A 72,089-nucleotide genomic window follows, 5' to 3' on the forward strand; every position below is an offset into this window, starting at 1 on the left:
CTTAGTCAAACCAACTTTTCTCATAACTTATTACATGTTTTTGATTATATTTTGTTTATGAGGTGAGTTAGAGTTAGATATTATGCTTTGTGGTCTAATATGCATTGAATGCGGGATTAAAGGAGAAAATCAAGGAATTTTGGCAAAGACCAAGGTCAAAACTTGAATGGCACAAGGGAGAGGGATTATAGGAGGCAACTCCTCCTCATTTAATACTCCTCCATTCAAATATTCCTCCATTCATCACATCATCTCGGAGTGCAAACAACCAAATCATGAGGACTAGAAGGCAGTCAAGCAAGTGAGAGACAAAGTACCAGTTTATCTCGAGTTTGGGAGTCCAACCTCCCTAATTTTGAGGAAGTCATTGGGGACTTTAGATGTATAAGTAGAGAGGCCTATGACCTCAGTAGGATTCAGATTTTTTATTGTGAAACACTACTCTATTTTCGAGCTGCAAAAATTGTGACAGTTCTTTTGATGTAATTTGATGTTTTGGTAATAAGAATGAGTTTTGTTTTGAGCCAGCAATAAGTTAACTTAGAGGGTTGAAGCTCTTGGGTCAGGGCCCAACCCTAGCAGCCAAGGCTCCTCTTGATTGTACATGTATGTTTAGTGTAGATTCATAGCTTAATTGTTAATTTGCTTATTAGATGCATTTCCATTTCAAGTAGTGTAGATTAGATTGGTTGTGTGATAGTTTGCTTCCATTTGTGCCTTATTTCAAGTAGCAAGTTAGCAAGGAGAAAAAGGATCACCACAAGGTTATTAGCAGGTGTCTCAGCATCACTTCCTCCCTTTGGGACCATGACTTGAGGAAGGGACCCTTAAGCAGCCCCAAAAACACAGATTTTTAGTTCTTTTATGAGCTTTGGAGTTTGTTGTCTTTAATTTAGTATTTGGTTAATGTTACAAGGTAGAATCCATTGTCATATTTTTCATCTACATTTCTGCAGTAGATGTCATTCATGCTTTCATTCCTTTCAACAACTTTCTTCATGCATAGTATAGGCAGTTGACTCATTAATTCTATTTTTCTAGTTTATGAAAATGTATCTTGTTGCATATCTTTTGGGAGACACACATGTTTTATATAGAGCAGGTGCTTCAAGAGGAGACAAAGACTTCATAGCCAGTAGTCACCTTCCACTTCATCCACCTTAGCCATCCCTTGTTTTCACCATCACCCTCACTAGTTTTTCATCATTTTTCATTAAAATTCTCCCAAACACATTGAGCGAATCTAGCCATCTACCATCTTGGATATTGACTGCTGAATGATCCTAGACCTTCTAACACTCCATTCCACCCATCACATACCTTTCCTAGGTCTCCCATCACCTCCAACACCTCACATTTAGCTCTCGCTTGTATTCTGTAGGTTTCCTGTAATTCCTACAGGATCATCCTGTAGGTTTTCCTGAAACGGCCTGTTTTGAGGCTGAATTGATGAAAAACCTCTAGGAAACCACAAAACGCCTCCTAGGGATCCTCCACACCATCCAACCACTTCATAAACCTTCTAGCCATCCTCAAACACCTTTAATCCACTTGCCACATCCACAAGAACAATTAGTTTGCATAAAAAGACCAAAAAAAGTGAAAACAGATTTAGTTTAGTTTCTTTACTTGCACATTAGTATTGTTTGATGCTTCTTACTTCTGCAACTTAGATAGTAGCATTTGTTTTGTGTTGATTTAGCATTTCTTCTTAGCATAGCTTCTTAAATGGTTAATTAGGGTATGGTGTGGTTTAGCATTACATGTTGACCTTCTCCATTACTATAGTAGAGTAACTCTCTTAGAGTAGATTTACCTTTTTTCCATCAAAGAATCAAACTTCTTCCGACTCCATAAAAGTCTGGCTTGGAACCCCAGTGGTCTTTCGCCAGCAGAACAGTGACAATAGACAGAACCATCACTTTTACTTGTGCATACAGCACTATCACCTCCAAGTTTGTACAAACCCTGGGTTGATAAGTAAATTTGGTAGCCCAGGAGTTGCAGCATCCTTGCTGCAATATTGGCGCTCATCACTTATTAATAAAGGATTTTTGAGAATTCACTGCAAAGTTTGAATATTGTGGTTGCCGACTACTATTGATTAGTCTTTTTCTTCTTCAACTTTTGTAGTTACATGAGGTTTTTACTTCCTTCTATTCAAGGTTATTGATTTATGACAATTACAAAATTTTAGGAGCATAGCCATTTGGTTTGGGCCTACTTCCACATTAGAGAGAACTATAATGTAATGGGTATTTTCTCTTTTTTGTTTAAAAGAAGAAATTAACTAGTTTTGTCGTGAGAATTATCTTATTTATATTATAGAGATTCATTGCTTTGATAATTCAAAAATCTACATTCATCTTTTTCAATAATTTTTTTTCTGGCCTCGTGGAGTTCACATACAAATGGTTCTCAAGCTACTTCTTTATTATTAAAACGTTGAAGTGAACTCTCACAAATGTACTTGAGTTCCATGTTTATTATTAAAGAATCGAAGTGATTACCAAACCAATTATGCCTTCCTTGTTGGTAACTTTCGTGTTGATGTATCGAGAACTCTTTCTTTTTACCAATTTCTTTTCTTTTCTTTAGAGAACAACTTTTATCATGTTGTAGACACCATATTTGGGAAACAATATGATCTTTCTTAAAATTTAGTTAACTCTTCATGTAGCTCCATTATTGTTTTAATCCTATGAGAATAACATTTTCATTTGTAATATGCTTATGCTTGAATATTAATTTGAAATTTTTGGTGACCATTTATTTATATAATGAAGAACTGATCATTTATAGTGTAATAGCTACTTAATTATATATATAATGAAAAATCTATTCTTGCATCTTCCTGTTTTTCCTCCTTTCACCTTAATAGTTCCAAGGACAAAAATATTGTTGATATTGGTGCATCTAACAGAGGTGAGAGAGAAAAACAAACAAATATCTAGTCTAATGAAATTGAGGAAAGAAATATGACCATGAAATTGAAAACACAACTAGTTTTCAAGAAGTTCATATACAATATGTCATTGGAAAACTAGTTAAAATTCACGTTTGAAAGGGACATTTCCATCCCGTGTAATTATAGTGTTTAAATGAAAAAATGTAAATATGTACTAACTTGATCAATAAAAGTCCATTTTCTAAAGGAAGAAAGTAGCTCACTTCAAAAGTAGCTCACTTCAAGTAAGTAGTTTAGATATGTAGATAAGCTGGGATTATTTATTTGCTTGGATTTATTGATAAATGATAATAACATAATTATGCTTTTGCACTTTATCCATGTATGAGTTAGCCACTTGGATAAAATGTATCCAAGAGACCTTTTTTTTCACTTTTGATGTGGAAGCTATATGTAGTTCAAGGAATTTTTTAGGGGTTAATATTGACAGCTAGCTTAATTTTTCATATTTAAAAAAAAAAAAAAACATTTGTGAATTTCCATTTTTTCTGAAAATAATTGGCCCAAATTGTAGAGTTTAAAAGTATTTTACTTTAAAAATAGCCAAAAATTTATAAAGACTATATAAAATCATTAGAAATTTGAATATTTTTACAAAAATATGGCCAAACATAGTATAGTTAGCATATCAAGAGCTACTGAGATTAATTAAGGTTTCTAAACCTTAAGATAAATTTTCATCCTTAAAATTTCCTCTGATGAAGTTTCACCAAGAATGCATAAGCTCCATCTTTAATGGAAACATGATTTCTTTGTTCTGCAATAACTCCATTCTTCATCACATTCTTCATCACAGCTATGATGTCTGCATCTTTAATTGTTAAAAGACAATGAGCAATAACAATAGTGGTCTTATTTACCATTACACGATTTAATGCATCTTGAACTACCCGCTCAGATTCAGCATGCAACGCACTTGTAGTTTCGTCTAACAACAATATCATAGGGTCTTTAATTATTGCTCTTGCAATTGCTATTCGTTGCTTCTGACCTCCAGATAACCGCACCCTGCGCTCCCCCACACGTGTGTTATATCCTTCGGGAAGTTCCTGAGCATTTGAAGCTTTAGCCACTGTTACAATTTGCTCATCAGAAACAAGGCCATCCTGTTCATAAGAAATATTTGCAGAAATTGAATCATTAAACAAAATAGGCTCTTGACTAACCAAGCCCATTTGTTGCCTCAACCATTTAATTTGCAGTTTTTTTATTTCAACTACATCAAGTAATATGTAGCCCGAGTCAAGATCATAGAATCGTTCCAAAAACGAAATAACAGTTGATTTACCACTTCCACTTTCTCCCACAAGAGCAACACTCTACCATGATCAACACCCAAAAAGAAAAGCCAATATTAAGACTTGGGACAATTAAGTATAAACCAATTATTCTAACTCAAATACACCTATCATTATGTATATTACAACAAAACATTTTATTACCAAATCCACAAATCACCTTTCGAGAACGGATGATGATGCTTCAATCTCTGAATATTTGTATGTGAGGGCCAGTAGGATATTTAAAATTAACATGTTGAAACTCAATGTCACCTTTTATATTTTCTAATGTAGTTCCCGAGAAATCACTTGCATCAATCAAGGATTTTGAACACTGAATTGACAGACAATTTGACTTTTGCAATATTAGGGCTCATGCCTGTTATCTGGAAAACCCTCATGGCATCGACTGTGAGAGGAAAAAAATCCTACAAAAACACTCTATGGGCTTAGAAATGCAATGATACTAAGATACACCAAGTACATAAAATCCAATGGAAGATACATTTCTTAGAAAATGATGATAAACTCATTATTATAATTAATTACCAGCCGTTTCATATAATGGCAGCGGCTAACCAGCCTGCCATAGGGCATTAAATGCCCGGGGAGATGCAGGCTGGATAGCCTGCTAACACGAAATTGGACACTAAATAAGAATGGGAATTTGCGTGTTAGCGGGCTATCCAGTCTGCATCTCCCCAGGCATTTAATGCACTATGGCAGGCTGGCTGATTAGCTGCTGACTCATATAATTACACAATATTTTATAGGCCTAATAACTCTAATAATTCCAATATCACATAATAAATAATTGCATTCTCATTTGAAATTTTTTCAAATAGGCAAACTATTATGAGTAATATTTACGTTAAAAACATTGGCAAAAGTTGTTTCCCCGCGTTCAACCATTTGAGACCCTGCCCAAAAGCTAAATGCATATACTGAATACAACATGAAATTTGCAATCCCAAAACTAAATCCGCTTAAAATTCCCTCTCGAACTCCTCCTTTCAAAGAAGCATAACACTTTTCATTATAAAGGCCCATCACCTTGTCCTCTGCAGAAAAAGAGGCAACAGTCCGAATGCTTCCAACAGCATCATTTGCAACTTGACTGGCTTCCTCATACATCACCTGAAATATAAGTCCTTCCAATTAGTAATAACATTGCAAAATGGTTAAAGCATTAAACAAGAGTCAAAGCTCTTTAGGAAAGAGATAATTCATCTACTTGAACATCATCATCCCGGAGACCAACTACAGCAGGCAAGGAAGCAGAATTATGAGTACCACCCAAGGAATCATGCAAATGTATTTCCATCCGCTGAGAATCATTTGCAAATTGTTCTTCTGATGGATGCGTTTCCTGCAGAGTGTTCATGATGAGATGGGAGAATGCCCCAGATGGGTTCATGATAAGCTGCAAATGCGAACCTGAAAATAACATTTCTCAGATTCATTTTTGTCCGTTGAACTATGGGGATGTTAGATTATAGATTTGTCAGAAATGTTTTAGTGGATGTTGATAACCTAAAACCTGAAAATAATGTTTTAGTGGATGTTAATAACCTGAAAATAACATTTCTCGGATCCATTAATAGATCTGCACGAGTAATGAGTAATGATCTGAAAAGATGCCTTTTGCAAAATATCAACTACATTCTGTCGGTTGAACAGTGCGGAATGGAGAAGAAATGTTTTAGTTATAAGCAAGTGGATGTTAGATTGTAGATTTGTTAGAAATGTTTTAGTGGATGTTAATAAAGATTGTAAACATTGAAGCATTGTAGAAATTTACCCTTTTCAACAATACAGCCACGCTCGACCACAGCGATCATATCGGCGTTTCTGACAGTAGTCAAACGATGTGCAACAATAACTGTTGTTCTATTTATCATGATTCTATCCAGAGCTTCTTGAACCACTCTTTCAGACTGTACATCCAAGGCACTGGTAGCTTCATCGAGGAGGAGAATTCGGGGATCTTTCAAAATAGCCCTGGCAATTGCAATCCTTTGCTTTTGGCCTCCAGATAATTGGCTCCCATGCTGTCCCACCATTGTATCAAACCCTAGAAAGAGTAACCATGACTGTCAGCATACACAAATTGGCAGTCATGCAAAAGAAATGTATTTCCACAAGGAGGACCAAAACCGATTACCCATAATCAAGATCTATTTCTACAAACCTGCAGCATGTTACTAATAAATTTTGCTGAATTAGCAAGCTCTGCAGCAGCCTGTATTTCCTCTGGTGTTGCCCCATCTTTACCATAGGCAATATTCTCCTTAATAGTGGTTGCAAAGAGAGTAGCTTTCTGGCTTACAAGTCCAATTTTTTGCCTTATCCATTTAAGTTGAAATTGTTTGATATTGACACTATCTATAAGAACTTCACCAGATTGTGGGTCATAGAATCTCTCTATGAGACTTATAACTGTGGACTTCCCACTTCCACTCTCTCCAACTAAAGCTGCAGTGGTACCTCTGGGTATTTCCAATGAGAATCCAGAAAATATTTGAACATCAGGCCTCGCTGGATAACTGAAGTGTACATCTTTAAGCTCAAGGTCACCCTGAATATCCTCAAGTACCAATCCATTTGTATCATATACATCAATCTCTGGCTTTCTATCAATTGTCTAAAACATTTTGTAAGCTGCAGTTTGTCCAACTTCACAGGTATTCAAACATTCTACCGTCTGGCCCAGAGACCTGAAATCCAGCATAATATTTCTCATTAATTAACATGAATTTATGTAGTTTAAATCGGTGAAAAAAAAGAGTCAAATTTCCTGACCAAGTGACAATAATGCATTTTACAATGTACATTCAACTTACGTGCCTCCAATCACAAGTGCAACGAGGATATTGATCACACTGCCGCCCGAATATCCTTCATTAATAACTAAAAGTGATCCATACCAAACAGCCAATGCATAGCTGCAGAAGATAATAAATAGGATAGACCCAAAACCAAAACCAGTTGCCAACCCTAGGTGAGCAGTAGCCTTGTAAGCAATGATTAGGGACCTTTCATAGTCAGTCACAGCATTCTTCTGGCCAGAAAATGACGCAACCTAAATTTAACTAATCCGTGTTATTAATATGAGGACATAGTAACCTCAAAAGTTCAAAAATAAAGAAACCTCTCTTTGTGCCATGACATTCGTGTTATTAATATGAGGACATAGTAACCTCAAAAGCTCAAAAATAAAGAAACCTCTCTTTGTGCCATGACATGCTTACCGTTCTAATTGCACCAATTTTCTGCTCCACAACATTTCAAGCTTCCGCATATGCTTGCTGGCCTTTGCTTGCCATCTTTGATATTGTCATCTGCATAACAACGCTTGCCAGTGCAATAAGGGGAATCATGCATAGCAATGCTAGGGTAAGTTTCCAGGGGAATCATGCATAGCAATGCTAGGGTAAGTTTTCATTGTAGGAATTTACAGGGTAAGTTCCTAGAAAGAACACCAAAAGGACACCGCTCACAACCAGATCTCAAATCAATACACCAGTATTTTTGACGTGGTTAAAACACTCAAAGAGGGAAACAATCCACGGCCTGAGCCAACGTGGCCACTTCAAGCAATTTATTAATCAAAGAATGAAAATTTACATAAGCTTTCTCTCATAGACGGATTACCCGAACAATGACCCTCCATGCGCTTTAAATAGAACTCATGGACCAATCGGGTGTCAAGCCACGGATCAAGTGTCGGCAATACCGAGGAGAGAGTGAACCGTCGGATCACTACATATCGTGACCGTCGGATTGTAAGTTACAAAATGTACAACGGTAAAGAAACACACTTTACCTAACTCTATACTAGACCAAGTTGAACTTAACTATTTCCTATGTGTCGGAATATCCTAACATCCCCCCTTAAGAACAACTTGGGATAGGATTGAAGGATTTACAAATATGACACAATAGGAGAAGGAAGGAGGCACTAGAGCCTATCCCCCCTTAGTGACAACTTCATGAACTCCAAGCATATATCGAAGTTTAGTGAACTTCGCCTCTGTGAGAGTCTTTGTGAAGATGTCTGCAACCTGATCATCTGTTGAACAATATTGCACTTCAAGAACATGGTCATGAATGAGCTTTCTGATGAAGTGCATGTGTAGTTCAATGTGTTTGCTGCGCTGATGCTGGACTGGATCTTTGCATAGCTGAATGGCACTTTGATTATCACACCAAAGTGTGGTTGGATGCTGCTACTCAAAGCCAAACTCTGATAGGATCTGACGAAGCCACAAGGCTTCCTTACTAGCTTCCACGACACCACAATACTCTGCTTCTACTGACGAAAGAGAAATGGCAGCCTGTTTCTTACAAGCCCATGTAATAGGTCCTGAACCAAGAGTGAAGACATAACCGGCAGTAGACTTCCAATCATCAGGGTCACCAGCACAATCAGAATCAGTGAAACCAACTAATAGAGGAGCTGCTTTGGCACTGTAATGAATCCCAAACTATACTGTACCTCGAAAATAATGAAGTATTCTTTTAGTTGCTTTCCAATGACTTTCACGGGGGTTTTGCATAAAACGAGCAACAAGGCCAACAACAAAGGAAAGGTCAGGACGAGTATGAGTTAAATACAAGAGTTTTCCTACAAGTTGACGGTATAAGGTAGCATCATCTTCAGGAGAAGTACAAGAGACTGAATGTTTGACTCCAGACTGAAAGGGAGAAGGGGCTGGCTTACAGTCTTCCATGTGAAAATGACGAAGAATATCACAAGCATACTTGGACTGGGAAAGGGAAATACCCTCCTTGGATTGCAAGACTTGAAGACCGAGAAAATAGTGTAAGTGTCCTAAGTCTGTCATTTCAAATTTCCTTTTAAGGTTGGACTTCACATGGTTGATAAGGTTGGGATCACTACCAGTAAGAATAAGATCATCAACATAAAGAACAAGGATGATAAGAGAGTTGCCCACTTTCTTGGTGTAGACAGTGTTGTCAGAATAACACCTAGAAAAGCCAGATTCTAAAAGAAAGCTATCCATTTTGGCATACCAAGCCCGAGGAGCTTGCTTGAGACCATAAAGAGATTTCTTAAGTCAACATACAAGGCTGGAGTCTGTTTGGATGAAGCCAATGGGTTGTTCCATAAAGGCAATGAAAAAACCTCCCAAGAATGTGGACGTGAGCTGGACGAATTTCCCAACCTGAACAAACGGCGGAAAATATTAGTATACAAATCTTATGTGGAAAATGCAAACAAAATGATAAGAGTAATGTAAGTACATTGTTAATTTGCTTTTCAATTACAAATTTTCAGTATTTTATGAGAGATTTTTCGGCATAAATCACAATAAATTTCATTTGTCGATGGGTTTCAAACCAACCAGTGTGGTTCACAAGTTGAAGAATCAGATCTAGCTTAGCATCTTAAATAGTTAGATCAGAACATCCAACGGCTAAAAGCCAGATCAGTCTTCAACTTCAAAACTTGCAAGCGTGCCCGTTCAAATTGATGAACTTTGGTAGCAATGGCTTTTCCATGCAAGGATTCGATTATTGAATTGAGGCTTCTGTGATCCATATCAAGTTTATGAGAGATTTTTCGGCGTAAATCACAAGAAATTTCATTTGTTGACGCGTTTCGAACCAACCAGTGTGGTTCATCGTCAGGACAAGTTGAAGAATCAAATCTAGCTTAGCATCTTAAATAGTTAGATCAGAACATCCAATGGTTAAAAGCAAGATCAGTCTTCAACTTCGAAACCTACAAGCGTGCCCGTTCAAATTGATGAACTTTAGTAGCAATGGCTTTTCCGTGCAAGGATTCGCCGTTAGACAATATAGCTAGTCAAGAATTATAGCCATTGGATGTTCTGATCTAACTATTTAAGATGCTAAGCTAGATCTGATTCTTCAACTTATCCTGACGATGAACCACACTGGTTGGTTCGAAACGCGTCGACAAATGAAATTTCTTGTGATTTACGCCGAAAAATCTATCATAAACTTGATATGGATCACAGAAGCCTCAATTCAACAAAATTTCAGTAGTTATCTAGTTAAAAATCAGTTATACCATTTAATTTATATTAAAAATATAGAATACAGGTTGATGCTGTAGGAAGTTAAGTAGAAATTGGAAATATATTTGGAATTCATTTTGTTATTGTGCATATGGGAAGTTAAGTAGAAATTGAAAATAAATTTGGAATTCATTTTGTTATTGTGCATTTCTTTGTGGGTATAGACATAGTCACTGTTTTCGATTAACATATTAATATATTGAAATCAAAGCCAAAGAGGACGTGATCTGTGTGCGTGCAGTGTACGATTGTTCAACGTAGGAGAGTTGTTGTCATATGTCACTGCCGCTTTATAAGGAATGTGTCCAGAACTTTAGACCTAACGTTCCACTTGAAGGAGACACATCAACTAAGGAAGATGCCCCAGTAAATATTTGTGTGAACAAGAGGATTGAGTGTTTGCAATATTTGTATGAACAATCATGCCTCTATGAACCTTTGCCATTGCAATAATATTCCTCGTTTCCTTGTTAACTTTTGCCTCTTCCACCTTTTCCCTCTGTTTCTTGATCTTCCTTTGCCTCTAGAAAGATAGTCTTGAATGTCTTTTCAAGCTAAGTAATGTTATTTTTGTCTTGAATTTGTGGTAGAGAAAAGACCCACCAAAAGGTTGACTTAGATCTTTTGCTTCTTTCATTCCCTCACTATTAAATCAATCTTTTTGGAAAGTCTTTTGAAAATGTTTTCAACTACCTCTTAATTTGGCACATTTTCTTTGTATATCTTCAACTAATTTATAATGTTCATTACTCAAATCATGTACCAATCTATCTACTTCCACTCCTTCATTACTAAACTTCCAAAGACTCTTATCAAAGTTTGCAGTTTCAATGTCTTCACCTTAGCGATACCTTAATAGACCCTCTCCAAGACATCATAGGTAGTTTTAGAGAACTTCACAAGAGAAATTTTGGGGAAGATAGTTTCATCCAATACATTTTAGATGAGATGCAATATCCTTGCGTACTTTGTTCTATGTTTTTTCAATTGATTTCTTTGATTATTTATCAAATTTATTTGGTTGTTTCATAATTCTGTATATCCACGAGATACACAACCCCAAACATCTTGAGTCGTCAATGGGATCATCATTTTTATCAATCATATTTCATACCTCTTCCGTGTAAAAGCTAAAATATGAGCAAAGCTTTGGCTTCTTGAAGTCAGTTGTGTATGCATTTTCAAATTATAGGGATCACCTATAAATTAAAAACAAACTACAAACAACCCACCGTTAAATACCTAAAAAAAGTCCCCTTTGTTCAAATCCCAATGGTCTTTGAAGTCATGACAACAATGAGCGTAACACTCTAAAAATATCTAGAATATTTATAACAATCCATGTTCCGGCCAAAGAATGTTCACAAACTCTCAACTATGCAAAACATGTCTATAGCAACGACAACGACCTAACCTTGGCAAGAAAATGTTCACAAATTTCTTAGCGTAAAAACGTCTTCTGCAACGGCCTATGTAGTCTTGCAAGAATGCAGGTCCGACATATTTGAGTGATCTACAATCTCAGTGATCAAAGAGCTTCACAACATTCGATTTGATTTTCTTCAACAACGTGAGAGTTGAAACATTGCTTTCAGTCAAATCATGGGGTTTTCTTCTCTCACATGGGATGCAACTTCAACTTTCTTCTCCGAAGCTTTCGTCCAAAATACAATGTCCTCTTTCTGCAAACACTCGCTCCTCTTGTTCACACAAATATTACAAACATTAGATGTTATTATTGCAATAAAGTTGGCCATCATGTGAGTGAATGTAGGAAGAAGCAAACTAATCTAGAAAAAAAAGGCTAATTATTCAAATATCTATAAGAGAAATGAAGAATTTTTGTTCCTTATATCTTTTGTCTCCCATGAAATCTCAAATGATGTGTGGTTTTTAGATAGTGGATGTAGTAATCACATGATTGGAAATGTAGATTTAATTTCAAATTTGGATCAATCATTAAAAACAAAAGTTAAATAAGTTATGGACTTTATTGTTGATGTTAAGGGAAAAGAAGTGGTCAATTTGATGACCAAATACAACTTTGAAAGATAACTTGATAAGCGTTGTCCAAATCTCTCAAAATGGGTGCAATGTTGTCTTCAAGAGAGAAGAGTGTTTCATTTATGATAAGCCTCATAGTAAGAATTTAACTGTTAAAATTTAGATGACCAAGAATTGAATGTATCCACTTGTGAAAACTTTTGGCAAACAATATACTTCATTTTCCATAAAGGCAACCTCCATGGATGATTGTTGGTTATGACATTCTAGACATGGTGATCTTCATTTTTGTGGCTTGAAGTTGTTGCAACCAAAAAGAATAGACAAAATTCTTCCTTCCATCCATGAACCACGTGGCACTTGTGAGTGATGCATTCTTGCATAGGGATAGTTTCTCTAAAGGTGTATCCTATAGAGAAAAGGATCCCTAGAGTTGGTTCATAATGGCTTGTGTCGACCAATGCAGACTTAGAGTCATGGAAGAAGTTATTATTTCCTAACTTTTATAGATGAATATGGAAAAAATACTTGGGTCAACTTCTTTGGGAAGAAATTGCAAGTATTTACCAAGTTCATATAATTGAAAACTCTGGTGGAGAAGTGGAGTTGCAATTGGATTCAAGTGTCATGATTAGATAAAGGAGGAAGTATGATTTGAATGAGTTTAGTAAATTTTGAAAACAACAATGCACCAAACAACAATTCACAACTATATATGCACTACAACATAATGGTGTACTCAAGAGGAAAAACATAATTATCATGAATGTGGTAAAGAGCATGCTAAAAAGGAAAAAATGTGTCTCACAAATTTTTGGAGGAAGAAATGGCTTGTTCTATACGTATTTGAAACAATTCACCTACTAGAAATATGAAAAATAATATTCCATAAGAGGCATGGTCAATGATGAAGGAGGATATTCAAACAAAGACCGCTTTTAACCCCTTGGGACAAAACTCATTTATTAAGGGAGCTAGTTCTCTAATTCTTTTACCATGGGAAGTTGAGTTCCCTAAGCCATTTTAATGTGTAATGTTTTAGTAATAGCCTAAAAGGAACCTATTTAGTTAGATGAGATGTTATCAAATTCCTATGTAACAAGGCAATCTAGCCAATTGAAGATATCGATTAGAAGTTAGGTTTAAATTTTGTTGAAAGTTATTTTATGAGATATTTTGTTTTATATAATGTTAGGTCCCTATAATACTAGTGATTCCCACATTAATATTGTCGTTGTATCCCTTATTGTTATTGTTGTGCCCCTATTGTCTCCATATTGTTATTATTGTGGCCCATTGAATCCCACTATTATTATTTTTGTGCCTTTATATTATTATTGTTAGGTCGAATTTGGTTATATTGTGACCCCTTAGACTCCTATATATAGAAAAAAAAGGTTCGTCATTTGAATCATCTAAGAATTGTTCATTTGTGTAATGTAAAGGAGGTTTCCCCCTCGAAGAGGCTTATTTCTAAGGCATTGATCTATCTTTTCTATCTTTTTATGAGCTAGTTTCATAACATTTGGTATTAGAGCTTTGGATTCTAGGTTTCGTTGCTCCAAATAGGTCATTGTGGAATTTTTGCTATAATGTTTTTTATGCGACATTTTAGAAGCTAAAGAAAAACCCATTTGAGATGAAATCTCGCTGAACCTCAAGCCTGAATTTTAGATCTTGTCTCTCTATATGTTCGGAGATATAATCTGAGGAAGTTAGGGATTTTGCAGACCCCCAAATTACATTCCAAACAGGTGACCTTGAGAAAATCATCATAAATTTTGCTCTATGCATCAGATTCAGTTCGTAAGAAGTTACAAAAAGAGGGCGGACTGTAGTTTTTTTGGGTATCATTCTCAGAACCTAAGGTTGAAACAATGACCCACAACACGTCATACAAGTTTTCTCTATTGAACTATTCTATACTCAGGTCATCGTGGGCGATTTGGCATAACTCTTCATTGGATAATCCAATCTTGATCAAACTTGGGGGGTTAGAAAGATTACTCAGAGGGTTACCGCAAGAAATTTTTTTAGACCTTGGAGATCCACAATTACATAGATACATCAGATTCAATATCAAGCTCCTACAAAGTGAAAAAAGGTGTGTAGTTTATTTTTTATTTTTGCATAAGCTTGGTTTGAAAAATTAGTTTGAAGGAATTCAAAGGGCATAGTGAAGCATTATTATCGGTAATTGATGCCCCGAAGAAAGAAAATGGAAACACCTAGTAAGAAACCTGAAAGCTCTAGCATGACTCATGAAGAAGAGGAAGAAATGCAACATGATATATCAAAATTACGAGACCAAGTGCAACAAATTTCACTTGCACAAAAAGTAACAGAAGCTAAGAGGATAGTTTAAAGAAATACGTAGAAGCTAAGATGTATGGCGTGGAAGCTAAGATGGATGGTTTAAAGAAAGGCATAGAAGCTAAGATGAATGATGTGGAAGTTAAGATGGATGGCGTGGAAGTTAATATGGATGGTGTGGAAGCTAAGGTGGATGATTTAAAAAAAGGCATGGAAGATTTGAAGACAGATTTGACAAAGCTTCTACAAGAAATGCTTACTAATGGCGAAAGGGTAGTAAAGGAAACTCATGATTAGAACAAAATAATTGTTAATCATGATTTCATAGACTCTAACGTTGGATCAAGGAACCACCATGTTCCAAAGATTGATATGAGGAAGTTTGATGACAAGGATCCCGGAACATGGATACTATAGATGGAGCAATTTTTCGATCTCCATAATGTGCAAAACACACAAAAGGTACGCATTGAAAATTTATATTTGGAACCAAATCAGTTTGTATGATATCGATGGCTTTGGTCTCGTAAACAAATTGTCACTCGGCCTATTTTTACGGATGAAATTGTAGCACATTATGAGGATACAAAAAGCAACACTTTTTTTAGCCATTTGATAAATCTAAAACAAAAAGGTTCAATGATGGAGCACATTGAGGGCTTCCAAAAATTGAATATAAGGGTGAAAGATATTTCAAAGGAGCATGGGATTGATGTGTTCATAAGGAATTTAAAAGATAACATACAACATGAGCTTCACCTTTGGGAACCAGATTCATTGGAGAAGGCATTCAGGTTGACAAGAAAAATGGAAAGCAAAATTATGGCAACAAGGAAGCCTACCACTCACAATCATAAATATGGAAGTGTTGCTGCCCCTAGCCATCCACAACCTACAAGGTTGACACCGCAACAATTGGAAGAAAAAAGAGCAAAAGGGCTTTGTTACAGTTGTGATAGAAAATACACTAAAGGTCATAAGTGTGCCGAAAAGAAATTACTTTACATAGATTGTGAAGAGGAGGAAGAAAAGAAACAAGAAACGTCAAAAAAAGAGGATATACACTAGGAACAAAGCCTATAAAAAGAAGAAATGAATTCGACCATATCTTGTAATGCATTGGCTAGAATTACCACTCAAACTATCAATATAGAAGGGCATATCAAGAAGAAAAAGGTAACAGTGCTGATTGATTCGGGAAGTACCCATAATTTTATTCATTGTAAGATAGCCAAGGAATTGAATTGCTTCCTATATCCAGCACCAGAGTGTCAAGTGATGGTTGCAAGTGGAGGAGCCATAAATTTCTCAGGAAAGTGCAATAACGTCAAGCTATCCATGGGAGAATACGTATTGAATAGCCCAATGATTTCCATTCCAATGGGTGGTGCTGATGTTGTACTAGGAGTCAAATGGTTACAATCCTTGGGTACAATATCTTTTAATTTTCAGGAACTTTTCATGAAATTCTCTTCAGAAGGAAAGGAAGTTGAATTAAGGAGTATCACAGGGAAACTGGGAAAGATAATCATCTCTAACGGAATGACAAAGCTTATAAAGAAAGAACAACGAGGCATAATTGCACAAATATGTTCACGAGAGGTTCCCGCATCGAAATCATCCATTTCTCCAGATCTCAAAAAGCCTTGGACAATCATTCCAAGGTATTTGAGACTCCCAAAGGCCTCCCACCTATTCGTGATCATGATCACGCTATTAATTTGATTCTAGGAAGTGTTCATCCAAACATTAGGCCTTACAGATATCCCTATGTCCAAAAAAGTGAAATTGAATGTATGGTTGCAGAAATGCTAGAGGCTCATATAATTCAACCTAGTCAAAGTTCTTTCTCTCTCTAGTAGTATTGGTTCACAAGAAGGATGGATCATGTCGCATGTGTCCAGATTATAGGGAGCTCAACAAGCTCACTATTAAAGATAAATTTCCCATTCCTATCATTGATGAATTATTGGATGAATTGCATGGATCAATTTACTTCACCAAGTTGAATCTTCTTTTAGGATATCATGAAATCAGAATGAAGATTGAAGACATTCCAAAAACGACATTTAGAACTCATGAGGGTCATTATGAATTTTTGGTCATGCCTTTTGGCCTTACTAATGCACTTTCTACATTTCAAGGTTTGATGAATTCCATTTTCAAAGCCTTCCTTAGAAAATTGTGTTAGCATTTTTTGATGATATACTAATCTACAACAAGTCTTGGAAGGATCATGTCCAACATGTTGACATAGTGCTCAAACTATTGGAGGAGAAACAATTATATGAAAAAATCTCCAAATGTTTCTTTGGAGTACAAGAGGTGGAATATCTAGGTCATATTGTAAGGAATGGAAAATCCCTACATCCATAAAGCATCTATGAGGATTTATCAAGATGACAGGGTATTATCGCAAGTTTGCTAAGAATTATGGGAGAATAGTAGCACCTCTAACAACATTATTGAAGAAATATACATTTTCATGGAGTCCAGAAGCAATGAAGGCATTTGAATATCTTAAAGAGACAATTTGCCAAGCACCAGTCTTAGCTAGACCAGACTTCACAAAAACCTTTATTATGGAATGTGATGCCTCAGGAAATGGAATTGGTGCTATTTTAATGCAAGAAGAAAGACCCATTGCTTTCGAAAGTCGTCCAATCAGAGGAAAGTATTTACACAAAGCTATTTATGAGAAGGAAATGTTGGCAATACTACATGCACTTAAGAAATGGCGACCCTACCTAATGGGAAGACACTTCAAGGTAAAAACAGATCAGGATAGTCTTAAATACTTTTTAGAACAAAGATTATCTTTAGAAGAGCAGCAAAAATGGGTCACAAAGATGTTGGGTTATGACTTTGAAAACATCTACAAAAAAGGGAAGCAAAATGTTGTGGCAGATGCACTCTCAAGAAAGGATGAGGATGTCAAAGCATTTCTTTGCACCATTTCTATTATCCAACTAGATTGGATAAACGAAGCAAGGGATGAATGGAAGAATGACGAGGAAGTGTGGGCACTCATTCAAAAGATACAACAAGATCCCAGTACATCTAATACATTTAGCTTGAAAAATGATTCGTTATGGTACAAGGATCGGTTATACCTATGTAAGAATTCACAACTCAAACAAAATATTCTTAGGGAATTACACCCCTCTCCCTTAGGAGGGCACTCAGGATTTCTAAAAACCTACCATAGGGTTAAGAAGGAATTTTTTTGGGATGGACTTAAATCAGATATTCAAAAGTTTGTGGCAGAATGTTTGGTTTGCCAACAAAATAAAGTTGAAAAAATTAAGACCCCAATACTATTACAACCTTTATCCATTCGAAGCCAACATTGGGAGGAGGTTTCAATGGATTTTCTCACAGGTTTACCCAAGTCCAAAGGAAAGAGTGTTATCATGGTGGTAGTTGACAGACTTACCAAGTATGTACACTTTTGTGCATTATCTCATCCATTTAAAGCAAGTACAATTTCTATTCCATTTATGGAAACAATTCAAAAGCAACATGGAAACCCAAAGATTATTGTAAGCGACAAAGATATCATTTTCACTGGAAATTTTTGGACAGAGTTATTTTCTTGTCTTGGTACTCAGTTAGCTCATAGCTCATCTTATCATCCTCAATATGATGGGAAAACTGAGATAGTAAACAAATATTTGGAAGGATATCTTCGTTGCTTTGTATCTGATAAATAGACACAATGGGTCAAATGGTTGCCTTTGGCTGAATGGTGGTATAACACTTCCTTCCATACTACAACAAAAATGACCCTATTTATGGAAATTTATGGAAATCATCCACCATCCATCACATCATATTTAAGAGAAAATTCTAAGGTTCAAGTAGTGGAAGATCACATCGAGCATTAGCAACAAGTTCTCCAACTCTTAAAGGATAACCTCACCTTCACAGAAAATAGAATGAAACAACAGGTAGATCAACATCACAATGAAAGAAGTTTTGATGTAGGTGATTGGATATTCCTATGGTTACAACTATATAAAAAAATGTCCCTCAAGCAAGCTAAGAAGGATAATAAATTATCACCAAAGTATTATGGTCTGTACAAGGTGTTGCAAAAGATAGGTACTATGGCATACAAATTGGAGCTTCTTGCATCCTCTCGAGTGCACCTAGTTTTCCATGTCTCATGCTTAAACAAGGTTATAGGTGACAAGCTTCCAGTTCAAACAATATTGCCAAAACTTGATGAGGAAGGAAAAATCATATTGGAACCTGAAGTAGTCAAAGAAACATGAACTCGATAGCGACAAAATCGATCAATTTCAGAGTATCTCATCAAGTGGAAGAACTTACCTATTGAAGATTCCACATTGGAGGATGAGAATTTTATACAAAAGCATCCAAAACTACTCAAGCATTGAGGACAACACTTTTTTTAAGCATGTTAGGTCCCTATAATACTAGTGATTCCCCCATTACTATTGTCAGTGTATCCCTTATTGTTATTGTTGTGCCCCTATTGTCCCCATATTGTTATTATTGTGCCCCACAGAATCTCACTATTATTATTTTTGTGCCTTTATATTATTATTGTTAGGTCAGCTTTGGTTATATTGTGACCCCTTAGACTCCTATATATAGAAAGGAGGTTTTGTCATTTGAATCATCTAATAATTGTTCATCTGTGTGGAGGTTACCCCCTTGAAGAGGCTTATTTTTAAGGCATTTATCTATCTTTTCTATCTTTTTGTGAGCTACTTCATAACATATAATAAAAGAGAAGAGAAATAGATTTCTCGGAGAGAGGGAGAGACCAAGAAGAGAGAGGAAAAGAAAGAGATCACATTGAAGAAACACAAAGAGGAGAAAGACCTACAAACAAAATTGATTCGAGCTCAATATTAGTATTACTTTTCTAATAATATCAAATATCTATGTGTGTTGTATGTTTGAATGAATTTATCTTGTTTGAATGTGGATCAAGTTGCAAACTAGAATTTGTGCTTTTGTAGGTTTACCACAAAAGCACATGAGCAATGAGGTTTGAGTCACAGTGGTAAAGGCTTAGTGGATAACACTTAACTAACTTCGATTTTCTATCAATTTATGTGAATTGAGAGTAACATATCCTTTTCCCATCAATATTTTTCATCTATCATCCATCACGTTGTTGGAGGTAACATAGATTGTTGGCTTGGTGGGGCCTGTCCCAGGTTCGGAGTTAATTAGCCAAACAAATACTTGTACTACTGGCCCTTTCGGCAACAGTCCGTGGAGCGCAGACTAAGGTCTCACCTGAAGTAATATGGGGGGATGCTGGAACCAGGTTTCTGCACCTTTGAGATGTTTGAGAGGTTGAACCGGTCCAACGGTTAGTCCCTTCACGTAGGTTGCTTTGCGCACTTCCCAAGCCTTCACGTAAATGGATGTCTTACATTATATTTATTTATACAACACATTCATAAGAGTTCATGCAGCAAATAAATAGTACACTTGCAATTTAAACCCAATCATACATTAAAAAAGGGAAAGATACACAGTAATATGGTAAAATTCTCTTTATTAATTCTTCTAATGATTACAAACTCGACCTGCCCTATGCACTCAGTTGCAAGGGTCCGCGCACTCTGCTACAGACTACTAGGCCTCTGCACACTCAGCTGCAAAGACTTCTCCTACTCTACGACCCAAAGACACACTTTAGACTTCGACTCAGTCTCTTACACTTATCATGCTTCCTCTCTATATTCGCTATCTCTACACTTAGAGCCTCACTCTATTTATACAATCCCATGGTCTACGGACCATGGGTAAGTCTATCAAGCCAACATTACATTACAAAAATGAGGGTGGACAACCCTGTGAATCTATTATAACTTCACACTCTGCGCCCATAATTCGTGGAGCTTTTACAAAAGACTTGGTCAAAACTTGGGCTTTAAGCCCTAGAGCATGCCTTGGGGGGATTCCATGCCCAACATGCTTCCAACATAAACATTGTGACTCACCCTCAAGTCACTCTGTTAGTGCGGAGATCTTCGCTTGGAGTCCCTCCAACTATGTCTGAACTGCTACAAGGTCGGAAGCGCACTAAGCGACTGTCTGCTAGATTTCCTGTATGCGTTGTTCCGAGACCGTGGTGTCGGAACTGCTTCCTTGCATGCATGCCTGTGTTCCCTACATTTATTTATAGTCCCGCGCCTTCGTTCGGATCCTTGGAGTGTGAAGATCGTGCTTCTGTCGGCTAGTCAAATAGTCGGGCCACCCGTGTAGGGCTTCAATCGGCTGCCATTCACTTTTCCTAGGAATGGCTTTCCATTTAGCTTGACTAGCTGTACCGCACCTCCATCTGTAACCTCCTTAACAATGTATGGTCCTAGCCAATGCATTCTGAACTTTCCTAGGAATTTATCAAACTTACTGTCATACAACAACACTAAATCATTTACCTTGAAGGTGCGCAACTTAATATGGTGATCGTGCCAGGCCTTCTCATGCTTCTTTTGTACCTGCTGATGAAAGCCAGCCAAGTACCATTCTTCCACAAGTTCTTCCAACTGCATGAGTCTCTCTTCCAGGGCTTCGTGGTCCATCATACCTGTGAGCGCTACTATGCGCGGACTAGGTACAATATACTTCATTGGCATGACAAATTCCATGCCATAAACCAACCGGAAAGGTGTATGTCCTATTAGTTTCTTGTATGTTGTCCTATAAGCCCATAGTACTCCAGGTACCCGCAGGTCCCAATCATTTCGCTGCGCGTTGCATACTTTGGTCAGCACAATCTCCAGTATTTTGTTGAATTCTTCTACTATCCCATTAGCTTGTGGGTGATACAGTGTGCTTTTCTGATGATACACTTGACACTCTTCTATTAGCACGCTAATGGTTTCATTTAGGAAATGTGTACCGGGATCACTCATCAAGATTTTCGGACATCCAAATCGAGTCAACACGTGTTCAAACAAAACTTCACAGTCATTGGGATTGTGCAGTCTTTGACGAACTACGTTGCCGCCCACTGAGTCAGGTACTCTGTCATGGTGATAATGTATCTCGCGCCCATCTTTCCCTGAAGTTTGATAGGACCTACAAATTCAATTTCCCACTTTTCGAAGGGTTGCAGCGTTATTTGTGGATTCAAAGGCATCTCGCTCCCACGTGGCGGTTTACCTATCCTTTGACATATACAAAAGCCTTACAGTGTGCTTTTGAATCCTAATGAAGGGTTGGCCACCACAACCCTGCGCGGAGAATCTTTTGCACGGTCGCTCGTCTTGCATAGTGTCCTCCTACAGTGCCCCCATGTGCTTCCGTGAGGATCTGACTTCGTTCAAATTCAGGTACATATCTTCGCAGTATCTCATCATTACCCATATTGTATAGGTGCCTCACGATGATAGAAAAATCAGTCGCGCGCACCACCAATTCCTTCTTCTGCTGGACGGAGTATTCCTTCAGCGCAGTCCCTGTTGTCAGAAAGTGGATTATATCTTCAAAGTGTCCGTCCGTGATGCGCATGGAAAAGAGTTGTGCATTAGGTAATCCTTCCTCCAAATTAGTAGGTTCCTCGCCCGTCTCAATTCGCGACAAGTGATCCGGTCCTATGTTTAGGCATTCAGGCTTCACAATGACCTCAAAATCATAGTCTTGGAACAATAAGAGCCACCTACATATGTGCCCCCCCAAAACAGGCTTATTAACCAAGTGTTTTAGTGTGGAATGGTCTATATACATCTTGAAATGTCCCCCTAGCAAATAGTGCCAGTATTTTTGGAGCGCGTACACCATAGCCAACCCCTTGCGTTCAGTTGTGGAATAGTTCTTTTTCGCTTTAGACAACCTATGACTTGCGAACGTGATAGGGTGATCCAAGCCATCTCCACCCTCCTATGTGAGTATTGCTCCTAGCACTATACATGACGCGTCAACATGGACATGAAACTCCACATCCTATTTTAGGAAGACCAGGATTGGCACGGAGGACAATTTCTCTTTTATTACATCTTGGCTCTTCATGCAATCATCATTCCAGCAGAATGTGACATCCTTTTTCAATAGTTTCTCCATTGGTGTTGTGATCTGAGCATACCTTTTGATGAACTTCCTGTAGTACCCGATATGTCCCAGGGTAGTGTGCAGCTATTTAACACTTCGCGGTGCTTCCAAATTAAGAATTACTGCAATCTTTGCAGGGTCTACCATTAGTCCCTGTTTGCAGACCACATGTCCCAACAGGTTCCGAAAGGGAATGGGGAATGTACACTTCTTGAGGTTCAATGCGATTTTGTGGCATTGGCAAGTATCCAACATCAAGTGTAAGCTCGCTACATGGTGCTTAACTAATCCAAATACAGTCCAAACATCCAGATAGACCTCTAGGAATTTGTGGATATACTCTTTAAATGCTGCAACAACTATGCACAAAAATATGGCCGTGCATTCTTCACCCCAAATGGCATAACGGTGTATTGAAAGAAGCCCCACTCAATTGCAAAGGTGGTCTTGCTCCTGTCTTTCAACGCGATTTTCATCTGGTGGCACCGTGAGAACCCATCAGTGACCCTAAGTTGGGAATGGGTCATGCACACATGTGTCATTCAATTTCCTGAGGTCCACACATATTCTTATCTCACCCTTTTGCTTCTTTTCCTACACTACCATAGGGCTTACCTAGTCGGATTCTTCCACTAGTTCAATGATTCCAGCTGCAAGCATTTTGTCTAGTTCTGCATGGACCTTTTCCTTGTACTTCAGATTCAAGTGGTAAGGCCTATGCTTAACCGAATTAACGTCGGTTTTTAAGGTGATCTTCATCATCCCTAAATCGCTAACGATCCCCTTTCAGTCCGTGGTCTTGGTCAGGAATAAGTCTTGATACTCGCGAAGTAACTCAATGACCTTATCCACCGTTGCGTCATCCCAGTAGTCACCGAGTGTTGCATACTTCAGTTCGACCTCCATACCAATGTTTACTTGCTTCATCTTTACCAACGCGGTTATGTCAGGGTCTTCAATCAATGGCCCTTGAACCTCGTGATAGCCTTCAGTTTCTGGAATGTTAAATTTTCTCGGATCTTCATCGTCTTGTTCAAGATTCACGTTGTAACACTCTAGCGCGCAGCTCAGCTGGGTTGCCCATTTAGGCTGAAGCACCTCCATTAGCTCCTAGGGTATTTTAAAAATAGCTGCTTTTATTTCTTGTAGCGCATCATCAATAGTATCCCACCAATGATCCTCAAACGTGAAGGTTAAAAAGAATCCTTCATGCAAGATATCCCATTCAATCGTTCCATAGCAGAGCTCCATCTCTATATACCAGTTCATGGGTATAATATCCAGGGTATGATATAACATGGGCACCCACTCAGGTTGTGGCTCTTCCCCATAGACCTTTGTCCATTTTGTGAGGTGCGTGTACGGATCATCTTGTCCGTCATACTTGTCTTTTAATCACATATGAGGCTTCCCAAACCGCATGCGCATTATCCTTTTGCATTCATGCCAGTCCTAAAAGCTTCTTTGGTGCATACCCCACCACCTCGCGGGTGTAGCAAGTAGTACCCATTTCAAAGATTTGAAACGTTGTTGTTTCGCCACTTCTCTTTCAAATCGACTCAGGAAGTCATCCACCTCACTTAACCCATCATACGTAGGCAGCTAACTTACCTTCGTTGATATGTAGTGCAACGATCTCATCATCATGTTACAATTTAGTGTGGTTACCTCATGTAACTAGTTCTGCCATCATTTTATTTCCTCGTTCGAATCCGATGTGCATGAGCTTTCGCGCTCCCATGAGATTCATCCATCTGCGGTCGGATTCACCCAATCTTGCTGTCATGTGGTTATCTTGTAGATGCAGTCCAAGCCATCGTCGTTGTCATAGTCATGAACTGGGTTCGTGTAGCGCGATCCTTCTACAGGGTCTAAAGGTACAACTACGTAGAGAGACTTTTTCTCAAAAATCATCTTTCACTTCTTCAGATTTATCACCCCATTCATGTCAGTGGCTCAATCTATTCCTAATAGTGCAGGGTAGGGATTGTTGTCATCAACAATCTCTATCACTTTGAAATTTGCTAGCGCTCTTGCTCCTTTGATATCTACTATGATTCCCTGCAATCTCCCCATAGGTAGGATCTTTTTCTAGTTCGCCATTCGTAGTTGGATAGGAGACCATTGCATTGTAGGCCTTCCCATGTGCTCCCATGTCTGCTTCGGCAGGATGTTCACGTTCGATCCTAGATCCAGAATCACTTGGTCCATCTTATATTCTCCAATCTGTGCGATCAATCTCATCTCCCTTCCCGTTTGTGTTGTGTGCTTTCTGAGCTTCCAGACTACGCGCGGTTCTCCTTGCGTGGTCCCAACGCATCTATTTATGAGTTCTTACAACCCCTTTACAGCCTTGTTGTCGCGTAGCAACTTCATGCATGTTTCCAGGAACGTGGTGAGCATAGATGGGTCCATTTCCGGCTCCAGTTTGTCATTACTTCCTAAAGTGGAGGCATCAGTGAAGCTCCTCTTGGCTTCCATGAAGGTATCCTTAGCGCACCCCAAATCAAACTCTGGTTCCTTCGTTGGAGCCTTGCAAACCTAAGTACTTTCTTCAAGCTGCTTGCCTTTGTCATCCCCCGTCGTAATTCCACTTCGAAGAACAAAATTCACATTATGGTCTTCCTCGCATGACTTAGACCTCATCATTTGCAGGTTCTGAGTTAAGGGAGGTTGGAGTGCTCCTTTATCGAGCAACCTTGCTCTCAGCGTGGGACAATCCTCTGTCTCATGATCAAATAATGTACAATACAACATGATGGCTGTGTTGGATTTGTATAATCGCTGGAATGATGTCCTGGCCCTCCGCAATTGTAACATATCAACTGTCCGCGACCTCTTCCTGGTCCTCCTCCACCCCAGCCTTGTCCGTGCCCCTGAAATCTAGTTCGTGCCATCCCTGTGTTCTGATCAAGGGGTTGAATTTCGGCCTGAACTCTGTAGGTAGGAGTCTGATCCATCATCATCTCATAACTTCTATAGGTGCGCTCATCATGTCCCATTGATCTACAGAAATTACAGAACAACTGTTGTGAATTCTACGTGTACTTCTGCAACAAATGGAAATTATCTGTAGCATGCTTTCCTCCTATCTGACAAATCATGCACCATAGTGTAGGCACCATGCTCGGTCCTGCTTGTGCCTCCAATCTCAATGGCATTGGTCCTCCTCTCGTGAGGTAATTTGCGAACACTGGGTAGTGGTCCTTGTCATGTCCCTAGCCCTTGCACTTTACACACCATACCTCATTGCGCACTTCTGGGCGAGCTATCCTGTCTTGTTTCAAACTCTGCATCTCAAGGCATAAGTTTTTCAACTGTGCATGAATTTGCTAAACTCCTAGATTGGAATCTTGTATCGGGGTCTCGTGCAATCTCATCCCGACCTCCAAGGCCTCGGCCTGAGTGGTTAGCCTCTGTTGTGATAGCATGTTCCGTAGATGCAGCGTTAATAATGCTACAAACCATTCGTGGTGTTGTCCATCTGTCAATGTCATGTTAGCTTCGCGAATTGTGCACTTCATTCTCTGATCCAACTCCCAAGGGGTCTTGCCTGGTAGCATTGTGATTTCCTTGAACCCAATGATCGACTGCACCTCTGACTTTGGGCTGCTAAATTATTTGTTTAGCACAGCTTGGATATCCATGATCCCTGCATTCAGACTGTCATTGGAATGTTTATGTACCAAGTCAGTGCACGATCCTGCAAAGCACTGACCAACATTGCCTTCTTTATATTGTCGTTCGTGACTCCTTGCACTTCCCATATAGCTTTTATCACGAACCAAAATTGGTCTGGATCTTCATTTCCTACTCCCTTGAACATTGGCAACTTTATCGTGCTCGCCATATTGCTCTGTAGTGGTGGCAGAGGTGGTATGGGCAAAGATGGAGGTGAAGAGGGTGAAACTGGCGGTGGTGTGGGTGGGGGTGGTATGCACGGAATTCTCTGCCTTATCAAATTGATTGCACTTCTTGGTGAGACCTTCACGAGCTCTTCTTCGCCCCCTCTCGGAGGTGAAATCAAGGGGATAGTTTCTAGTTCGGCAGTACCTTTGTTTCTGTAGATTCTCCCGCTTTGCGTAGCCCCAAACATCAATTTATTTGCATAACTCACTTTTCACATAGTAGAATTTTAATCCAAGTGTTCAAAGATTTAATGTACTTACATCACGGCCTTTTGAGGAAGCATCATTCTGCCTCGCTATAGCTGATTGAAGTATCTGCCGCAAACTCGGTGATGAATCCTCCTATGATTCAATCGAGCCAGTGATAAAAAACGCGCACAATCTTATCCTTCAATGCTTCCAATCTGTGTACCAATTCTGGAGTCCACACAATAGGTTTGTCGAGCTTACACCTTCCTTGGCTGTCTGCTAGCTTCGTGATCCATGCATATAGCTCAGTGGGGAAGATGCAAAGAAAATTTCATGGATCTCTGTATATAAGTAGTAGTCTAACCACTCTTCCTTTGATAGTCGTGGATTCCTATTTTCTTGCATCATGAACTCGTGAATCTTTCTATCCAACCAATTTCAATTCCTTTCTTTGTCAGATTCTAGTGATATGACATAGACATCTCTATACAGATCTCGGTCCCGACAATGGAACCATTTGCTGGCTTGTTGGGGCTTGACCCAGGTTCAGAGTTAATTAGTCAAACAAATCTTTGTACTACTAGCCCTTTCGGCAACAGTCCAAAAAGTGCAGATTGAGGACTCACCCAAAGTAGTATGGGGGGGTGTTGGAACTAGGTTTCTGCACCCTTGAGATGTCTGATAGGTTGAACTAGTCCAACGGTTAGTCCCTTCGCACAGGTTGCTTCGCGCACTTCCCAGGCCTTCGTACCCTGATATTCTTGCCTTTGTGCAGCCCTAACCAGGGGCTAAGGAGCTTTCGTGCTACTGGAGCGGCGCTCTGCGCTATTCCCCTAAGTCGCACATGAGATCTTGCTTATCTTCCTATGCCTAGTCAATTATCTTCGCGTAAATGGATGTCTTACGTTATATTTATTTATACAACACATTCATAAGAGTTCGCGCAGCAAATAAATAGCATGCTTGCAATTTAAACCCAATAATATATTAAAACAGGGAAAGATATACAGTAATATGGTAAACTTCTCTTTATTAATTCTTTCAATGATTATAGACTCGACCCATCCAGAGCACTCAGCTGCAGAGCCTTCTCCTACTCTACAACCCAAAGACACACTTTACGCTTCGATTCAATCTCTTAGAATTATCATGCTTCCTCTCTATCTTCACTATCTCTACACTTAGAGCCTCGCTCTATTTATACAATCCCATGGTCTGCGGACCATGGGTAGGTCTATCAAGCTAACATTACATTACAAAAACGAGGGTGGACAACCCTGTGAGTATTATAACTTCGCGCTCTGCGCCCATAATCTGCAGAACTTTTACAAAATACTTGGTCAAAACTTGGGCTTTAAGGCCCAGAACATGCCTTGGGGGGATTCCATGCCCAACATAGATGTTGGTAGATCAAACCTTTTCCCAAAAGATTTGATAAGCATTGAGCAATTTTTTCAACTAAAAATCCTGATTGATGAGATATTCCATGACAAACACAACCCCATCATTCCACCATCACCCTACCAGGGAAGCACCAAATCTCGTGAGTTGATAAACAGTGAGGTGGTCCTATCAATTAACAAATCCAATAGACAAAACCTTCACATTAGTTGTAGTTTTGTCACCCCCATCGTCTGATTGTGGAAGTGTTGAAATTTGCAAGTATTAACGAGCAATGAAGTAATCTTATCAACTAAAAGACCTAATGGATGGGCCATGACATGACAATTCCAAGTTTTGTTACTGCCATCATCACATTGGTTGTTTTAAAAACCCTCGAGAAAAATAAAGAAAGCATTGGAAGTTGCGAGGAGTCCAAGAAGCATAACACCTAGGGTTTGGGACTGTGGTCACAACATTAGTCCTATGGACCATTCCTCTTAGCATGTAGATGATAGTGAATTTGGGGGAAAATGAGACTATCAACATAATATTGGTATAAGAGAAAGAGAAAGAAAAGGTAGACTAATGAGGAGCAACTAGAGGAGCAACTTGAGGAGAAGGTTGAGGGAGGCCTATAGAAAATGCATATTTCCAAACAAAGGTAGGATTCCTTTAGGAAAGAATCGCAGAAATGTAGACTACATAGAGGAGAGGATATGAAATAGTAAATACCAGTGAAGTAGAGGAAGAATATTCCACTAAGGAAGAAGTGGAAGATTCAAAAAAAGAGAAATTTTTCAAAATAATAGCCAAGATGACTGCTAATCCAAAAATTAAGGAACCAACATATGAAGGTAACTTGAATGTTTATGAGATGAAGGATTGGATCAATGCTTTAGATACGAATTTTGGATATGAGGATGTTTATGAAGATAAGAGAGTAAAGAATGCAGTGACCTAACTAAAAGACAATGCAACACTATGGTGGGATGAAGTACAAACATAATGAAAGAGGAAAGGAAATTCTAGAATCAAAGATTGGGACCTAATGGTGGAAAAATATAAAATAAGGCTCTTACCCAAAGATTATGAGTTAAATATTTTTAAACATTTACAAAATCTTAGACAAAATTCTATGTGAGTTAAAGAATATAATGGATTTTACAAATTAAACACTAGATCTTGTCATGTAGAGGAGGATGTTGAGAAAGTTGCAAGATGCATTAATAGTTTTCCCATTACATTGAAAGTTTATTGTTTCTCTTATTTTTTTATTAAATACCCTACTAACTAGTTATAATAGTTTTAAAAGACAAAAGAGTGACACGTTAGCATGTTTATCCTTTCAACCCGCTTCATGTGACTTATAAACGCCAAAACATAAAGCCATGTCAACATGTCATCCTTAAATATGATAATGCTTTATACCATAATCCCATCCCCTAGACCCCATATATATATCTATATATATATATATATATATATATATGTTTTTCTTTGTAAAATTTGAAATAGAATCACTTCAATATTTTTTATAAATAATGTTTGAATGTTTTGGCTAACCTCATAAATATCATATCTCCAATTTTATTGCATTAAAGAGATCATATAGTTCTTCCATGATATATAAATTTTGTTTTTGCCTATATACTTCATTAAGCATTCTACGCATAGATAATGCCAATTGTATAAGGGGAAGAGTGTCATGTTAGCATGCTTCTCCTTACAAACCCTTTCAATGTGCCCACATTTTCCAATTAACCTTCAAAGGTTATAATTATTTTTCTATAACCAACTTGCAAGACTAGATGAATTAATTGGGACATAAGTATAGTTTGTGATTCGAATATCTAACACTAATCAATTAGGTTAATGAATTTTGTTATGGAACATAAGATTGTTGCTATATAGAATAGAGTATGTTGTTAGTATGTGAAATATAAGCCATGTATTACATGGCATAGGAAGTAGAAAGTGATTAATCTTGTTATGTAAGATAATTCATTGATAAAGAGAATGGATGTAGGCTAGTATAAAGAGGCGATTGATGTAATTTATGGGGTTAGTGGATGACTAGATGGAGAAATGTTTTAGTTATGTTGTTTTCATTTGGTGGCAAATTAGATATAGTTTTATTTCTTTCATTTGGTGGGAAATTTGATATCATTCTAATGGAAAATTTAGCTATGAATCCTATGCATTTTTACCCAGGTCGGGTTTCCTAAAAGGAAGTGTTGTAATAACAATTACTATTTACCTTTTTCACCCATTGTATCTTGAATAAGGACAATGTCTCCTGACATCCTTCCAATAATCTCTCCCGTTGACGTCTCAATATCGAATTGAAAAATGTAGTCTCCTGCCTTAGAATAGCTTTTAAGTAGAAACTCCTAATACGAGTAGCTTGTGTTTCCCCTGTGTACATCCAAAAAGACACCTCTGCCACATAAAATGTATTAAGTTAGATCATGAATTATCATGATCTACAAGAAATGTCAAAATTTGTTTTCACACTCATTTAACTGATTTGTTATAATAGTACTAAGCAATGAAAATGACAAGAAACAAACATTGGGGGATTGAAACAAGAATCATGATCATAAAAAGGCAAAGCGTAAAGTAAAAGTGAGAGGTAATATCTTACGCAAGAATGATGCAACCGCGGTACAAGTAGCTAGGTAAACATAATCTAAAACTACCTGAAACAATCAAAACAACAAAAATAATAAATCCAACATCAAAATTCAACATCAAAATTTAAGTAATAACGTTAAGTTTCTACAATGCCTGTCAAAATGCCATAAATCACTTGGCACATTTAGCTAGTCATTACAATCAATCGAAAAGCATTCTTATGACCAATTTACATAGGTGATTCAATAAATATGAGAGATGCAATAGCCTTGCATTGTGTCTTCTTAGATATTGTTAACCAAAGTACCCCACATCATAATTTAAAATCTTTAACATGTTTTTATCAAGCTCAATATACCATATTTAATATGCAATAATGCATAAACAAATGTTTCTTCAATATTTTTTACTATGATAAAAATAGGAGAATAAGCATCTTTAAAAGAAGACCTTATAAAGGTCACACGAGCGGAGTTCCCTAGTGGTTAATATATAACATGTATTGACTACAATTCTTATCATTAAATCTTAGTTATGAGAAAACATGGTACATTGGGATTTTGATGATTGGCCTTACTTACAATCTTAAGTTTATATCACAACTTTTGGTATGACACCTTCATGCTTCAATTTTCATTTGAAAGATGTACACCAGCAAAAATGGCATGTAAGTTTGGATCTAGTTCCTTGACCAAGATTGTAAAATTCTAATTTCAGTTTCATATTTGCAAAATTTCAAACTATTGCTAAGTAAGTTCTTATTTTATGACTTAAATTTTGCAATTTCATGTTTGGAAAAAGAGCTACGAGGCCATAATGACCTTACCTAGAATTTGTGTGAATAATGACATTTGACTCTTAAAATCCATAGACAATTGTTTACCTGATTAGACTCTTTTAGAAGCTTAGAACTTAATCAATGTTCTTTTTCTAACACAAGCATTGATAAAAGATTGCACCAACACCTAGTTTGCTTTGAAGAGCTTTAGGTGTTCAATTGTTCCTTCCAAACCAATGTTGTTCTTTTTAGTACAATAGAATTTCCTATAAACAAAAATTATGGAAAGAAAGAAAAAAATTGTGCCAACAATTATTTCCATTCACCATATTTGCTACTTAATCAAGATGTTCAAGTGCCTTTAAAAGTACGAAATGCTGCCCAATTATAATATACTAAATGAGTGCAAAATACTAAATTATCAATCATCTCATGAATGTTGAGAATGTTATATTGTATCTTAGAGCAAAACTAAGGCCTTTTACATCTATAAATGTTAAGGCACATATCAAACTCATTGTCATATAACAAACTAAAATCTTTCATTGAACCATTATTAAATGATATTGGTATTACAGCAATGGACAAATTTCGGATTTGGATATTGTGTGGTTCGCATTCGCATGGAGCTTTCCAAATTGTCAAATTTCATGTTCCAATTTACAATGTTGGCCCATGTTGTTCTCGGAAATACTTTAAATTAACTTTTTTAACTTCATGTTCCAATTTACAATGTTGGCCCATGTTGTTCTCGGAAATACTTTAAATTAACTTTTTTAACTTCATGTTCCAAGTACATGTTTTATAACTGGCTGGAAAGGAAATCTCCGAAGAACTGGGCCTAACTGATCATATGCAATATGAATGGGTAAGGATTATCACATCCCTGAAACAACAATTAGGCATATGCAGAATAGGTTCCCAAGATAAAATTGTATGGTATATGGTCTAGAAAAATGAATTCTAATAACATAGTTGTAGCAGATACATAGCTGATTTTAACAAGGAAAGCAACAAGGAAAGCAATGAGGAATGAGGAGATCCACACCTTCTATGTTTTTTGGAAAACAAAAGCCCCAAATAAAGTTATAATTTTTACCTGGTTTGTTTTCCATAACAAAAACCTTGTTTGGGAAAACTTTCAAAAAGGAATTGGTATGGACCTGTGATATGCTACATATGCAAAAACCACTCGGAAGGAAATGACCATATTTTTTTACATTGCACTTCTACAACTTGGATTTGGAAAAAACTATCTTCACTTATCGGCTTTCCTTATATACAACACTCATGTATTAGAGAGTCTTTACAATGGTGGAGTAAACAGAAAACAACCTAGCTAATCATACCTCTAGTCATGTTCTGGGAAGTCTGGAAGTGGAGGAATAGAAGCATCTTTCATAACAGTAGAGAAGATTTCTCTAAAATTATAGATAAAATAATCATAAATCTCTCTTTATATTCTGCAAAACCTTTAATCACAAAAGAGGATTCCAAAATGAAGAAAGAATTACAATTAACTTATCGTATGGGTTTTTTTGATGGAGCAGCGTAGGGAAACAAATGTGCCTGTGGCTTTTTGATTGCATTAAATGCTGAATTGACATACAGGGTGCATTGGAGGTGCGGTAGTGGTTCTAATACTAAAGCAGAAGTGGTAGCTCTCTAGGGTCTCCTATGGTTCAACAGTGTCATGGGTATCCCTTAGCTACATATATATGGTGATTCCAAAATAATAATTGACAAAGTCTTGGGAAAGGCATCCATTAACAACCCTAGACTGCAAGGATGCATGGAAAGAATTGATCTTCAATGGAAAGCTCAATACAGTTGCACAATTCAGCACATTGGAAAAAAATATAATATGGATGCAAAAAAGGTTTACAGGAAAACACTGATAAATGGTATATAGAAATTACATGGGCGCATGCCCACATTCGACATGGGGTTTTTTCCAAATCCTGGTTAAAGATTACTTTGCTTGCCACTCGGAATTGTTTTTTCTTTTTTTTTTTTAAATTTTTGTTACATAAGTTCATACTGTTAAATCTGTTCAGGATAACACTAAAGGGGAAATGAACTCTCAGAAACGCCCTATAAACGCTCAATTGTTGGGAAATTTTTGTATGTTCATATATATATATATGCTTTTTGTGTAAAATTTTCTGGAAAGTTATGTGCCTGGCTGCAAAAACAGTGTCCTCTACGAGGTAGGCATGTACCTCTTCGTTAGATGGTGCCTTTTACTAAACAAAAGTTATGTTCTGAAATGTACATAATTTTCATACACCCTTTTCACCTCTTACTATAACTTATATGGAACAGGTTTTTTTGATGACACAAAGTTATTTTTATTGGGAGGACTTATTAATATGTTCCTACAGCTCAGCGTCAACTGAGGAATATGATATTCTCTTCAGCCTTTTGCAACAGATTTTGTTTTCTTCTTACATACAACTCATCTGTAAATGCACTCTATGACATCACTATTGTCCTGATGGTGTTGAATCTATTTAGGCTCAGGATCTTGTTTTTTGTAACTTTGTCTCGCACAAAATCATGTTTATAATGTAACTTTATTAGTGATATAATATAAGGCTTCGTTCTGAAAAAAAGACATGTTCTTATGTGTTATGTGTTAAATAAATAGTGAATATTAATTTCAGTTGCATTCTAGGGTCAACGCGAACAACAATCGGCATTTTGATGATGAAATTCCAAGCCCTATAAAAGTACAATTAACTTTTCAGTAGTGTTGTGCGTTATAATTTCAGTAGTCCTCCTTTTTCCGATCGAAAAATCTATTTTGTTATTTTAAATCTGAAGTGGAATAAGATTTATCTTGGTTACTTCGTGTACCAAACTGTGGGTATCTGTATTATGTCCGAACGCATTCATAGCATTCCCCAACAAGATGGTCATAGCTGGAACTGTAAGCCCTTGGGCAGTGGATGCAATAGCAGCAATAGTCATCAATGTAATATCCAAGGTGTCTGCTAAGCTAAATAACTTGTGAACCGGCACAGTATTCTTGGCATCTACTTTCCCCTTCTTACTCTCAATGTTTTCCTTTGCAGCCATGTTAAGACCTGAGCTTGAATTTGATTCAATATTCAACGATATAGTACTATTGCCATTATTTTGTTCCAGTTTTTCCTTTTTATTCGACATCGAGCACAAACCTTACTGTGAGGCTTTTGAAGTGCTCAGACGTCAGTCATGGACCTCGCCTATGTCCGATCTTTCTCGCAATTTTCCGGTGATTTTGAATTCTGGCACCACTAATAACCAAAATCTCTCATTCAATCCCTACAGAAAGAAAATACGATTAGACAATTTCTCACATCATTTGAGCAGAATGGAATTTTAGATAAGAGCTTAAGGAATTTCCATGCATGCGTAGATGTCGTTTAAGAATGTTTCTCTGCATGTAATTTTGCACAGTATAATAGTTAAGAATCTCAAACATAGTTCTCGAGAAATTAGCTGGGATTAGATTCAATCAATGATGGTCGAATCGGTTAGAGATCAGCCTTGAAACAAGTGGAAGCTTTCATTATATGTATCCATCTCGAACATTTCATTCAAGCTAAAACTTGAATTCGGTCAAGTTATTGAAAAGTGCAGCGGATGAGAAAGCAGTTGTGCTAGAGGTTTGATGAGGATTTCCGAATCGTTTAAGCTCAGCTGCTAAAAAACACAAAAAGTAAAAACAGTAAATTTCAATAAAGATGTGCCTGTAAGGTTGGAAACTAATCGATCGAATGCACAAGGCTAAAAGGACTGTGATGAAATGTTATGAAGGAAGCGCGCACAGAGAGCGAGAATAGATGGAAAATTATTATCGATCATACAAGATTGAAGGAGCAGCAGACAATTTCTGCTACTAAGAAGCTTTTTGCACAAATTATATTTATTTTCTTTAAATCAGCGACTCATTTTCTTTGAAGTTGAACCGAAAATTTACAATGGAAATGTTCAAGATCAAGATGTACTAAAAAAACCGTTCAGATGCGAAAAGAAACAAAAAGTAAAAGCAGTAAATTTCAATAAAGATGTGCCTTTAATGTTGGAAAATAATCGCTCTTTCATGGACAAAGCACAAGGCTAAAAGGACCGTGATGAATAGTTATCCAGGAAGCGCGCACAGAGAGCGAGAATATATGAAAATTATTATCGATCATACAAGATTGAAGGAGCGGCAGGCAATTTCTGCTACTAATAAGCCTTTTGAACAAATTATATTTATTTTCTTTAAACCAGCGTCTCATTTTCTTTGCAGTTGAACCGAAAATTAACCATGGAAATGTTTGAGATCAAGATGTACTAAAAAACCGTTCAGATGCGAAAAGAAACAAAAAGTAAAAGCACTAAATTTCAATAAAGATGTGCCTTTAATGTTGGAAAATAATGGCTCTTTCATGGACAATGGACAAGGCTAAAAGGACCGTGATGAAAAGTTATGCAGGAAGCGCGCACAGAGAGCGAGAATAGATGGAAAATTATTATCGATCATACAAGATTGAAGGAGCGGCAGACAATTTCTGCTACTAAGAAGCTTTTGCACAAATTATATTTATTTTCTTTAAATCAGCGAATCATTTTCTTTGCAGTTGAACCGAAAATTTACAATGGAAATGTTCAAGATCAAGATGTACTAAAAAACCGTTCAGATGCGAAAAGAGACAAAAAGTAAAAGCAGTAAATTTCAATAAAGATGTGCCTTTAATGTTGGAAAATAATCGCTCTTTCATGGACAATCCACAAGGCTAAAAGGACCGTGATAAAAAGTTATGCAGAAGCTTGCACACAGAGCGAGAATCGATGGAAAATTATTATCGATCATATAAGATCGAAACGAGCGACAGACAATTTCCGCTACGAAGACTCTTCTTGGACAAATATTTATTTTCTTTAAATCAGCAACTCATTTTCTTTGCAGTTCAAGCGAAAATTTACCATGGAAATGTGTAAGATCTAAGAAAATATCAACAAGAGCAAAACAACGTCTAATGCAACAACTACGTTCCACTGAAACATTTGACAAGGTTGGGTGGTTACTGTACTTTTTTAAGCCGCTGCTACTCCTTTCTGTTTTCCTCCAAAATAATATAAAATGCAAACCCTCGAGGCAGAGACATGACCAACAACATACGGCAAATAGAAGCGCAATTGGAAAGACCCGCCAAAGCTGGACTTCATTCACGAAAATGGAGCACTTCTGCCATTTTAAGTCAAGGAAACGAACAAAAATAAAAGATTGGTCTAACCTGCTAACCATTTTATGGTTTGTTTTGGGTAGTTTAAGTGGTAGTGGTTTTAGATTCAATTTTTGTGTTATTTTTTTTGTAGCGGTGAATAATGGACAGTAAAAATGAAAAGTTTTACTAAATTTACAAAAAATTAATAGGTTTTTCATTTTATATTTAATTGTTTTAAGCTTTTTATAAAATTGTTTTAGAAAAATTATATTTATTTAATTGAGTTTTTACTTATAATTATCTCAATAAATTGTTTTAATTGTAAATTGTAATTAATTATATTAGTAAGTGTGTTTATTTTGAAATAAGATTTTTATAATTGTAGGTTTTTTATTTCAACTTAAGGTTGATGAGGATCTATTGATTTTTTTTTAATTTTTTAATTGATGGTCTAGATTGATTCTCAAGGGAATATGCTTAACATATGGTTAGTCTTAATGTTTATCAAGGGTTGTAGTGTGTTAGTTAGGTTGCATTGACTTTTAATAAATTAAAAAATAAGATTCGTGTCAAGTGGTTTTTTCGCCCATCAATTTACTAGGTATTTGAGGTTCCCCCATCAATTTTCTAGGTATTTGAGATTATTCCAATTCTAATAAGCTCCTCCATGATAAGGTTCTTATTATTATTTATAACATTCATTTATATATAAGAAAAATTTATTTACCAAAATGGTCTATTACTTTTAATAAATTAGATTTGTGCGAAATGACTCCTTTCCTAGGTATTTGAGATTATTCCAATTCTAATCTCCTACATGATAAGTTTCTTATTATTATTTATAGCATTCATTTATATATAAGAAAATTTTATTTACCATAATGGTCCATTACTTTTAATAAATTTAAAAAATTGGATTCATGCCAAATTGCTCATTTCCTAGGGATTTGAGATTATTCCAATTCTAATAAGTTCCTCATTATTTTTTTATTTAGCAAAATGGTCCATTTTACAATAAGATGTGTAATTCTTTTTTTATCCTCAAGTTAAAGTTGACACATAACCCTTTTAGACATGGTTAATCACTTAAGACATTCTTTTTACTATGTTTATGGAGTCTTGGGATTTAATTTAATTATTAAGTGGCTGGTAGAGATTTAATCTCTACATAATACTCTAAAATAATCATAGTAGTATACACAAATTACATAAATTAATGATTGAAATTTATCTGGAAGGTAGTTATGCTACTTTTTCCTTTTTAATTAAATTGATTAAATAAAAAATGTCATATTAACGAGTGTTATGGTTATTTAGGCACGTGGGATTGACAAGCCATGATATTGTGACAAAGTCTATTTACAGATTAACAATCTCCATAATAAAGTGAGGGTAAATTTTCATGGTTAAGAATTTTGTTCCATGTTTATATATATATATCTAGGAATAGGGCTTCCAAAATTTTAATTTAATTATCAATAATTAATAGGTGGATGGTACGAGTTTAGCCTCTACAAAATATTCCATATAGCTTTTAATAGTATACACAAATAAGGTCGAGATTTATTTTCAAACTAGCTATGCTCTTTTTGCCTTTTAATTAAATTGATTAATTAAAAAAAATGTCATTTGAACAAATATTGTGTGAAATTATTTATTGTTTTTTTGGGCATGTGGTATTGATAAACCATAGCATCGGCCTATGACATTATAATAAGACCGTTTGACATATTAACAATTTCTATGGTTAAATCTTGGTACAAGTTCGTTTTAAATGTATATATGTTTAATTTATATATTGATTTTTTAAATTAAGAACAACAATAATAATAGAGTTATAATTTTATTTAATTTTTCTGCCTTTTTATTTTTATTTTAGCAAGTGAAATGTATAGTGAAGTGTTTGATGCTTATTATGGATTGATTTTGATTGGTGCATACCAACCATTTAATTTATATGGTTGCACTAACTATTATTTAATAATAATAATAATAAAAAGAAGTTATACTTTAGTGAGCTTTAATGTTTTTTTTTATTTTAACAATGTGAGATGTATCATGTAATAAGTGTTAGTAAGTGTTTTGATGCTCGTTTGGTTACTTGTGGTAAGAGTTTTTGGTTAAGACATTGGATCCTCAATGCCTCCCCATGAAATTTGAACATGAAATATGATGAGGACTAAACTCTTCACAAAATGGATATGGACTCGAGTTAGGATGTGTGGGGTGATCTACATGATGATGCATTGTAGAGTGATCCCAATTTTGTTTAAATATGATAAGGAATTTTATGAAATATATAGGCTCCAACGTGAGAATAAGGAAGGGAATGTTAAGCGAGAGCCAGTGACTTAGATGGGTCTAGATCCATCTTGAGACAAGTCCTTAGATATTTTTGATTAAGTATTTTCTTTAGATAGTAAACAAAAGACTTGTGGTACAATTGGCAAAGAGTCATACCAAAAAGAAGTATATTTTGTTTCAAATTCAAAGGCTTTTCCAAGGGCACAAAATTGAGGTGTACATGATGTAGAGGAGATCTATAGAGGGTTTGGAGATAATAAGAATGGACCTTCTGAGATTTTTGTGGAGAGTTATGAAAAGTCTGTAGTGAGATCACATGCAAATTAGGGTCCTAAAAATATTAGGTTAAGGGATTTTGATAAGGAGAAGGTACGAGATAATATTTCAAGAACCCGTTTGGAATCCAAATCCCATAAGAAATTCAGGTGCAGAAGGAAACCTAAGGGTGTGAAATCTAAAATGGGTAGGTTTGAATGTGTGTTTGGGTTTGACATCAACATTGATTATGCAATGGCGCATTCTAAGGTGAGGATTATAGGCAAGTTCATGGACAATAAAATTAATAGGGTTTCAATGGAAGACTGGTTGATTAATTCATGGAGACGATGTTTAGGGTACGCTCCTGAATTTCATATGAGTTTTAAAGAGCAGATATTATTCCAACTCAAGTCAAAACAAGATTCATAAGAAATTTTGAAGAGATTATGGTTATGGGGGGATTCCTGTTTGGTCATGTACACATGGTACCCAAGTTTTGACCCACGTCATGAGGTGTTTCTACTTCAACATTTGTGGCTTTTGCTTCCTAGATTGTCACTACAGTTTTGGACTAAGAGGATCTCATGACCATAGGAAATGCAATAGGTAAACAATTTTTTTCTTGAAGAATAACTTCTATAGGAGGAATGATGAGTTCCTCATGTCCTTGTGGAAGAAAATATCTCAAAGTGTTTAGTGTCAAAGTTGTCCTTAAAATGAGGAGAATTTTCTTTTCATCAACCCCTAGATTATTGGGGGTCCCATTCAGATGAGGGAAATACATAAATATAGGCCATATAATGAAAAAAATATCCTCTAAAAGGCTTCAATAGAAAATGGAATATTAGCCAAGATTCCAATGAGAAGGGTGTTAAAATCCTTGATCGAGGGAAAGCTCAAAGTGTCAATTATGATGATGTTTCACATTTAGAATATCGATTTTGTGATGATGTAGTTGGAGATCAAGACCTGTTAGAAACCATAAATTTGACAAATTAATTTCCAAAGAAGGTAGAAGGTGTGATAGTAGGAGAAGAGATAGAAGGACAAGCTTAGCTAGATCATCTGAAGAATTCGAGAGAGCTACATTGTTCTGGGGATGAAGAAGTTATGAGAGACAAGGTGGGAGAAGGGAATGTTTATATGGACGATGGATAAATAGATTGTAGGGAAGCTTTAAAATGTTTAGGGGAGAAATCTTTGCATGAAGACATCCATAAGGTATTTACTGTTAAGTAGTTTGGGAAAGTGGCTTTGTAACCCTATGGGAGTGACCATTATTCTGAACGTAAGGATGCGAAAGAAATCCTATAGAGTGGAGGATTCAATAAGGGATTTATTTGAGATAAATTGTCAGTTTATTTGGGGAAAACATCAAAAGTTATGAATCCATTGGTGCCTTTAACAAATCTAGATAAAACCTTACAATAAAATGTGCTTTTCATCAGCAAGGATAAATTTTTTGATGCTTTAAAATTTGATCTAAACGTCTAATAAGGATTGAATCCTTGAGAGGTAAGTACTATGATTATGGTCTCTACCAAGAAGTTCCTTTTCTAAATATTTTGATGTCGGTAAAGGAAATATTGTTGGATTAAAACCATAGGAAAGATATTGAACCTTCTGAGGAGGGATTTATAGAGAAGGGACTATACAAAGATTCACATGCTCAGGGTAGAAGAGGGAGATGCCCAAAGAAAAAACTTCTGTGTGTTTGAGTAATCCTAAGGACATTTTCCAACCCTAATTTAGGGATCTTAGAGCAGGGTTCCCTAGGTTGATGGTTTCAAAATGAAGACATTTCCATTGAACATAAGGGAACTAGGGAAATCCCTTAAGATGAATTCCCTCAAAAAAAATAATTGTTCAAAACCTAGATATTATATTTATTTGGGAGACAATGAATTCAATTAAGAAGGTAGTAGATGTATTCTCAAAACTATTGGTAGCTTGGAGTTATACAGGTTTTGATGTAAATGGATTATCAAGAGGTCTTCCTGCTAGTTGGTCCCCTAAATATGGTAATTTGACTTTCTCAACATGTAAAGTTGGTCTATTGATGGAAGGGTTTGTCCCTTCTCTTGGTCTCATCCTCTATCTTTTAAAATTTTATGCACCTTATGAATATAGGGAAAGATTCTTGATGGACTTGTTGGACACTAGTACAAAATGGGAGATTAATGACTATGCAACTAAAAAATTTAGTCACCAGAATTATTTCAAGTGAATTACTACTAAATTTGAGCAATTTTAAGTGACCCGACTAAAAATGACTAACTTAAATGATTATTTTAGTCTAGGGATCAAATATATGACTAGATAATAAGTGACCCAACTAAAATGGACTAACTTAAACGACTAATTTAGTCCATGACTAAAATATATGACTAGATAATAATTGACAAAATTAAAAATGATTAGCGTAAATGGCTACTATAGTCCAAGAATAAAAATATGACCAAATAACAAGTATATGAATCAGTTATTTGTGCAATTCAATTTTAATTGTGCCACTCCGGAAATGGAAAATTGTAGTTTGGGTAATAAAGTGTTATTTTTCACTAAATTTTAACATTACAGATGAATTTAGAGACCCCTAAGGGGGTCTTTGAACCCACCTGCAGTGTTAAAATTTAGAAACCCCCTTGTCTCTAAATCTGTCTCTAATGTTAAAATTTAGGTAGGTGGATTCAAGGACCCCCTTAAAGGGGTCTATGAATTCATCTATAATGCAAAAATTATAATTGTTTTATACAATATAGAGTATAAGTTTACAATATATAATAGTTTTATACTCCCTTTGGAAGGAGGAAGAAGAAAGAGAGTTTGAAATTGATATAGAAGGGTTTTAAGGGGTAATAGGAATTTGTTCCTCACATCTTAGAGAGACGACAAACTATTTGTTGTGGGATTTTTGTGGTGTTGTTACATACCATGGTTGATTATTGCAATAGGTTCATAGAGATAATGATTTTATTAATTTAATTTCAAATTATGTTGATTTAAACTTGGTAGATTGCAAAACTGAGGTGAAACTTATGCACAAAATTAGGTGCGGTAATGAGAGAGATATAGTGGAGACCGAATTAGTAGGCATTGACGAAAATCATCATCAGCACATGTCTTCGCCTACTCTATGTCACATATACTACTTTTATGTAAATATTTCTTTTGTTTGCAAGTTTAGGTGAGCCTTGAAATGACTGCATGACTAACATGTGGCTTGATTAGTCGCCACCCAGGGGCATCTAAGCCATGAAAATATGGATTTCATCTAGCTTGGACCACATGCACCAACCCTTAGCATGGATGGATTTTTTCCCATGGAGTTTCAAATTGATGGCCTTTACACCACATAGTGCCTTAACAAAACAAACTATCATTCCTATTCTATGCCTCATAGACAACTTTATGCAAATATTAATTTCATTGTTATTTTTGGTTTTTTTCCAATACTTAAATTTTATAAAATTTTAACTATGTGTAAATATTAATTCAATGGTATTTTTGGTTATATTTTCAATACTTAAATTTTATCCATTTTCTTTTAAACAGTTGAAAAACCTATCATAACTCAATTGTCAAACCAATAAAGGGGACAACCATCACTGTTTGATATCCGTAATGAAAGTTGACTCATCATTGTTATTTAAAGAAAACGATGCCACACATAATTACTTATTGGTGGTCCGTAAGGGGACATTATTTCACTCCTGATAGATGCCTCTAGGTCTTGCGTCATTAGCTTATTTCCTCTTGTCTGAAGAAAACAAGCTCTAAGCCAAGAAAAAGCAGTTTTAGACATACTCTAGGCCTAAAATTTTATCCATTCTTATATTAATTATATTTTCTTTAAGACTAAATATGTGTGAATTTTTTAAAACATTTAAATTGATTTATATTCCATTTACCAAATTTAAAAATTATATAAATTATATCAATATTTTTGAATTTACAAAATAGAAAAAATATTTAACATGATATGGAAGATAACTACCAATTTAAAAGTCATATAAAAAAATAATTAAATAAAGCCTCCCACCATAATCAATTGTCTTCCTTGAAACCAGACTCATGCTTAGGCTACCAAATGTGTAAATTTTGCATTAATGTTATTGTATACCTAATATCCCAACTCCAACTCGCATAAAAGCCATATAAATTCTCAGAGTGGCCTCACAAGAGGAAGGGTCATTGACTTCTTAGGAACTAACTACAATTTTAGATTTCAGGGACTCACAGACTTTGAATTTGAAGCTTTCCCTAGGCTACAAGAGACATTCAATTTTTTTTCTTTGAAACAAAATTCCTTAGAAATGGAGGGTATCTAGATCGAAAATATTTGCATTGAAGGTTTCCAATGTTCTTAATTTCATATGTCAGGGCCCTTGCGATTGAATCACCTTACACCCAACTGCATCCTTTTCAACCTGAAGGTCACTGCATAGTAGAATGGGGAAAAACATACAAATCCATGCAGAGGGCTAAAATGGCCACTGCTGGTGGGCCAGAGGAAATCGTAGATGGAATGGTGTGTACCCTTCCATACCTTACTCCTTTAAATTTTCATTTTTTCAAAATTTTGAGGGGTGGGGGAGGTCAAATAAATCTCTGCTATAGCAATGACAATTAGGTCAATACATGTGTCTTTGGGATAATGACATATGATTTTTTCACACCTACAATGACCCCAATAGATTCGAAACCTTGACTTGATTTTGAAAAATCCAAATTTCTGATGTTTGTCTAATCCTTTTTGTGGCTAAAGTTGGTTATCTAAAGTATTTTAGTGTTTTCTTTAAACTTGAGACACATTAGAACTAGTGTGAATATTTAAACACATGCACTTTCATTTGGCTAAGTTTCCATAACAAGGTGTACTCTTCTATGAAAATTACCTAAGGCTTACATGATTACATCATGCCCCAACCACTTAATCATGCTCTGGGTATTGAACCTTGGCTACTGCCAAGTGCTTTTCTGTCAAAATCACATAGGACTTGAAGGGAAAACTAAATATCACAAGCACTTTTGATCAGCTAAGTTACTGTAGTAGGGGTTACTCTTTTGTCCAAATCTCTAAAGACTTGTATCTAATTCTCCAAAGAAGTTAATGGTAAAGTTCAATGTAAGGTTTCTCCATTTATTCTTTCTTTTGCATGGACAACTAGCATATTGCAAACATTTCCATTGTATGTTGTTGATGGAATATTATTCATAGAAGGGAATTATTGCTCCAATAAGAGGATGTTAGGACTAAGGTAAAAAGTAAAAACAACTCCAACTCTTGATGTAACCTGAAATGGTTGAAGAAATTTGATGCTAGAATTCTCTGGTTATAATTGTTCATTCATAGTTTTATGTTCTTGTAACTAAGAAAGTAGGTTAAGTGTGGTATGTTCTGGCTCCTTGTTATTGTGGTGAAATTAGATTTGAAGATATGATATGTTGTTAGTTTATCTGTGATGTACCAATTCTAAACTATGCAAAAATTTCCTTCATAGAAAATATTTCTTTGACAAATTTTTACAAACAATTAAAATGCAATAATTTCATCAAACACTTGGAGTGCACAGTAGGGTAAATACTACAACAAGAGGAAATAAGAGGTAATCATTAATTTTATTTCTTAATTCATAGAGCTATTACAATATAGGAAGATCAAGGAAATAGGAGGTTCACTTAGTGATAATTTTTGAATAATCTTGACCCACTGGTATAAACTTAGAAAGAAGGTACATAATGTTAGCCTCCTTTAGAAATTCTGAACCCTTTAATGACACTTCTTAGAACAGAGAATTTGGTCTTAAATTTCTGCAGGAAACATACATATTATCTTAGCTTCATAATATGATGATTGATCTCCAATGTATCCTACTGAAAATAATGATATATGGTGCCAAATCTAAGAAAAATCACCCCTGAAATATCAACCCTCCCTTAGGAATATATTATCAACATATTAATGATGAACTCGGCCAGGAGTATGACCCTCATCTCAAGTGCTCTTGTCCTATGTAAGGCCTCCTGATCAAACACAATAATCACACTTAGAAAATGATGGTATTTTCCCTCTTTGGTACAAGGTCCTTGCCCCCCTTACCAAGTGCGCTATGGTATACTAACATAGTAAAAATAGTGCTCAAAATACAAATATTTTGGTCTGCCAAATAATTATAACAAAAGTTCCCATAAAATGTAATATAATCTTCCCTTCCAATCAGATAATGGTAACATCCAAAAATTATAAGAGATTATAGCTTGCCAACAAGGGAGATCACACCAATAAGATGCAAGGTTATTAGCCTTTATCATAATGGAAACCGCAACAAATGTAATAAAATAACTTGGCCTCCAAGAATCTATAAAACTACTAGAGTAACTTGGCCTTTTGGGGAATAGAGAGATCAACACCTACAAATCATACAAACCCCCCAAAAATATTTTCTTTGGTACTTGAAGATCATCTGCAATTCCAAACTCGATAAGAAAACAAATCCCCCTTTGTAATGGACCAACTAGGGTGGCATATGGAATCCATAAAATTGGTAAGGTATTAGCTACAGTGGTAGAGATTGTCCATTGAAACTAGTTGAAGATCTCACCTGAAACCCTCTTGTAGGAACTCGCTTGAGCTCAAACCAAAACACAATGAAAATTTAGCAGAAATAGAATGATTCAAAATGGACTCCATTCTCCCTTTCAAAATACTTTTATGAATCTTTTAGATTTTTCTTTTAATTATTTTATTGAATAATTCACTTATCCCCTCCAATTTTTTTTTCCTCCTTTTATTATTATCAATAATGTTACCCCTTTTTTATTAATAATAATTTGTTCCTTTTATTATAATAGTAATATCAAAGTGAGTTGGGAAAAAAATCCTTTTGTCCCATTAATAATTTCCCTTTTTCTAGCCTAAAGGAGACAAGTTAGGCTAGTGGAAAGATATCACCATGCTTAGGGAATTGGGGACATCACAGTCCTCCCCACCCAAGATTTCTTGTCCTCAAGCAATGACATCACTAATCACCGCTTCACCAACTGACCTAGGATGAATTTAATACCAGGATCCCAAATATGGAACTGAGTCACTCCATGCCCAAGTTGACCTCTCGATTCCTTTGAGTATTGGCTACCTCACATGTTATGGAAATTCTATAAATATTTGTTATGGAAAATTTTGAACATCCTCTACAATTGTTAAAAATATCTATACGCTATTAGTAGTTTGGGCTATCCAAATTTTATGTGATGTAGATGAAAATATTTATACATCATCAAAAAAGAAGCTAAAGAAGTATTGAAACCAAACTAAGGATACAAACTAAGGAAATCAAGATTTCCATCAAATGCCTGAGAGAATCCTTCTAGTAATGGATTAAAAAATGAGAGGCATTTCATATCAACATCATACCTATCAAATAGAGACATAGCTTTCATATTATGACACATTTATTTGTTCACCAAAGAAAATAAAGATCACTTCAAATGGGGACTGATGTACCTTTAGAGAACTTACACTTGAGCATGATGGAAAACTACATTTGCTTCTTTGAAAGAATTAACATAACCTTCAGGTATATGACATTTCTTATCTAGTTGTAACATAGAAAGAACTTGCATAAACCAATCCCTAGATAAGATTGATTTCCCCTACTATCATGTATCTTTCATTTTCCTTTCAATTCCAAAAGAAGAAACAAACAAGCTTCTTAAGAACTTCAGTTCTTTGAAATCTTTATTTGCATACATTTAGTAACCAAATCACAAACAAATGATGCTAAATCAATATCAATTATCATCACACTCTAGAGTTCTAGAAAAATGATACAAATGTCAGCTTAACAACAAATTATATCAACATAGATTTATCTTAATATTGGATCTGATAAGTACCTCGAAGAATCAAAGAACAAACCTATAAGTATTTAAATAATTGGAATAATATAGATTTGTACTGGCATATTTTATAGTTATTATGATTGATAAATTTTTTTTTTTTCAATTTAACTTCTTAACATTACAAATCTAACACATCTGGCAAGTTGATGCATCTTGCCACTCTTTGTTGAAAAAGTTAAAACAAAATAATGATTTAATTTATAATGCCTATAATTACTATGACCTAAACCATTAGTACTTCAGTTATTTTCAAAGGATATTGTCTACACTCCCACTACATTGTAGTTTGATTTCCTTCTATGAAGATTTTCTATTGAAAAGCATGGGTATATAGGGGCTTCTCAAGGTCATGAAGCCTTACATTGAGGCTGTCCACATTAGAAAATATGTAGGAAAATGAGTAAGCATGATGCCATTTTAATATATTCTCTGCAATCCCCAATGCCTATAGTTAGCTGAAATGGTTACTTTTACTTATTCCTAAATGGAATTTCCTGTGGTTTTTTTGTCAGGTGGGCATCAATGCTTACTCATGGCTTCACAAGGAAGGTAAGCCCATTTCTGCACATAAGTTAAACATCTATATTTTTTGGGTGTATTTTTAGCAGGCATGAGGTTCGAATTTTCTAGGATCAACCTATTCATGCAGTATGGAGATATGTCATGAACAAGCTTTGAATACCAAAAACTCCAAGCTCCCCTAATTGTATGATTACATACATAAGATCAGCATGCTTTGGTAGTACGAGGTGATTCCATTCATTGTGTTTGATGGTGGTCATCTCCCATAAAAAATGACAATAAAAGAAGAACAACAAAGGTTTGTTTATTCTCACAAATCTAGGGTTTTCTATTATTATTGAGAAGCTCAAACTATAAATGTACGTGTTGTATACATGCTCTGGGGAAACTACTAGATAATTTTTTCGTAATGGATTAACTTCTGGGTCCCTTATCAATATCAGATTTGATAAAAAGAGGTTTTGTTGTTATTTTCATTGGGGAAAACCTAACATTTATATTAGTGCCATTGCCATCTAATATATGCTAAGCCATTTTAGATCAAAACAGTCTCTTCCTATCCATCCATGCAACTAAGGAAAGTGTATAAAATCTAGCCCCTTCTTTTAGCTTTCAGTAAAATAATCTGAAAATTGAATAGCTATAGGGTCCAACATTGATAATTCATCTATTTAGTTACCCTTTCTCCTCACAAATCTTAAAAATGTTGTAGGAATTGGACAGTGACCAACTTGATCATCTGCGAGACACTTCAAACATATATGTAGTATAACCAATGGTCCTTGAGGATAGATTGCCTATGGCATAACAAACCTCCATAAAACATGGCCAACAATTTTTGGTTTCCCACAATAGCTACAGTTTCCATATGTTAATCCTATTTCATAAAAATTTCATGTAGTGAATACTTGTTTTTTTAATGTCCAATTATGAAAAATATCAATGCCAAGCTTGCTTTGCTTCCTTCATCAGGAAACTAATCTGGTATTAAGTACAAATCCATGCCTATTAGATGAATATTTTAGGGATATCTTATTCTTTGTTGGGCTAATTTTTGTAGGTTTTCTATGGGATCATACTAGTGAATTACTTTTTTTCCCTAAGTGAGTTGTCAGGGGTAAAAATTTACTACCACATTTACCCAAATTCTGTGTTGTAATGTGAAGCGTTTCATTTTTTACATGAACTACTTGCTTTATAGATGTATGGGTGCATCTATACGTGTGAGTAAAATCTAATCTCATTTAGCTATTGGTGGATTGAACTGATGATATTGCCTTACCATATAAATCCATTGTAATTAGTTGTTGTTCTCTCTTTCTTAGGAGGAGAGATACTTTCTTAGAACAAGCTAGAACCAAATTAGCAGAGGGAGATGTTAAAGGTTCTATTGAACTCTTCCATGTAATTTTTTCTAGAAATAAAAAATCTAGATTTGAAGTGCCTATGAACCACATTCGTTTTATTGTCACCGTTTATAAAAAATATAGCTTTGCCTACAATTAGTGATGTTTTCCTTCATCTATTTTCACAGAGGACGGTACATATTACACCATCCATGGAAAATGAACTAATTTAGGTAGTGCTTTTGATATTTCCAAAAAGGTTCACAAGTTTTTCTGCCATCTACGTTTTTGTTTGAGATGTTTCTAGTTTGAAGATTTGTGTTGATTGAAATTTTGAACTCTTCCTTGATTTAGATCCTTAAGAGAGGAGTTGAGTTTGTTGTTGCAACTTATGAAGCAAATGCTCAATTAGCTTAGTTGTATAGGTTAGAGCCAAAGAAATGTGGAAAATAGTTGTCATTAGTGAGGGAAATGATTTAATGGAATATGGTTACAATGTGGATTGTTTTGTTCCTAAAATTCCTATATAAAATAATACATTCATGTTGCCACTTTCTTTGGATAGAATATAGAATTTTTCATTTGGAAGCATTTATAACTTTTTTAACTGATTATTCTTCAAGGGAAGTTTGGTTTTGTTGATATTAATAATTGAAGGTGTTGTAAATAGGTTATTTACAAAATGGATCAGTCTGGAGATGGAGAAGAAGTTATAATGGACAAGGTGTTCAACTGTTTGATTGCACAAGCTCGTGAAATTTTGTTTAGATGTTTCACTCAAAAATTATTCACAGGTTATACTTCTAGCTTCATAAACTCAGTTGGTATTTTCTTAGGATATCATTATTTTAGTAAGGACTAGTATTAAATGTTTTGAACTTCATACTGCAACTATTTAACCTCATTGTCCTTTATTTGGCCATGCTAAGACCCAATGCACTTTCTTTGAAGTTTAGGTTTATGATAGTTTGTATCCCTAAGTTCAACTGATGTGGGACAAAATTATGACTTATATTGTTTTGGTGGTTACTCTTCCCTCATTTTGTAATCTTGTTTCTTGCCTTGATGATTGAGAATACAGTTAGCTCCATGGTCTTGAGCAAGGAAAGTTAATTAACAAAAAGAATGGTGCCTGGAGTGACAATGACTTAAATGTATTCCTTACATGCATGTGTGTCCTTGCAAGTTGTGACTTTATTTTATTAGTCCCTGCTATTGGGATCAAACAGGCACATTCATTGGTGTTGAAATATAAAAACATAGATCGGGTAACTCATTTTACTTGAATGAAATGTTGAAACTCTGTTAAATTTTGACTAAGTGTTTGTTTGTATAATACTAATGGATTTAATAGAAAAGGACTGACATCATTTCTCCCTGCTCGACATTGATGCTTTAATTAATCAGAGTAATTAACATCTTACAAACATATGGACTTTCACCAAGTTCCTTCACACTCTGCAGAAAAACAAAGTAAAGTGACATACTCTATTCTAAACCACCATTTAGCAAAGTCAACATGCATAAAAAAATTGACACTCCTAAAAACCAAAGTATAAAATCACACAAAATTGAGGCATAACTTCCAAGTCCAAAAGTCTAAGATTATTAAAAAAATTAAACCCACTCAAGGGAAACGAGCTATATTGTAAAAGACGCCTAGTTGTCTTGGTGGAGGATTTTCCACTTTGGGTGGTTTAGTACCCCACCTTGCCACCAAATTTGTCTATGTTCACACCCTATGCTGACTAATCTCTTGGATTTCTAGGTGGGATCAACTGTCTACATTTTGTACTTATGGCCTTCCTGTTGTAGATCGCTTGCATGATGCCTTCCATTCATCATCACATGGGGGGATACACACCCACTCTGCCTGCTCTTCTTTGGTCTCTTTCACATCTGGTTTGTTGTTGCTGAGTTGGTGGGTCTTTACTTGTAGTATAAGGGGCTTACTCCTAATGCTCTAAGAGCTCTATCAAAACTCCAGCTTGTACTTTATTGGCCTTTGTACAAGTCTGTAGAAGGAAGATGTATCCCATCTCTGTGAGATCAAACAAAACTTCGGGAGAGCCACCATAAATATGACATTTTTATAACACTTACAAATGCAACACAAAAATTCCACCCTTAGAAGCTACCTCACATAATTTAAAAATACCAACATCATTATTTTGTTTTAACTTTTGCAACAAAGAGTAGCAAGGTGCATCAAATAGCCAAATGTGTCATATTTGTAATGATAAGAAGTTAAATTGAAAAAAATAAAAAAACTCAATCATAATAATTATAAAATATACCAGTACAAATCTATCTTATTCCAATGTTTTAAATACTTATAGGTTTGTGATTTTATTCTTCAAGGTACTTATCAAATCCAAGATTAAGATGAATCTATGTTGATATAATTTGTTGTTAAGTTGGCATTTGTATCATTTTTCCAGAACTCTAGAGTGTGATGGTAATTGATATTGATTTAGAATCATTTGTTTGTGATTTGGTTACTAAATGTATGCAAATACAGATTTCAAAGAACTGAAGTTCTTAAGAAGCTTGTTTGTTTCTTCTTCTAGAATTGAAAGGAAAATGCAAGATACATGATAATAGGGGAAATCAATCTTATCTAGGGTTTGGTTTGTGCGGGTTCTTTTTGTGTTACGAAATGTCATATACCTTAAGGTTATGTTAATTATTCCAAAGAAGAAAATGTGGTTTTCCATCATGCTCGAGTGTAAGTTCTCTAAAGGTACATCAGTCCCCATTTGAAGTGATATTTCTTTTCTTTGGTGCACAAATAAATGTGTCATAATATGAAATTTATGTCTTTGTTTGACAGGTATGATGCTGATATGAAATGCCTCTCATTTTTGAAGCCATTACCAAAAGGATTCTCTCAGGAATTTGATGGAATTCTTGATTTCCTTGGTCTGTATCCTTAATTTTGTTTCGATACTCATATAGCTTCTTTTTTATGATGTATAAATATTTTCATCCACATCACATAAATGTTGGATAGCTCAAATTATTGGTAGCCTGTAGAGTTTTTTCACAATTGCAGAGGATGTTCAAAATTTTCCATAACAAATATTCAGAGAATTTCCATAACCTGTGAGCCATCCAATACTCAAGGCTTCCAACAATTCCTAAAAATGTAGTTATTAGATCACCATGATTAGGAATATCAAAGTTATCATTTCCAAAAGTGTTGCAATACATACAAATTTAAGGTGCAATAAATAAAAAGATTTCATTGTTTATGCGATTATCTAGATAAAACTTGATAACTTGTTCCAAGATTGATAAGAATAAAGTGACTTCCCATATAAGCATCTGTAAGAGCTCTAGACAAAATTTGCAAGAAAAATTTTCTTTGTCATTAAAGTTTTGTTTTGAGAGAAACCTAGAGTCTACATATATATGGATGTCTTGAGTTAGTTTTCCATTTTTATTGTAGATGCAGGAGCTAGAGGATGGTAATGATTTTGCATGGTATTTATCACACAAAATCAATATTGCAAGGCCCCAAAGAAAACTAGAATCTTGTATTCTAAATTGAACCATGATGCGACCAGATGTGTTTGTATCCATTGAATTCATTTCTTTGGTATTTTTGGTTTAAGGATTTCCATGCCCAAACTTCGTTGGGGTTTGATCCAAAGCACCAGATTGAAGAATAATTAGTCTCACTTCATGTAGTTATGGTAGCACAAATAATCCAGTCACTATTGATTTAGTTCCATCTAGAAATAACTTGTACTCCTTTGTGAGCACACACATATGTGGAAGTGTATGATTTTGGAGAAGCCCTATCCAACATTGTTCAAGGAGGGTTGGGTCATTTGAAAAAAAATGGTACAAATACCTAATATTTTGTAATGTTAGGCCTTCTCTTCATGCAACGATATGCATAGGCCTTGAGAACTACATGAGAGACATGAATTCTGATTTTCACCTTACATCCAATTTGTTTTACAAATGAAGGGTAATAGATGCCTCTAGATGTTAATAATGGTGATGCAACGAAATTTTGGGTCTTCCCTATTTAGCACACAGATGAAACCAACTACCCATCGAAATCATAGACCTCTTGACCATTCACTAGGTCTACATAGTTAAACCTGTGAGATGCCATTGGTATTGGAAAATATTCATGATAGACAAGCATCTCATTTGACTATGAAGTAGTAGAATTATACCTATTAGAAACAGAAAGCCCCACAAGGTTCTTTTCTTTTTTATTCCCAAAATATCTAAGAATAGGGTTGCAAACTACACTTCATGTACTTGTTTCCAGGTTCTAAGGCTTGAGTGTACCATCAATTGAAGTTGAGGCAAGGTTGCTCGAATCAAGAGACTTGACATTATCCACAATTTACTGTGATGTGCCAAAATGCACCATGGTGTTTTTATCTTTTGAAGATCATCTAATATAGTTTATAATATACATATTTGGATGCAAGTAGCCATGCAGAGCCTAGTGGAAACTGAACAACACTTTATTCTTGATTAATATTCCAAAGTTTCACATAGCCATCACTCATTTGCACAATGCTCATTTCCAATAAAACAGTGTGATTTGTTAGATTTCCAGGCCTTTTTTTTTTCTTAGAAATTGATTCCAGTATGTTGGTTTCAGAGGTCATTCCATTATTTTGATAACATATACTACCATATCATTTTACTTCTTTCATTTTTTGAGAAACCATCAGCCACTTAACTTGCAAGATTGGGAAAATTTGTAGTGGCTTTCTATAATGATCCACCTCTTGTGGATTATGGGATTGTAGCATTTTTGCCTCCAGAAGGTCTATAGAATGGCCCACCTTCATAGCTGAGCAATCCTAAGAGAGAATGAAACCTCCCCTTTTAAGCATATATCTTCCCTTTCCTCAATCATTAACTATAATTGTGTTATCAGGTAACTAAGTAGAAGGATTTTGGTCAGCAAACAATGACACCAATTCATTCGTTGTTGAGAGTGCTAGGTCATTTTTGCAACTGTTTTTCCTATACGTTTCTTCAACAAGAGAAATTCCTCTAAACTTGTCCTTGTTTTTCACTTTAATCTACTTATACTTAAACTAAGCAGTAGGGAATAGCTACTATGTAGCACTTGTTTTTATTTTGACATATCTGATTATGAAAGTAGATTCTTAACTGTAGAAAGTGCCTCTCTTGATGTAGAGGTAAATCATGTAGGTTGCAAAATGGCCAAATATCTAAAACCCAACCTCCAATTCCAACTAAAACACCAGGAAAATCCATATACCTATGAAACACCAAGAAAACTATAATAGCCAATTAATGTCTGAACTCAAACACTAGACTAATCAATAATGACATTATCGCTCATAAGGCAGAGACATCATGTGTTAGACCACAAACCTACTTCTTTGGTGTCGAAGGGAAGGAACTTACACACTTCGTTTGGTCATCTGTATGAGATTTTCATGGAGTTTACTTCCTTCCAAAAATATACAGTAAGTACCCAACTCAGTGATATTGATGTTCTCATCAATTTTTCATACTACAAAAGTAATGTCATTTGGATTTAATTCAAAATAGTAGCAAACCATATATCCAACAATGAGAATCATTATAGGAATTTTTTCTACTTGCAATATGGGCGTTTTTTCATGGAACATTGAAGAATCTTTAGCTTCATCCCCATCCTTAGGCATAGTGTATTCATTTGCAAGTGTTTCTTGGCTTCTCACATTAAACCCAAGTAAAGGAAATGATTGGGGGTTGAATGAGGGACAAAACAAAATTAGAAACATATGTAGAAGCAATAGAAGAAGGCTGTAGGGCATGTATACATACATGTTTTGGGTTTTTCTAGGAAATTAGGGGGAGATCCCATGAGGGGGATTTCAAGGCTATTGTCAATATTTTTTCATTCAATCTAGGAAAGGAAGTTGAAGTTTCTAGATTTTATAATTGGGAAATGGGAGTCAGAAGGTGGAATTATAGCACCGTTTTTTTGGGTTTTTTAGAAATGAAGATCTATGGTTTCAGAGTCCCAATCATTGTATGATGAGGATTATAAACAATTGGAAGCTACCCAAGGAAACACTAGTTGTGAAGGAAAACAAAGAAATAGATAGTGTTGAATGTGGAGAGTTGATTGAAGATGGTGGTGGGCATATGAGTGCTATTAATTTGGATGATTATGAGTTGGAATAGAATAGGAAGGGTTCAAGTTTCTCGTTACAATATTTTTATGTTTCGAATGAAATCCAGAGAATCATGAAACATGGAGGATCTTAAGTCGATATGTTTCTTGATCAATTAACTCCTTGATCCAAATGGAAAATGGCATCAACCCATGGTACTCATCCACCCAGGGAATTTACCCATGGTATTGTAAGTGACATCCACCCATGGTATTTATCCACCCATGGTATTGTAAGTGACATCCACCCATGGTACTCATTCACCCATGGTATTTTCCCATAGTATTGTGACATCCACCCATGGTATTTGCCCATGGTATTGTGACATCCACCCATGGTATTCATTCACCCGTGGAATTGACCCATGGTATTGTGACATCCACCTATGGTAGTCATTCATGCATGGAATTGACCCGTAATATTGTATTCGAAAAAGTCTATAAGTAACAAGTCACATTTTGTAAAAGAACAGTTTGTCCGCCACAATGTAGCCTTTATAGTTATTATCGGTTTTAATAAAAAGTTTCTTTTTGGTTTTATTTACTTTGTGTTCTGTCATTTTCTTTCTAACATTGCAATTCTTCAGATATTGGGGGGCCTCTCCCCCAAAATCCATTTCATTTTTTTAGATCTTGGGGGCCTCCCTCTCAAGATCCGGATCAGTGGTATCAAAGCAGGTTATGATTCCATGGGAATGAGGGCTTGATGCATATTTCAGTTTCAAATTTTGCAGAAATATTCAACAAACTTCAGGCATGTGCTACATCCTCCATAGAGCATTTTCTTGGGCCAAGTAGGAAGAATTTTTCTTTTTTCATTTTTTTGCAGGAATGTTTTGGGCTGCGAGTTGGAAAATCAGATATGAAAATTTTGGTGCAAAATTTACAAAAATAAATAACATATCTGGATTCCTTGTGAAAAAATAACCAAATTAAAAAAAAAATCGGTCGAATCGGAGTCTGGTTGAGGGAGATATCGCTGATATAAAATCAACTATGTTGCAGAAATGTTTTTGATGATAATTTGTGGACGGTGTCTCTCCTATCTTTCTTTCTTCTTCTTCTTCTTCTTTTAATTTTGTTGCATAATTTCAGAAAAATGATTGTAGATCTGAGATTGTCTCGAAAAATTGCTCCATTTAAAAAAAAAGCGTTGAATTGGAGTTCAGATGTGGGAGATATCACTGATTTAAAATCAGTTATTTTTTCAGAACTTCTATGACGGCGGAAACATTGCAGTGCGAATATGAGATTCTAGAGTGTCCAGATAAGGATTTCCAACACATGGGAAGATGAAAAATGGTCCTTCTGTTTCCAAAAGTAGGTTATAATAAATATTCTAAGTTATATTGACCGAGTTATGTCCATTTTAATTCTAGAGCAGCATTCGGAGCGGGTTCACTTTGGAGACGTGGCCTCCCACCCCGCTTTAGTAGGCACTTGCTTCACATTCATCAATTTCAGCATAGCAGCACAACAACCAACATTATGGTTATGGGTCAACCACACAAAATCCTTGTCATTGAAGTCCATTTGCTAGGCCGGACACTGTTAGCATCACAGCTGGTCACAAGCATTACATGGTATCTATATCCTTGGATCTTCATTTTTCATGGTTATGGGTCATCCAAAAGCCCACACTTCATTGAAGTCCATTTGCTAGGGTGCACACTATCAGTATCACAGTTGGTCACAAGCATTACAGGGTATCTTTGTCATCAGATCTTCGTTCATCATGGTTATGGGTCATCCACAAACCCACACTTCATCGAATTCCATTTGCTACACCACACACTATCCGCATCACAGTTGGTCACAAGCATTACAGGATATCTCTATCCTCGGATCTTCGTTCAAGATGGTTATGGTTTAACCACATAAAAATATTATTTTCAATGGCTCTTCATATTCAACAAAGGCGTCATAGGAGGGAACTTCATGCAATGGGGACCATTTCTTCTTAAGGATGGACGAATGATCCGAATGGAAAATGGCATCAACCGATGGTATTATCCATCCAGGGAATTTACCCATGGTATTGTAAGTGGCATCCACCCATGGTATTTATCCACCCATGGTATTCATTCACCCATGGTATTATGACATCCACCCATGGTATTCATTCACACATGGTATTTGCCCATGGTATTGTGACATCCACCCATGGTAATCATTCACCCATGTAATTGACTCGTGGTATTGTGACATCCACCCATGGTAGTCATTCACCCATGGAATTGACCTGTGGTATTGTAATCGAAAAAAGGCTATAAGTAACAAGTCACATTTTGTAAAATGACAGTTTGTTTGCCACAAAGTAGCCTTTATAGTTATTATCGGTTTAAATAGAAAGTTTCTTTGTGGTTTTATTTACTATGTGTTATGTCATTTTCTTTCTAGCATTGTAATTCTTCAGATCTTGGGGGCCTCTCCCCCAAAATCCATTTCATTTTTTCAGATCTCGGTGGCCTCCCTCTCAAGATCCAGATTGAGCTTGCGATTAAGGTAATGGAGAATGAAAAAGATGCAAGGCTGTATTTCAGGTTTTTCCTATGGGTTGTACAGAAAATAACTTGTAAAAATGTTGGGATTTACACAATATGATGATTGCCATTTTATGGGAAAGTAAAGAATTTGAGGTTGCTTGGGAGGTGCTGAAATGAATTAAAGGAGAAGGGAAGAAAAATTCAATTTCACCTTTTATTGTTCTGATGTCGGCATATGTGAAGGTGGGTATGGTGGAGAAAGTAATAGAATCATTTACTGTGATGAAGAAATTCTCCTGCAAAGCTGACACCTTCACCTGGAACACTCTCATTCACATTCTTTTAACCCACCAAGCCATTTAGATAGAAAATGTTCTCTATTGCTAGATGTTGAAGGTAGGTTGTCGGCCTAACCTATACACTTTCAACATCCTCATCGATGGTCTCTATAAAGAAGGTAAGGTGCAGGATGCCCTTGCACTTTTTGATGAAATGATTGTCATCCCCTATTTTCACTAAAATACCTTTTTTGATGAAATGACTTCCATCCCCTAAAATGACTAGGTATCCCCTATTTTTACTAAATACCTTTTTTATAACCCCTAATACATATAAATTCCCCCATATAACTACAATATATTGACTCTATTTTTTAGAATTATGAAAAGCCTTTCTGAATGAATATAAATAACCCCATATAACTGCAATATATTGAATCTATTTTTTAGAATTGTGAAACCCCTTTCTGAATGAATATAAATGCCCCCATATAACTACAATATATTGACTCTATTTTTTAGAATTGTAAAACCCCTTTATGAATGAATGTTCTCAGATAGTGGTCAACAAGGTGAAGTACTTGTGCACAAATATTGGATATGTTTGTTATAAAAACAAGTTTTTGAACTTCAAGGAATCCACTGGAAATAAAAAAAGATAAGGCTTCAGCACTAGGTATAGGCTTTGATGATTCCTATACCTCATGTCTCCTCAGATGCAATGGGTGTTCGTTTTGATGTGATGGAATCCTTTGCCTCCTCCCTTATTAGCCCAAAGATTTTTGGAGAGATTCCTCATGCTGTTGTTATGCATTAGGTAATGAACCCCAATAGGATGAATGTAGATGGGCTGGCAGCTAGAACCTTAGTTCATATTTGAAATATAGTAATGTTATCCATTACCTTGGTCAATAATTTTTGAATTACTTTTCCACTCCCTGAATGACCATGTCAAAAATATTCTTGTGTCCAGCCTGGAAGTTGACAGGGACACCAATGAATTTACATATTTGACCTTGTTGAATTCAGTATCGAAGTTGATCAACTAACAAACCAGTGTGGTCTCGCAGACATTGTTGGGAACACTTGGATGTGTTTTGACACATTGCATTCATGATCATAGAGCTGGGTAGGTTTGAAGGTAGTCCATCATATTTTCCACTCATTCATGTTCCTCTGAAATGTGAGGAATCATCTACAAAATGACCATTAATTGGCTACTTGTTTCCTTGTTTAGGGAGGGGAGTTCCTTTGATTAAACCTTGTCCACTCTATGTGATATATATCAGGTAGCTCAAGGATTAAACTACCATTAATTACAAATTTAGGGTTAATACGAGCTATTGTTAGATAGATGTAACATTCCCTGCTTCTATTTTTCTTTTGGTGATACATGGAAAAGGGCAAAAGGATTAATAATTTCTTCATTAACTCAAAAAACTCAACAATTTGTATTTTAACCCTGTTACCTTGCAATATTATGACAAATCTTACCAGGTTTCGAGGTTTATTGTCCAAGAGAGATTTTCCATGTTTGTTATAAAAGATAGATTCTAAACCAAGAGAAATCTACAGGAGAAATCTATAGGACATAAAATAAGACATAACTTATATGTTGATTTAGATTGAATGAGAAATTTATAAAGACCATCCAAATAAGGTGTAGGAGGCAAACAAAAAATGAAGCTCATACTCATAATAACCCATGTTTTTCTTTGTATCAAAACTTGCTTTTGAGGCTAGGATATTCTTCTATGATGTAATTTTAGTAACTTAGTTGAGTGATGATACTTAGGTCTAGTTGATTTGGTCCAATATTTATTATATATGTAAGTTTACTACAATGAGGTGGGTGAAATATTATCACTCTCGTAACCCATAAAATATTTCTATCCACCAATTTTATACTCTTGTATATACCTAATATAATATAGAGTGTACAGTTTGATTTTCTCTCACACATTCCTTCTTGTGCAATTGTTCTCATTTCTCTTCCAATTCACACACATATCAATAAGGTTTATTTTTCTTGTTTATATTGTAGTATGAGTTTTGTTTTGGCTTGAGGTATTATTTTGGTTTTTTCTAATAAAGTGTATTCCTATTTATTCAGTTTAGCTTTGTTGCGTTCAATTATTTCAATGAGTTAGTATTTGCTACAGGATCCACAGACATAACAATGAAATTTTTTTATTTGTGCACGATAACCAATTATTTGTGTTGGTTTGTTGGGGCCTGAACCAGGTTCGGAGTTAGATAGCCAAACAAATCCCTGTACTATTGTCCCTTTCAGGAATAGTCCGTGGACTGAAGTCTCACCCAAAGCAGTATGGGGGGGTGTTGGAACTAGGTTTCTGCACCCTTGAGATGTGTGAGGGGTCAATTTGGTCCAACTGTGAGTACCTTCGCACAGGTTACCTTGCGTACTTTCTTGACCTGCGAGGCCTTCACCCCCTTGTTATACTTGACTTCGTTCAGCCCTAACCAGGGGCTATGGGGCTTTCGTGCTGCTGGAGCAGAAATTTGCACTGTTTCCCGAAGTCACACCGTGGATCTTACTTATCTTCTTATGACAATTAGTTATCTTTGTGTAAGAAGTTTCCTTTTATTATATTTACTTACTCAGTACATTTATATAAGTTCGTGTAGCAACATAATAATAAACTTGCAATTCATACCCAATATACTTCAATGCATAAACAAGAAAAGATACACAAAAATATGGTAAAACTTCTCTTTATTAATGCTTCCAACTAGTTACAGACTCGACCTGCCCTGCTCCAGGGGTCCACGCACTCAGCTGCGAACTACTAGGCCTTTGCACACTCAGCTGCAAAGCCATCGCCTACTCTATGACCCAAATATACGACTTACACTTCGACTCAATGCTTCATTGATTCCTTAGATTTATTGATCCATCCTCGATGATCTCTCTTTACATCTAGAGTGTCGCTCTATTTATCCAATCCCATGGTCTGTGGACCATGAGTAGATCTTTGAAACTGACATTACTTTATAAAAACAAGGGCGGACAACCCTATGACTCTATTATGACTTCGCACTCCGCGCCCAAAAATCGCGGAGTCTTTACAATGGAATTAGTCAAAACTTGGGCTCTAATCCCAAAAACATGCCTTGGGGGGATCCCATGCCCAACAGGCCCCCAACACAAACATCGTGACTCACCCTCGATTCACTCTGTCGGAGCAGAGATCTTCGCGGAGAGACCCTCCAACTTTGTTCGGACAACTGCAAGGTTGGAAATGCACTGAGCAGTTGCCTATTCAATCTCCTGTACTCGTTATTCTGAGATTGTGGTGTCGAAACTGCTCCCCTGGATCTGTTCCTATGTCCTGTGCAGCTGTGTGAGCTTGCCTTCAATTTTTGTTGTGATAACGAAGGCCTCATCGATTCAAGGCTGAACGTGCACCTTCAAAACTGCTTCTCTATGTCACGCCGCGTCTACTTTCTCTTTAAGCGCTTTGGCATGTTGCATTTGCACGATCCTTTGAATGAGTACCACCGTCTGCACGGTCCCTTTGACACTGTCATATTGCTACTGGAGCTCACGTGCCTCTGGCTCTAGGCGCTGGATGTTTGGGTCCTCCTGTAGATTGGTGAGGACCTCGAATGATTCTTCCAACATTCTGGTGTAGTCCCTTACTGCACTGTTGATCTCCTCCATCCTTGATGTAGTAGTGCTAGCGCATTGTTCCCTTACTTCTGGAGGAGTGGATGGTTGTGCCTTCAACCGCAGCTCTGCTATCTGAAGGTTCAGCTCCAGCTGCACCTTGGCCATTTCTTCTCGCGCCTCGTGCACCCCTGCTGCTAATCTCTAGATGCGCGCCTCTGTTGGTGCTTCTACTGTGATGTCCATCTCAGGGACCATCTGGCAGGCTTCTTCAATTACCTACACCATCTGTCGGTTTTGAGGCATGACCTCATCGCGCTGCAAGATGAGCTGTTCCATGTTGATCTTCTGCTCACTTAGCACCTACAATGCGCATCTCTCCCTATCCCGTACTTCTGCAGTAATCCCATCCTGTAAAACATAGAGCGTCTCCCATGGAAGCACAACCATGTTGAGCTCAATCCCCTTCAGTGTACTTATCGTAGGTTGGTCAACCTCATTTGTTGTAACCAGTGCCTAATCTAGTAGCACTATTGTGTTGGTTGTACGAGCGCGCATCATTTCTTCGGCTGCGGTTGTCCCAATTGCGAGGCTGGTTGAGAGTACCAGCCTGAGGAGCGCGCACCTGAAACTCTTGAATCTGTGCTCGGAGGGCCCCCAACATAATTTGATTCTCCACCGCAAATTTTTGGAGGGCCTTTGTTGTGACATCGCACACCATCTCTCTTATATCATGAAGATCACCCTCAGTAAGGGTGATGGGGTCGATCGACAACTTGCATGATTTCACCTTCTTGCGCGGCCCCATCCGCTCACTCGGGCGCTAGCGCTTCAATTGTGTTGGCGTTGTTTGTGGGTCTGTGTCACCCTCCTCTTCCTCTATTTCCATCTCTTTCTCCTGCTCAGATGAAGGCGACTTCTGGCCCTTGCGTACCTTCTCTATTTCCTCCTGTGCTGCTGCTGTTGTGGCCTTTTTCTATTCTGTTGCTGTCTGCACAATGTCCTGCACCTCCTGCGCTTTTGCTGCCACTACTTCTTTCCTTCTCTTTTCTGCCAACTGTGCCATGCACAATTTGGCCTCCTCCTTCTTCTTTTGTGCAACAGACTTTTCCACTGTGACGATGTCTGGGGCGCACCATTCCAGTGGCCACATCTCTAGTACATCGAAAATCACATCATCTGTGGCTATGAAGGGTAGCTCGCTCCATTTCTTGGCCGAGTCCTTGCACGCTCTGAGATAGATGTGATGAAATTCCACTTTAAAATCTGTGAAACTTTGCAGGCTGTTGTAGACAGTGGGTGATAATTGTGGCTTGCAGTTAATCCCCATTCTGATGTTCATTTCCATGAACACCCAGAATATCTTGATGTCGTGGATCTGGTTCACATCCTTAGTGGCCTACAATGAAGCATACTTCGCGGCCTCCGGGAGATCCCTGACAATTGTGGGGAACTAGCTATCCCCCGGCAATTCCCCTACCACCAGCACTATGGACAACATAATCCATGCATAGTGGAACGTTTTTCCTTGCTCATGTGCCTCACGGAAATTCTCCAGGAACTCTTTGCACAAGAATTCAGACCTGTTAAACTAGACCCCTTCTGCGCACTGTTCAGCAAGTGCCACCACCGGTGTGGGTACCTCATTCGCGCGGCACTTCTGCATGATCTTACTGGCCAGTATCTAGGTCGCAACTTTGACGGCTTTGTTGTTGATGTTGGATATAGCATAGCCCTTTTTCTTCTTCTCTAGCTTGTGTATCCCTTTCATGGCCTCTGTGATGGCCAAATCACTGCTCTTTCCCTACGAAATGTCTGCGAGATCCTCTCCTTTACATGGGAGTTGGGTAATGCGATGGATTAAGTTGTCCGTGATGGGGATGGGCTCCTCCAGCCACAAACACCCACCATGAACCAGGAAGAGAAACTACCTGATGACAAAGATTATTACTCAGGCACGGTGGTAATGTTACACCCAGAGCAGGTTTGATAACCCTGCCTTTTTAAATCCACGTAATAACTTGCACGACTTTAATTCTATAACTCCTGTCGTGGTGTTCTACTTCAACTTCATGAGCTGTGCGGTCTCTAGGTGAGGGAATTTGTCATGGTCAGTGAGGTCCCAATCTTCAAACTTCAAGTTCGGCACTCATCTTAGGTGCGTTCCCTCAAAAATGATATCTTCTGGGAGGAGTGGAGTCTGCAGAGAGCTCTTGCTCTCGTCAAGGTCCTTGGGCACTTTTTCTTTCCCCTTTCGCAGAGGGACATATGCGGGCAACTTTGATGGAGGGTGCGCAACCTCGGTTTCTTCCTCCATGCCCTCATCCTTGTCTTCTTCAATTATGAGGTCGTCAAGGTCTTCTTCCTCCTCGTCGGTTTCCAGGTTAACTGCTTTCCATTTTTCCTCCATCGATAATCTAGTGTGCAATGGGTTTCATGGGGACACACACACCAGAATCATTGGTTGTTTATCTGTCTTCAGTCTTGGTGTGTGCGACGATTTAAGGATTTCTGCAACAATCCTGGCACTTTCAGGGGCATCTTCTATGGTGAGGGCCTGCGTGGCTTCTTCAGAGGTCATTTCTGCGATTTCCCTAGCTTCTTCGGACGTTGCCATCTCGCTTGCCAATGCTCTCCATAGAGCAAACAGGTCTCGGCTTAGAATACATGGGGCATATGATAGCTCAATTTGCAAATGACCAATTTTTGTTTGCGAGACAGCCCTTTGTAATTTATAGCGCCTTTTGAATTTGAATTTGATTGTTTCCCCCAAATCCGGTTCATTAATGTTCCGTTGGTGAAAGATTTTCCCAAATATTTCCCATAAGTGCATCTTAAATGCCTTATGCCCGCTCCATTTGGTCTCAAGTCAAGCATCACATCGTCAATAGTGACTACAATAGTCACTTTCTAGCCAACCTGTGTGGCAGCGCAACCCCCCTTGCGTGGTCATGAACCTTGTGACACTTTGCTCTTGCGTGCAGCCCCAACATCGTGCAGCTCCCGGGCAGAGTAGTTTATAGTCCTGTGCCTCCTTTCAACTACCTGGAGCACTAAGACTGTAGTTCCCACAACTAGTCATGTGGCTGCACCACCTGTATAGGGTTCCAACTGGTCATCCATCACCATTCCTAGAAAAAATCTTCCTTTTGGTTTCACTATCTGTGTTGCGTACTTCACCATCTGCATCATGCCATCATGGGTGATCCCTTTAGTAATATACGGTCCAATCCAAGGCATCAAGCTGATTAACTCCTGACGGTAGTCCCCAAATTTGTCAATGTAATTGTGCGCACCCTATTTTATCACCCTGATTCTTTTATCAAGACAATCCTTCTTTATTTCTTCCTCAAGCTTCTCGACTTCTGCTTCCACCAGAGCTCTTTTCTCCCTTAATCACATCTTTTCCTTCATGAGTTCTTGGAGCCTAAGATTGCCCTGTCGAATTTCTTCTTTAGGTCCCAAGCGTTCTTCTTTGTTCAACTTCATTATCCCTCCTTCCAAAGTTTCGCGAGCCGTCATATCCACCGGCACTGCTATGCGTGGACTAAGCATATTATCCTCTGTTGGAACTACAATGTTCGCACCATATTTCAGTCTCGAAGGTGTTTTCCCTGTCAATTTCTTGCACGTTGTCTTATAAGCCCACAAAATTGCTGGTACGTGCAGGTCCCAATCCCTCTACTGCACCTTATATATCCTGTTCAGTGCTTCACATACTCCGCTAAAGGCTTCTGCATGGATATCCTCCTGCGTAGTCGTTCTTTCCCCACTCCATCATCCCAACTGGAGGGACTGTTCGCGCAATTGCCTTGCCCACCCATGCGTATTGACCGTGTTTCCGAATGCGAAGTCCATGTGCATCTGTGCAGGTTTTTTAACATGGGCTTGTACCTAATTGGATAGGTTCACGCACGGACTGTTCTGTCCAACCTTCTTGTCTGTTAATCGCACCTGAGGCTTCCTGAAACGCATGTGCATCATTCTCCTACATTCACGCCAGTTCTCAAAGCTTCCTCATTGTGTACCCCACCACCTCGCGGGTGTAGTGCGCAATACCCATTTCAAAGCTTCGAAATGTTGATGTTCTGGCACTTCTCTTTCAAACCTATTCAAAAAAACATCTACCCCACTTAACCCATCATAAGTAGGGAGATCCCTTACCTCTGTCACTACGTAGCGCAATGTCAGCATGGTTACCTCATGTAACTAGTTCTGCCATCGTTCTATCTCTTCAACAGAATCCAATGTATAGGAGCTTTCACGATCCCATGAGATTCGTCCATCCGCAGAGGGATTTACCCAGTCTTACTCTCATGTAGTTATCTTGTAGATGCAGTCTAATTCATCATTGCTTTTATAGTCATGCACTGGCTCTGTGTAGCATGATCCTTCTACAGGGTCCAAAGGGACGACTACGCGCAGGGATCTTTTCTCTAAGATCATCTTGCACTTCTTTATGTTTATCACCTCGTTCATGTCAGTGGCCCAATCTATTCCTAATAGCGTGGGGTAGGGATTGTTTCATCTACAATCTCTATCACTTCGAAGTTTGCTAGCACACTCGCTCCTTCAATATCCACTGTGATTCCCTGCAATCTCCCCATAGGTATTATCTTTTTCTGATTCTCCATTCACAGCTGGATAGGAGACCATTGCAACATAGGCCTTCTCATGTGTTCCCAAGTCTGCTTTAGCAAAACGTTCACGCCTGATCCTAGATCCAGAATCACTTGGTCCATCTCGTATTCCCCAATCTGTGTGGTCAACCTTATTTCTCTTCCTGTCCTCGTCACATGCTTTCCAATCTTTTGGATTACACGCAGTTCTCCTGGCGCGGTCCCAGCGCATCTATTGATGAGTTCCTGCAATCCATTTACAGCCTTAGTGTCGTGCAATAGCTTCATGCATGTTTCTAGGAACGTCATGAGCATTGATGGGTCCATTTCTGGCTCCGGTCTGTCTTTTCTTCCTGAAGTGGAGGCATCAGCGAAGCTCTTCTTGGCTTCCATGAAGGTTTCCTTATCGCGCTCCAAATCAAACTCTGGTTCTTTCATCGGAGCCTTGCGAACCCAAGTATTATCTTCACGTTTCGTGCCTTTATCATCCCCTGTTGTAATTCCACTTTGGAGCATAATATTCACGTTAGGGTCTTCCTCGCGCGGCTCAGACCTCATCGTCTACAAGTTCTAAGTCGGGGGAGGTTGGAGTGCTCCCTTGTCGCACAACCTAGCTATCAGTGTTAGAAAATCCTCTGTCTCATGGTCCAACAATGTACAATATAGACATGATGGTCGTGTTGGATTCGTAAAATCACAGGAATAATGTCCTGGCCCTCTGCAATTGTAACATATCAGCTGTCCGTGATCCCTTCTGGGTCCTCCTCCACCTCGGCTTCATCCGCGCCCCTGAAATCTAGTTCGTGCCATTCTTGTGTTCTGATCAAGGGGCCGTGTTTCGCTCTGAACTCTGTAGGTGGGAGTCCTATCCATCATCAGCTCATAGCTTCTACAAGTGCGCTCATCATGTCCCATAGATCTACAGAAATTAGAGAACAATTGTTGCGAATTCCGCATGTACTTCTGCAACAGATGATAGTTGTCTGTAATATGCTTTCCCCTTATTTGACAAATCACTCACCACAAAGCAGGCTCCGCTCTAGGTCCTTCTTGTGCCTTCGGTCTTAATGGCATCGAACCTCCTCCCACAAGGAAACTCACGAACACCGGGCAATGGTCCTTGTCATGACCCTGACCCTTACATTTAACACACCATATCTCCTCGCGCACCTCCGGGCGAGTTGTCCTATCTTGTTTCAAACTTTGCATCTCAAGGCATAAGTTTTTCAACTACGCATGGATCTGCTGAACTCCTAGGTTTGGATCCCTTATTAGGGTATCATGCAATCTCATTGCGATCTCTAAGGCCTTTACCTGAGTCTTTAACCTCTGTTGTCATAGCTCATTCCTTAAATGCAGCGTTAGCGATGCTACAAACCATTCGTGATGTTGTCCATCCATCAAAGTCATATTGGCCTCACGAATTGTGCACTTTAGTCTCTAATCCAACTCCCAAGGAGTCTCGCCTGGCAGCATTGTGATCTCCTTGAACCCAATTATTGACTGTGCCTCTAACTCCAGTCTGCTAAATTCTTTGTTCAGCACAATTTGGATATCCGTGACCCCTGCATTCGGATTGTCATTACAATACTTAATATACCAGGTCAACGCGTGATCCTGCAAAGCGCTGACCAATGTCACTTTCTTTATATTATCATCTATAACTCCCTGTGCTTCCCATACAGTCCTTATCACGAACCAAACTGGTATGGATTTTCATTTCCTATTCCATTGAATACTGGCAACTTTATCATGCTTGTCATATCGAATCACGGTGGTGGCGGAGGTGGTATGGGTGAAGATGGGGGTGAAGGTGATGACATTGGTGGTGGTGTGGGTGGGGATGGTATGCACAGAATCCTCTGCCTTATCAAATTTATTGCACTTCTTGGTGAGACCTTCAAGAACTCTTCCTCGCCCCCTTGCGGAGGTGAAATCAAGGGGCTAGTTTCTAGTTTTGCACTTCCTTCGTTTCTGTAAATTCTTCCACTTTGCGTAGCCCCGAACATCAATGTATTCACATAATATTCTGTTCACACAATAGAATTTTAATCCAAGTTTTTAGAGACTTAACGTACTTACCTCGTGGTCCTCTGAGAAAGTGTCATTCTGCCTTGCTATAGCTAACTGAAGTATCTACCGCGAACTCAGTAACGAAGCCTCCTATAATCCAATCGAGCCAGTGATCAACAATGCGCACAATCTTATCCTCCAATGCTTCCAATATGCACACCAATTCTGGAGTCCACACAATAGGATTATTGAGTCTCCACCTTCCTTGGCTATCTTCTATCTTCGCGATCCATTCATACAGCTCAGTAGGGAAAGATGCAAAGAAAATTTCATGGATTTCCGTGTATAGGTAGCAGTCTAATCACTTTTCCTTTGATAGTCGCGTATTCTTGTTCTCCTGTGCCACGAACTCATGAATCTCCTTACTCAACCAGCCTTCAATTTCTTTCTTATTTGGATTCCATTGATACGACATCAGACATCTCTATACAGATTCTAGTCTCGACAACATAACCATTTGTTGGGTTGTTGGGGCTTGACCCAAGTTTGGAGTTAGATAGCCAAACAAATCCTTGTACTGCTAGCCCTTTTGGCAATATTCTGTGGAGCGCAGATTGAAGTCTCACGCGAAGCAGTATGGGGGGGTGCTGGAACCAGGTTTCCGCACCCTTGAGATGTCTGAGGGGTCGATTTGGTCCAACCATGAGTACCTTCACACAGGTTACTTTGCGCGCTTTTTTGACCTACGAGGCCTTCACGCCCTAACTAGGGGTTGTGGGGCTTTCACATTGCTGGAGCAGCAATCTTCACTGTTTCCCCAAGCCACACTGTGTATATTACTTATCTTCTTTTGACAGTTAGTTACCTTCACGTAAACAGTTACCTTTTATTATATTTACTTACTTAGCTCATTTATATAAGTTCGTGCAGTAACATAATAGTAAACTTGCAATTCATACCCAATATAATTCAATGCATAAATAGGATAAGATACACAAAAATATGGTAAAACTTCTCTTTATTAATGCCTCCAACCAGTTAAAAACTCTACCTACCCTGCGCACTCAGCTGCAGGGGTCTACACACTCAGCTGCGGACTACTAAGCCTCTGTGCACTCAGCTGCAGAGCCTTCTCCTACTCTACGACCCAAAGATATGACTTACACTTCGACTCAAATGCTTCATTGACTCCTTATATTTATGGATCCATCCTTTGATGATGTCTCTTTACACCTAGGGCCCCACTCTATTTATACAATCCCATGGTCCACAGACCATGGGTAGATCGTTCAAACTAACATTACTTTACAAAAACAAGGGCGGACAACCCTATGACTCTAATATGACTTTGCCCTCTGTGCCCACAAATTCCGGAGTCTTTACAATGGACTTAGTCAAAACTTGGGCTATAAGCCCCAAAACATGCCTTGGGGGGATCCCATGCCCAACACTTTTGATACCTTTTCTTGTCACAGGTATATGATTTGTTTGGGTCTAATTCATTTTCTTTTTTATGGAATTATCATCCTGAATTTGTATGATGTATGTGGGAACTTGAAATGTTATCTATTTATGTGGAGGTACTTCGACATTGGAATACAAATGGATTTCAAAATAGAATATAAGGAACTGAATATCCATTTATTCTTCTTAAAATGCATTGTAAATAAGAGTGTTTCCTCTAGTATTTTTACCATTTTATTTGGTAGAGAATGATGCACTACTCCTTTTCTCATTATGTTTGGAATTTATACTGATTGACTGAGTTTTTTGTGTAGCTTCATTGTTTTTTACTTTATACCAATAACCTCATTTCTATGTTGTGTCCAATAGAAATTAAGCTTCATTGTGTAGCTTCACTGTTTTTTTTATACCAATAGCTTCATTTTTTTTATATGAATAGTTAGTTTTGTGTAGTTCCATTGTTGTACATTGTTGATCATAAGAGAGTATTAATTCTTACGGTTTATGGAAAATATCGATGAGCATTAGGAACTAGATGTATTGGGGCTGTCTTTTTTTTTTAAATGAATATTTTTTAGGATGTAAATGAATATGAAAGAAGAAAATCAAGTGGGTACATTTGGTTAGATACATTGGAAGGGGGTATAAATGACATAGTTTTAGAAACAATTCCAAAATTCCATTTTTTTGGCATATATGACATTTTTGGTAGGTATGTGGAGATAACATGTCAAAATGATACTATGGAGTACAACTAGTTAATGATGGACTTATTTTTATTTTTTTTACTCACAAAGGAAAGGTAACACCACAATGAAACTAATCAATCATTATGTTAGTAGGAGGTTTACTTCCTTTGGATCCTTGTAACACCCTCCTCCCACATCTACCCAAGTAACTGACCAACTGGCGTAAACATGTGACGAGAGGCTACTATGATGGGATTCAACCTCCTATGTGACCGTAAGGAAGTGGAATTGATGGAAACACAACATATAGACCTTCTACATTAGCATGAGGACTCTCAATAGCCATCCCAACCTTTCTGGATACTAGCCCCTAGGTCCCACTAAGTTTTTAGACTAATTAACTCCCTGACTTTCCCATGATATGGGAATTCCAACGTCCAAAGGGCTCTCAACACTCTCACAACATGGCATGCTAGTGTCTAGGAACTATTTTTCTTAGTGTTGTGCCAGCATCCCTAGGATTTGAGCCACTTTTTCTAGCCCACAGCCTGGGTCACTGCCCAGAATTAAAAGACACCTTCAGAACAAAAAGATAACAAGGTAATGATGATACAAATGAAATTACTTGAATAAGCCCTTGACTGGACCCCTACTAGCCATGATAGAAATTTTGTCAAACATATCGCAAATATGTAATCTATAAGCATAGGGGTCTCATACTTATCTGAGAATTACTAAGAAGCATTGTTCCCTTATATTATTAACTGCATTATCATATTTTAGGTCATAAATACTTTTTTCATTCATTTACCAATCAAAAACATGAGGAAATCCATACATCATCATTGTCATAATACATTCTTATAACTAGCATAATAACAATAGAAATATCAAGGATACATCAGCCATAAAATCCACATATAAACCAACACATTTATACATAAAATATCAAGGAGATAACCTCTTATTAATGAATGTAAAATCCAACCCGGGATGGGACTATCACGTTCCACTCGACCATATAATGGTTGAACCAAATCTCTCTTCATCCATTCACCCCTGTGCCATATTCCAAGCATGAATGTGGGAAGCAAACTAAAAGAACCAACCAGGGCATCCCGAGGCTAAACCACTTCACCCTCATCATTAGAAACCATTCTTTACTATAATCCATCTCAGATCACTAGGCGAACACAATAAACATATAATAACAAGATTTATCATGATCCCCACTAGATCACTAGGTCAAATAAGCATGGATGCCACGAGATTTCTCCACCTACACCATGAGGAATTTTCTCGTCTCATAGTCTCTCAAGCTTTACAGGAATCCACATTGGATCACTAGGCCCTAAACTGAGACACCAGCCTCTCAGGCTTTAATGCAATCCACACCAGATCACTAAGCCCTAAACCGATATCCACTCTCTAGGCTTTACTGCATATCCCATCCCGGGATTACTAGTCATGATGGAGAGAACCCACCTCTTGGCATTACAGTATATCCCTCCATTCAGTGGTTGCGGATTCCTAGGCCCACAGAGGAAACACAAAAATCTGCTTTATCACAACCCACAGTCTAGTTTAGGGGTTACTAGGCCATGTGTTCTATCATTTAGAGATCCATATCAGT

At 37.1% G+C, this 72,089-nt stretch overlaps 1 pseudogene across 1 annotated transcript; it reads right to left on the minus strand.

Annotated features, from left to right (window-relative positions):
• Positions 1-3,577: 3,577 nt before the first annotated feature.
• LOC149171813 (ABC transporter B family member 4-like) lies at positions 3,578-34,739 on the minus strand (annotated as a pseudogene). Its single transcript, XR_016259248.1, has 8 exons — positions 34,428-34,739; positions 7,092-7,330; positions 6,440-6,965; positions 6,050-6,341; positions 5,483-5,685; positions 5,100-5,385; positions 4,584-4,657; positions 3,578-4,287 (listed from the first exon to the last, which is right to left on the minus strand). The product of XR_016259248.1 is annotated as an ABC transporter B family member 4-like (transcript).
• Between the last annotated feature and the right edge of the window lie 37,350 nt (positions 34,740-72,089).

Source organism: Pinus tabuliformis, chromosome 4_2 (genome assembly GCF_031772625.1).
Source record: "Pinus tabuliformis cultivar Carrire ecotype Pingquan chromosome 4_2, CPIR1, whole genome shotgun sequence".
Classification (NCBI taxonomy): domain Eukaryota; kingdom Viridiplantae; phylum Streptophyta; class Pinopsida; order Pinales; family Pinaceae; genus Pinus; species Pinus tabuliformis.